Source organism: Hemiscyllium ocellatum, chromosome 33 (genome assembly GCF_020745735.1).
Source record: "Hemiscyllium ocellatum isolate sHemOce1 chromosome 33, sHemOce1.pat.X.cur, whole genome shotgun sequence".
Taxonomy (NCBI): domain Eukaryota; kingdom Metazoa; phylum Chordata; class Chondrichthyes; order Orectolobiformes; family Hemiscylliidae; genus Hemiscyllium; species Hemiscyllium ocellatum.
In genome coordinates this window covers 11,563,892-11,624,839 of record NC_083433.1, presented here as the reverse complement: position 1 = coordinate 11,624,839, position 60,948 = coordinate 11,563,892, and the positions used below count along the sequence as shown (strand labels likewise).

Below are 60,948 nucleotides of genomic sequence, written 5' to 3'. Positions count from 1 at the left end.
CTTGGGAGAGTGATCCAGGGGATCACTGAGACACAGGGAGAGAGTGACTCAGGGGGAAAGTGACCCAGGGAATCACTGAGACACAGGGGGAAAGTGTGACCCAGCGCATCACTGAGACCCAGGGAGAGAGAGTGACCCAGGGGATCACTGAGACTCAGTGGAAACAGTGACCAAGGGATCACTGAGACACAGGGGAGAGAGTGACCCAGGGGATCACTGAGACACAGGGGGAGAGTGATCCAGGGGATCACTGAGACACAGGGGTGAGAGTGACCCAGGGAATCACTGAGACACAAGGGTGAAAGTGACCCAGGGGGTCACTGAGACACAGGGGGAGAGTGACTCAGGGATCACTGGGACGGTGGAGAGAGTGACCCTGGGGATCACTGAGACACAGGGCGAGAGAGTGACGGAGGGGAGGAGAATTTCTGAGACACAGGGTTGGAACACGGTAATGACTCTGAAGGAGGAAGGGGAGATAGTATCCAGGGGATTACTGAGACAGGAACACTGGGAACGGTTGTGAGCCTGGGGTTTGCTGAGGAACGGAAGGAGAGGAGATAGTGACCCATTGTATGGGTTACTGGGATCCAGTTGCGCAGGAGTTACAGAAGTATTAGGATGTCGTAAGCCAGAGGGAGAAGATCGTATTTCTAGAGTGATACCCTTTAGCAAAATGCCTCTGAAGCTATAACAACACTAGGATCAACACAACATGGACAAATCAAGACTCCCACTCTCTCAATTTTGTTTCAATATGGTGATGATGTAAAACATTTACTTCTAATGCAATTATCATAGTCCTTCAATAATTATATTACTCATCATTGCAGTAGGCATGAAGCTATTAACATTACTCAAACGTTAACCTATAAAATTCTAACAGGGCCAGACAGGGTAAATGTCAGTGATGTTTCCAGGTAGTCCAGAAGCAGTTGAAGGATATGGGCTAGGCCATTAAGGACTGAGATGAGGAGAAATTTCTTCACCAGCAAATGGTAAGCTAGTAGAATTCTCTGCTTTAAAAGGCGTTTTTTCAAGAAGGAGTTATTAATAAATCATATGACTAAATTGTTCAATGGTATGCCTTTGACGCCCATATCACGTGAGTGAGTGAACTCCTCACCACCTACATGGAGAGGATTCTGACCTTGGCTACCCTAACCAGATGAATGACCACACCAAAGCATTTTCCTGTTCCTCTCTCTCACTGTCTCTGATTCATAGCAGTATTTTCTGATTTTTTCCTCTCTCTCCATCTCTCATTATCAAGCTCTTTCTCATTTTTTCTCTGGTCTTTTTTTTGTATCTCTGATCCCCTCTCTTTTTCACAGTCTCGGTATTCCCTCACTATGTCTTTTTTTCACTGTATTGCTCTGATCCTCTTCATCCATCTCTCTCTGCTAGCTCTCTCTCCCTCTGCTCCTCTAAACCTTCATCGTCTGCCTGTGTCCAATATTTTCTCTTTCTCAATCTCAATTATGCTCCCCCTGTATCTCGCTTCCCTGTTCATTAGTTTTTCTCTTTCACCTTCAGTCTCACATTCTGACTTTCCCATACAATATCTTTTTCAATAGTACTTCCAATCTGTTTCTGCTTGGTGTATGATTGTAATACTGGTCTGGAATTCTGACCTTCTCAATGCCTTAATATTTTCTTGCAAAATAAAAATGCTATTCCTTTAGAGTCATAGACCCTTCAGTCCAACTCATCCATGCTGACCAGATAAATTAATCTAGCCTCATTTGCCAACATTTGCCTACATTCCTCCAAATCCTCCCTAATTTGAGCGAGTGCAGAAGATACTTATGAGAATGGCTCCAGGGATAATGAACAAGTTGTTGGAGGTGATTCTGAGAGATGGGATTTACATGCATTTGGAGAGGCAGGGAACAATTAGGGATTGTCAGCATGGTTGTGTGCGAAGGAAATCGTGTCTCACAAACTTGTTTTTTTTGAGGAAATAATCTAAAGATTGATGAGGGCAGAATGGTAGACATTGTTTACTTGAATTTTAGTAAAGCCTTTGACAAGGTTCCGCACAGTACAGTAATTAGTAAAGTTAGATCACTTGGGATTCAGGGTGAGCTTGCCAGTTGGATACAAAATTGGCTTGACAGTAGGAAGCAGAGTATGGAGGGAGAGGGTTGTTTTTCCAATTGGAGGCCTGTGACCAGCAGTGTTCCATCGGGATTGGTACTGGGTCCACTTTTGTCATTTACATAAATGATTTGGATCATAATATAGGCGGGCATGGTTAGTAGGTTTGCAGATGACACCAAAATTGATGGTATAGTGCACAGTGAAGAAGGTTGTCTAAGATTACAAAGAGATCTTGATCTCTGGGTCAGTGGGCTAAAGAGTGGGACATGGAGTTTAATTTGGATAAATGCAAGGGCAGGACTTACTCGAGGAGTGGAGCGTTGTAGAACAGAGAGACCTAAGGGTTCAGGTACATAATTCTTTGAAATTTGCATCACAGGCAGACAGGATGCTTAAGAAGACATCCAGCACACTTACCTTCATTGCTTAGACCTTTGTTTATAGGAGTTGGGACATCATGTTTAGCTTGTAAAGGATGTTGGTGAGTGCTCTTCTGGAGTACTGTGTGCAGTTCTGGTTGCCCTATTATAGGAAGTACACTATTAAATTGGATAGGGTTCAGAACAGATTTAAGGAGAAAGTGAGGTCTGCAGATGCTGGAGATCAGAGCTGAAAATGTGCTGCTGGAAAAGCGCAGCAGGTCAGGCAGCATCCAAGGAACAGGAGATTCGACGTTTCGGGCATAAGCCCTTCATCAGGAACCTTCTGCCCGAAACGTCGAATCTCTTGTTCCTCGGATGCTGCCTGACCTGCTGCGCTTTTCCAGCAACACATTTTCAGCTCTGAACAGATTTACCAGAATGTGTATGGGAATGGAGAATTTGAGTTATAAAAATAAGCTGGGACATTTTTCATTAGATATAGGAGGTTGAGGGGTGACCTTATAGAGGTTTATAAAACATGACCGGCATAGATAAGATGAATAACTGAGGTCTTTTCCTTAGGATGGGGCAGTTCAAAAGTAGGGGCAAGATTTTTAAGATAAAGATGCAAAAAGAACATGAGGCACATTTTTTTTTACTTAGAATCGTTAGTGAATGGAATGAACTGCCAGAGGAAGTGGTGAATATAGGTACAGTTACAAAAGACATATGGATAAGTACGTGAACAGGAAAGGTTTGGGGGGATATGGGCCAAACACAACCGGGTGGGACTAGTTTGGAAATCTGGTTGGCGTGGATTAGTTGGACTGGTGTCTCTTTCCATGCTGTATGACTATTGGAAGTATATGCACTTCAGCCTGAAATTGTAATTCACCTAACTTCTGTCTTGCTCCCCCTCATGAATTCATAATCCCCGACAGACAGTCGGGGAATGGAACCTGAAAAGATCGTCACAAGGAACAAGATGATCAGTGGATTCTAGTCAAGCTATCATTGGGTGGGGACTTTTAGAATCCCAGTGAGGAACGGTTCTTAGCATCTTCAAGGGATCACTGGGTTAATGAAAGTTGAAAAATCAATGTACAAAATGGCAAAATCCACTGTTGCAATGTTCTTCTGGCCTCTGACTTTCCATCTTCCATGAACTTCAGCTCATTCAAAGCTCTGCAATCTCCACAGCTTATACCATGTTCCACTTGCCCATCACTAAGCATCATTGACAGATTGTGGTGATGTCACTGGACCAGTGATCCAGAAGCTAACTCTTTGGACATCAGAGGTCAAATCCCAACATGTCAGCTGGTGAAATTTAAATTTAGAGAATAAATATAAATATAGTCCCAGATAACTATCATCCTACCTATTCACTAATGTCCTTTACCAAGGAAACTTCTGTCCTTACCTGATACTGACTACATGTGAATCCAAATATACAGCAATTTAGTCAATTCTGAGCTGCCCTTTGAAATGGCCTAGTAAGCCAGTAGGTTCAAGGGCAATCAGCAATGGCAAACAAATGCAGACCTTGTCAGTGATGCAAACACTCCAGTAAAGAAAAAGCTCAGTATCAAACCTCCATGCTTTGAGTAACTGGTCCATAAGTTCAGAAATTCCCTCCCTAAACCTCTGTACTATTTTTTCAGATTAGATTCCCTCCAGTGTGGAAACAGACCTTTCGGCCCAACAAGTCCACACCAACCCTCCAAAGAGCAACCCACCCAGACCCATTCCCTTATACCTAACACTACAGGCAATTTAGCATGGCCAGTTCACCTAACCTGCACATCTTTGGATTGTGGGAGGAAACCCATGCAGATACGGGGAGAATGTGCAAACTCCACACAGACAGTAGCCCGAGGTGGGAATTGAATCCAGGTCCCTGGCACTGTGAGGCAGCAGTGCTAACCACTGAGCCACCATGCTCCCTCTTCTGTTCATCATTCCTTAAAACCTTCCTCCTTGACCAAGCCCAAATACCACCTTATTTGTTTCAGTGTCACATTATATTTTATAGTCATTCCTGGAAAAGATTTTAGAACAATCCACCACGTTAAAGGTGAGGTGCAGTTTGCTGTTCATGAATATTTCATTTGGCTGTTTGGTGACATTACTGTTGATGCAAGCCATGGGATCCCCCTTGTCAGAGAAGGTAATGGTTCTGAAAATGTTGAAGATACAGCAAGCTTCACCCAGTCTGATTATGCTATATGGTCTTTGGGTGGAGCACCAGGCAGTCTTGTACCTGATCCTGATGGGGTTAGAGGTAACATACCTGGTCCATGATAGTCCTAGTACTTATAACAAACTAGTCAATGTAACTTGTACCGGTTTTGTCATGCAACAAACTGGCTCTGGCTTACTGTCCGATGCTCCAGTTTCCTCCCACCGTCCAAAGGTGTGCAGGCTAGGTGGATTAGCCTTGGTAAATGTGGGGTTACAGGGATAGGGTAAGGGGATGAGTCTGGGTGGTATGCAGTTCGGAGGGCTGATACAGGTTCAATGGGCTGAATGGCCTCATTCTGTACTGTAGGGATTCTATGATTCTAAATAAATGTGATCTGAAAGTCAGTATGGGAATGTGGCAACAGGATAACAAGGATTGCAGTAGAGATAAACCTTTCTCTATTCATCCTGTTGCACTCTGAGGTGCCTCACTACAAATATAATATTCATTGCTGCAAATATGGCATTTTTTAGTCAGGTTTTGAGGAGGAGACTATTTACATCGGTGTCAAACTTGGCATCACACTTGCCCTCACATCCTATTTTCCTGTGTTTTTAAAATTAACTTCTTAAATTAAAGATCCTCCCCAAAATCTTTTTCTTTCAACTACATTCAGCAGTTTAAATGAACACTATATAAACACAAGTAAGTTGTGACATAAATATTGTTTTAATTTTTAATATATCAACTTTGAAAAGGTATTTAAAATGTACAGTACACTATACACGAGAACCTTATACTATGGACATCCATTGCACTCAAAATGCAACTGTTACTTAAGTTAATTGTTAATTTACAATTTATTTCAAGTATTACTCAAGTCAAAGAGTTTAGTGCATTGCTTAGAAATGCCATCAATAATGAAAGTGAATTTTCTTTTTTTTCCTCTAGAATGTTTGAGGGAGTCACTCAGTTTCTATAAATTTCATCCAACCTCACCCCACCCAACCCAGATCTACTGATGGTTTAAACGTTCTCTGTTTCCATTCTTTCAAAGTAAGTCAAAGTTTCTTGAGTGAAGACACCCCATGGGTACTTTCCCCTCGAACTCATTTTGAAAAGTAAAAGTGGGGAGGAGGCAATGAAAATTAAATTCTTCATTGTCACAGGATCAGCCACTGCCCCAGTCTCTAGATAAGGGCAACATTTAAACCAAAACAGTCCACAATGAGCTCCAGTGTTAAAATGGTTACGCAGCACATGTGTATATGTACATGTATCAAAAGGCACACACATATATGTCCAACATGTTTATAAAATCCTTTAAAATTGATTGATTTTGGATGTACACATGATGGAAGCAAATTGTAAACAACATATAAAATCATTATTTGTGAAGTTTTGCCACAATACAGTTCTACTTTCTAGGTTCAACATAACCATTACCTTTGGTGGTACACCAGCAATAGCATAACTTATATTTTGGATGTAAGTTTATTCGCTGAGCTGGAAGGTTTGTTTTCAGACGTTTTGTCACCGTACTAGGTAACATCAGTGAGTCTCCGTTGAAGCTTCACCAGAGACTCACTGATGATGTTACCTAGTACGGTGACAAAATGTCTAAAAATGAATCTTCCAACACAGCGAGCAAACTTTCATCCAAAACCTCAAACTGAGCTACAAATCTTCTCAAACCTCGCTAACAACTTATATTTAGATAGCATCTCTAACATAATAAAATGTCCCAAGGCACTTCACAGGAGCATTGTAAAACAAAGTATGGCATAAATCCACATAAGGCGATATTAGAAATAAAAATAAAGTTCTGGAGAAACTCAGCAGATTAGTAGTATCTGTGGAGAGAGAAAAACAGAGTTAACTTTTTGAGTGTGATATGACTGTTCTTCGGAAGAAGAGATATTAGGTCAGGTGATCAAAAGAGAGGCATTTGAGCAGAGAATGAGATAGAGAGATTTAGGCAGGAAATGTCAGAACTTAGCACCTGGCAGCTCAAGGCACTCAACTTAAAGGGGATCAATTAAAATCCACCGGAGTGCTCAAGGTTCTAGGATTCAAGGAGTGAGGAGATCTGAGCAGTTGAAAGAAATTACAGAATAAGGGGAGAGTGAAGATGTGGAGGAATTTGCGAAGATAGGTGAGCACTTTAAATTTGCTTAATCAGGAGGCTAAGGGAGTCAGATGGTTCTAGAGAAACCAGAATACATGAGATACAACACAGGCTGTGGAGTTCTGAACGACCTCAGGTTTTCAGAGGGTAGAATTTGAGACTAGCCAGGAGCGCATTGGAATGGTAAAGGTAAGAGGTCATGAAGGCCTGAATGAGGTGAGGGTTTCAGCAGTGGATGAGCTGAGACAGGGGTGGTATCTAGGAGGTAGAAATAGGCAGCCTTTGAGAAGACACCTCATTCCAATCTAACTCACTGATGTTCTCTGGGTATTATAGAGTGATTTCATGAGTTTTCAATGCTGCTGGATCCTAACTATTTGGACTGTATTGAATCAAAACATTTAAAATTAAGTTCAACAATAACTCTATAAACATCCTGTATGATATATGCATATGTACAAATACATACATATAAATATTGCATATACATAAACACAAATGTGCTTTTTTCCCTTCCCAGTAGTTTGAAGTGTTCACTCCGCACGGCTCTGTGGGAAAGTGTCTGCTGGTGAATGTTCCATGACTGCTGTCTGTGTACTGTAAGGGGGTACCAGGAGACACTGCGGAGTACCTTTCATCTCCTGCTATTCTCATTACCACCAAACAGGGGCAGCAATGTGTCACACTTGTTTGAGAAACTGAATTTCTTATTAGAGGGGGTTCATTTCGCAAAGATGGGGCAGGCAAGGGGCTTTTTGTGGCAGACTCAAGTCATGGAGTCATAGAGATGTACAGCACGGAAATAGACCCTTCGATCCAACTTGTCCATATATCCGAAATCAATCTAGTCCCACCTGCCAGCACCCGGCCCATATCCCTCCAAACCCTTCCTTTTCATATACCCATCCAAATGCCTCTTAAATGTTGCAATTGTACCAGCCTCCACCACTTCCTCTGGTAGCTCATTCCATACATGTACCACCCTCTGCACAAAAAGTTGCCCCTTAGGTCTCTTCTTTATCTTTCCACTCTCACCCTAAACTTATGCCCTCTAGTTCTGGACTCCTCTACTCCAGGGAAAAGAGTTTGTCTATTTATCCCATCAGTGCCCCTCATGATTTTATAAACCTCTATAAGGTGACCCCTCAGCCTCTGACACTCCAGGGAAAACAGCTCGAGTTGTGTGTAACTCAAGCTCTGCAAACCACTAAACCAGTAACCAAATGAAATCATCCATGCTTGATGAAACAACTTTACCATGCCCATAATCAAGAGCCGAGGCATTCCACTGATCACTCTGACCGCATCGCTCACAGAGTTTGCTGGTCTACGTTGGAGGGTGCAGCTTATACCTTGGATCAGAAAGGCTAGAGCTAGTCAACAGGAGACTATACCTCTCTCTCGGCATCAGCCACAGGCATTCCAGCCCCTCAGTGAGGAAAACTTGGCCCATCTACAGTGGTCAGTCAGTCAATTAAAAGGGGCACTGTTCTTATTGTTGGCGAGATGTTGGGGCTGGGGTGTTTGGTGGTTGGGCCCACTGGTTCACCAGTTCAACTCAACAATGTGCACTGATGAGGTGGCACTATGATGTAGATTCCAGTTACACCTCCCCCTCACTTCCACTGCAGGATGAGCCCTTTATTAGCACACCATTCTATTGGCAAAAAGCTTTTTTTTTGAAGGAATGGCATCTTTAAGGCTGACAATTCTTGCTAAATTCTAGCTCTGGTGCTAAAGAAGTTGACACTTCCTACAAACCAGGCATTTTGTGATCAGTCTGTGAATTGGAAAAAGCTCAGCAGGTCGGGCAGCATCTTTGGAGAGAAATCAAAGTTAACGTTTCAGATGAGTGACCCAAAATATCAACTCTGATTTAACTCCACCGTGCTGCCAGACCTGCTGAGCTTTTCCAGCAATTTCTATTCTTGTCCCATTTCTTTTCCCATCCCTAATTCCCAGAGGACAATTAAAAGCCAATCAGATTGCTATAGGCTTGATGATAGACCAGATAAGGATGACTGATTCCTTCTCTAGAGGATATTATTGATTTTTACTTTACATCTGATTTCTTTCCCCCATACCTCCTCCACTCCCCTAAGAGGCACTGGTTGTGGACTATGCGTGTCTGGGTTTGTGTGGTGCAGTTTGGGTGAGAGGCGGAAGTGAAGGACATCATGCAGGATCTCTCTCCTTACTTCTTTCTCGCCAGTCTATGCATTTGGAGCTTCCTGTACCAGCCGAGAAGGGAGATAAGACTCCTCCGCCGACGTTTGCCATAGCCATTGGGGTCATCCGTACTCTTCGGGGGACTCGGCTCCTTCCCTTTAGGTCCCAGCTGGTAGAGCCTGTAGGCCAGGTTTAGCGTGTTGCAGATGCCCAAGAAGCAGCGCGAGGGCTTGTATTTGTTGTCGGGGCCACGCTTGACTCGATCTTTTGGCACTGTGCTGGAATTCAAACCAAACCAAAAAACAGTCAGTCATGAATTCCAATTGGACAAGAGGCCATTCATCCCATTGTGCGTATGCTGACCCTTTTGAAAGCGCTGCCCAATTTACTGCCTAAGAGCTAAGCTCTGCAATCCATCCTTTAAGTGCACTGTCTCTCTTTCTTCCTTTAAGATGCTTCTCATAACTTCCCTTTCTAATAAAACCTTTGCACCTCATATCTTTTTATGAAAGCTGTCAAGCTATTAACTTATAATCAAACTTGTGAAGTACCTTCTACCTTGCAACCTGTTATGCCTGTCCTCTTCCACGGTTTCCCCCATAGCAGTAGAGTCATAGAGATGTACAACATGGAAACAGACTTTTCGATCCAACTCATCCATGACATCGAAATATCCTAAATTAATCTAGTCCCATTTGGCAGCATTTGACCCATATCCTTCTAAACTCTTTCTAATTGTGTACCTATCCAGATACCTTTTAATGTTGTAATTGTACCAGCCTCTACACTCTCCTCTGGCAGCGCATTTCATTCATGCACCACAATCTGCATGAAAAGGTTGCCACTTTGGTCCCTTTTAAATACTTACCCCTCTCACCTTAAACCTATGCCCTCTATTTTTGGACTCCCCTAACCTAAGGAAAAGTCTTTGCATTTTCACCCCATCTGTGTCCCTCGTGATTTTATTAATTTCTATAAGGCCCCCCCTCAGTTTCCAATGCTCCTCAAGATTGTTTCCCTGACATTGCTGAAAAGAGAGATGTGTTGCCTAAATGTTTGATTATTTGTGCTTCAGGATAAATGCAAGAATGCCAAATTTCAAATTATCACAGCAACTTATACTATTCGAGTAAAAGATGCTGATTAGTTGGCAGTTGAACTATGATTGGCCAAAGCATTGTCATGGAGAAAGCAACAGCAAATTATATTTCTTTCTGTGCTGCCAGGAAATTTTTCAAAAAGCAGGCAAGGCTTGCAACACATTTCTTTAGTTTGCCAATTAATTCATATGTAGGGACCTGCAATCTGCAAACAGTGAGCTGTTTGTGATGGCCTCACATCCATTAATATTCTGACCCAGTGACGACTTTCTAAGCAGGCTAACTAGTGAACAAAGTGGGGCAGGAGTGCAGGCCCATCCGGAAATCAGGTGCAGCGTCTTCTTCCCTTCCCCAGTTGAAACAAAAAGGGAGCTCTATTGGGCAGCTCCTGTGGCACACCATTAACCACATGTCCTAGGTCCGCAGTGAAACAGAACCGCAGCAGATACATGAGAATACACCACCTACAATTTCCCATAAAAGTCTTAAACCATCTTGACTTGGAAATATATTGCTGTCCCTTCAATCTGGCTTGGTCAAAATCCTGGAACTGCTTCCCTGACAGCACGGAGGGCCTTCCTGCGCTCCACAGATTCAAGTGGTTCAAGAAGGCAGCTCACCACTGTCTTCTCAAAGGGGAAATAGGGATAGGCAACAAATTTTGGCCCTGCATGTGATGCCCACATCCACCAAATGACGATTAAAGAACTACAAAATACCTATCATTGATGCTTCCATCGCTGTTCTCCGATTTGGAATCCAGGAAATCTGTCGCAAGATCAGATGCAGAGGTGATTCGGGATTGCGGGACACTCTTCACCTGTGGCCCCAAAAGCTTCATGTTGGAATTTTGCAGCTTTTGAAGAAATAACTGGAAAGCAGGGGAGGGAGCCGGGTTCCTGTGGAGGGACAAGAAACACAGAATCAGGTTAAATTAGAAACCCCCAATAGATTCAGCAAAAAACCTATACTGGTATGGCATCTTTAATGTGATAAAACATTTGCAGGAGCAAAATTTGAAAGCGAGACATATAAGGACAGATTTGACCAGATCGCCAAAAGCATGCTCCTAGAGGCAGGTTTTAAGGAGGGTCTAAAAGGAGGATGCAGAGGCTGAGACATAAGGAGTATTGGAAGTACTGCCACCAATGGTGAAGTGATTAATATCACATTTGCACAAGGCAGAGTTAGAGGGAGTGCAAATATCCCGGAGGGTTGTGGGTCTGGAGGAAGTTAGAGACGGAGTGGAAGGGTGGAATGAGACAATGGATGTATTTGAAAACATGGAGAAGAATTTTAATATTAAGACAATGATTGACCAGGAGCCATTTTGTGCCAATATGACTCAATGTGTCAAATCACTTTTGATAGAGAGTACAAACTTACAGGTCTTAAATTAGTCTGATGTATGTTTGAGTTGTACAAATGAGTGATTCCTAGTGAATCTCCCATTGTGAGGTTAACTCTTTCCTCCTTTAATTCATTCCATAAAGCCTACCTTATTAACCAAACTTACCAGGTCCTAATATCCCCGAAAGGGCCCTAGTGTTAAATTTTGGCTGATGCACTTCCTGTGCTGTGTCGTGCTTTGTTTTCAATTGTGTTAAATGGTTAATAAATGTCAGTTGTTGTAGTTTGGAAACACAATTGCATGGAATAGAAAGTGTGATGATCTCTTACCTTTTGGTCCTGGCCAGCTCCTGCGATTCAACGAGGACGCCCGTGTGGAAGTATAACATTGCGACAAGCACAAACACTACTGTCATGGTGTTCTGATCTGAAAGTCCACAGACATTGCAGAATTAATCAAATGGCAAGTCACTGTCTGGTTCATGGTCCCTCGCAGCCGATTGGCAACAGACCAAGTCAGTCTGTTCACATTCTTGCTGACCTCGAGATGAGCTTCTTTCCTCAGGTCAGGGTACAGGGGACTGAGTTGGATGATCAACCATGATCATGTTGAGTGGTGGAGTAAGTGAATGGCCTACTCCGGCTCCTATTCTCTATGTTTCTACATCCTCACATTCACGTCATCACTAAAACCTTTTGTTTTACTTGTGAAACATTGCCTGCCCTGACCCCTGTCTTACTCACCTGCTGTTTAAATCCTCATTTGCAGTGTTATTATCCATGCCAACGAGATGGGATTGATAATCCTGACACATTCTTGGCAGGTGTCCTATATTCTCTCTTCTCCAAACTGCTGCTGACTGTCTGAGAGTGCAACAAATCTGTTTCCCCTATCCCTATCCTGTGCACACTAGATGGCACTGGCTCCCAGTCAAGGAACACCTTGTTGATAAAATTCTCTAACTTGATTTCAAGCCCTGGTTTGGCCTAACCGTCATTATCCCCCTTGTCTTTCCCTATCTTTGTAACTTTCTTTCATCCTGCAATCCTCTGTGATATCTGCTCTCCTCGAATTCTGACCTTGATTGTGAGCATCCCTAATTGCTTCAGTTGTACAGAAGCTTGCACCTCCTTATCTCAGGAAGCATGTTCTTGTCATTGAGGGAACACAAGAGTTCACCAGACTGGGAGAGTGGAAGTGTCCCCTGAAGGGAGATTGGACAAACTCAACCTCTTCGAGAGTTTCAAAGAAAGCAGAGTGATTTCACTGAGGCCTCCAAAATACCCAGAGTGACAAACAGGTTAGATGCAGGTAAGCTGTTTCTGCTGGTTGGAAATCTATAACCATGGGGCACAATTTTAAAAATAAGGGGGATGCCACTTGCTGAGATGAGGAGAACTTTTGTTTTTAACTTGTGAACCTTTGGAACTCCCTACTGCAGAGGGCTATGGAATTTAGTCTTTGTGTAAGTTTAAAGGTAGAGATTGATAGATCTCTGATTACCAGTGGTGTACAGGGTTAAAGGAATGAAGTGGGAAAAAAGCATTTAAGTGTGAAGTCAGCCATGACTGTATATTAAATGGCAAAGCAGGCTTAATGGGCTGAATGGCCTACTCCTGTTCCTGTGCTTCTGGTTGTCCTGCCAATGATGGTCACACTTTCATTTGTCGAGGCTCCATGCTCTGGGGTTACCTCGCTGCTCATCTCTGCCTCTCTCGTTGTTTTTCCCCTTTTAAAGAAGGGATGTTGTGAAACTTCAAAGGGTTCAGAAAAGATTTACAAGCATGTTGCCAGGGATGGAGGGTTTCAACTATTGGGAGAGGCTGAAAAGGCTGTGGCTATTTTCATTGGAGCATCAGAGGCTGAGGGATGACCTTATAGAGGTTTATAAAATCATGAGAGGCATAGATAGGGTAAATAGACAAGGATTTTTCCCCTGCCTTTGGGGGTGGGGGGAGACGAAAACTAGAGGGCAAAGGTTTAAGATGAGAGGAGAAAGATTTAAAAAGGTCCTAAGGCGCAACGTTTTCACACAGAGGGTGGTGCATGTATGGAATGAGCTGCCAGAGGAAGTGATGGAGGCTGGTACAATTATAACATTTAAAAAGCATCTGGATGGATATATAAATAGGCAGGGTTTCGAGGGATATGGGGTAAATGCTGGCAAATGCGACTAGCTTAATTTAAGATATCTCGTTGGCATGGATGAGTTGGACCGAAGAGTCTATTTCTGTGCTGTGTATCTTTGTGACAGAGTCTGAAAGCTCATCTATGGCTAAGCTTTTGGTCATCTGATTTAATATCTCCTTATGTGGCCCATGATTCATTTTACCTTCCCGTGAAGCACCTTCAGGCATTTCATGATGTGAAGGATTCTATGTACAGGTAGTCTGGTATAACGTGTGTTTCAGCAGCCCGATTTGGCTATAATGTTGCTGAAGAATTAGGTTTTTTGGAGGACGCTTACCTACATTGGGAATAGCACAATTTCAGCGGGAATTAGATTAGATTCCCTGCATTGTAGAAACTGGCCCTTTGGCCCAACCAGTCCATACCTACCTATTTCCCCTCTAACGCCCCTAACACTATGGGCAATTTAGCATGGCCAATTCACCTGACTTGCACATCTTTGTGACTGTGGAAGGAAACTGGAGCACCCGGAGGAAACCCATGCAGATAGTCGCCCAAGGCTCGAATCGAACCTGGGACCCTGGTGCTGTGAAGCAGCAGTGCTAACCACTGAGCCATCATGCTGCTCTAATCAGTTGGCACACTTCGTTCTGCGCATGCGCGAATGTGCGCACTGAAATTTCTGCGCCGTTCTGTGCATGCACTGGTGTTCTTGCCTTTCTGTGCACACTGGTTTCTGCGCATGCGAGATGTCGGTGCCACCTTTGGTGCTGTTCTGCGCATGCGCGATGTCAGCTGCCAAAAGAGCAGCTTTTTGAGAGAGGTACTGTACAGAGAGCAGAGTTTGTATATTTTCTAAATGTATTGTGTTAAATTTACTTTAGTTTCATTAATAAATCTGATTTCAACCGTCATTCAGGCTCTGCTACACATTTAAGCGAGGTTTCGCTGGAATGCAACTACGGTATTGTAGGAGAATTACCTGTAAATATAAATAATGATCATTATTAACCACATTGTTAACTATTGTAGCCAATAGTTAAGAGACCAACACCACACTGTCACCCTCAGCTCCCCCCCACCAACTTTGCCGAGAGAGGAAAGCTTCCACTGCTGACCTGGGAGCCTGCAAGGCTCAGGGTTACATTAATGCTGTTCTTGACCTTTTTTTTAAGCAGACAATTTACTGACTTTTGTTCAAAAGGTTTTGAGACCCCCCTCCCCCCACCCTCGAGAATCCAGCTCAGTTACACTATGATGAGACTGCCAGCTTAGGAAATGTGATGTCAGTACTGTGTCCATGGCAACGCTCCACTGTACAACAGATTAGAACACTTCACAGCAAATCATCAAATCGCAAGGTTTTAATTTTACCAGAGCTTTGAGGATTGACTGCAATTCATTTCGCCTTTCATTTCACCTGCTCCCCCACTCCATGTTGAGCACACAGTGGAGACTGGCATGTCCAGTGTAGGACTGAGTGAGTGCTACACTGTTGGAGGTGCATTCTTTCGGGTGAGCTTTTAAACTGAGGCCCTAACTCCCCTCATATTAGTATAAAAGATCCTGCTGCCACAATTTTGAAGAGGATCTGAGGGAGTACTCTGCAGAGCCTTAGCAAATGTTATCCCTCAACCAACATCACCCTTCCAAAATCCGCAGTCTCTACTACCTAGAAGGACAAGGGCCACAGAAGCATGGGAACACCACCAATTGCAAGTTCCCCTCCTAGCCCAATGCCGCCCTGACTTGGAATTGTGTGCCTGCAGTGTCACTGGAGTCAAGATCCTGGAGCTCCCTCCCTTACAGCAGTGTCCCTCCAAAACACAAGGAGTGCAAAAGTTTTCTTTTAAAAAGTGGCTCATCTTCTCCAGAGCAGTTAAGCTTGGTGAATAAACACTGTCAATGCCCAAATCACATGAATACATTCTTTTTAAAAATGTCACAAAAAAAACACATGATTTGGTTGATATCACTTTGCTATTTGTGGGATCTTGGGTGCTTCCAGTTGACTGCTACATTTCAATAAATATAGGAGCAGAATTAGGCCATTCAGCCCTTTGAGTTTTCTCCACCATTCAATCATGGCTGAGATATTTGTCAAACCCATTCTCCTGCCTTCTCCCTATAACCCTTGATCCCTACAACAGTAGAAAATGTGTTGCTGGTTAAAGCACAGCAGGTTAGGCAGCATCCAAGAAATAGGAAATTCGACGTTTCGGGCATAAGCCCTTCCCTACAACAGTAAATGTACTTCAGAAAGTGAAATAGAATCATAGAGATATACAGCATGGAAGCAGACCTTTTGGTCCAACTCCTTCATGCCGACCAGATATCCCAACCCAATCTAGTCCCACCTGCCAGCACCCGGCCCATATCCCTCCAAACCCTTCCTATTCATATACCCATCCAGATACCTTTTAAATGTTGCAATTGTACCAGCCTCCACCATTTCCTCTGGCAGCTCATTCCATACACGTAGCACCCTCTGCTTGAAAATGTTGCCCCTTAGGTCTCTTTTATATCTATCCTCTCTCACCATAAACCTATGCCCTCTAGTTCAGGACTCCCCACCCCAGGGAAAAGACTTTGTCTATTTATCTGTACCTTTAATAAGTCTCCAAGTCTGCAATGTAACTGCTCATTTGATGCTTTTTCTTCTGTCCTGCTGATATTGACAGCTCTCTGGCATCTGTCCTCACTCCTACCCCTTCCATAATAAAGGGCACTTGCTGATCATAAGTGGGAATGTGAATAACAACATGTACTTCAACTAAGCAGCTATGATATTGTCTTGACTTCACATGAACCCTTTCAAGCAGTGGACACCAGGTGGCAGAGAAGACCAGTCAGCGCAATTGACATTCTTGAGTAAGGGAGACAGTGATGTAGATAATCGACAGGTAAATTAATGAAGACCTGTACTTTCATAATGTCGTTTCATGGCCATTGGTCTTCCCAAAGTGTTATCATTCAGGAGACACAACAGGCAGACTTGCAAATACCAACAATCCATCAACATCCTTGGGATAATGAGATGTTGACTGAGAGATACTCTTTTTTAAACCAAGACTCTAGGGGTTAATAACACAGCTCTTCCAAGAAATAGCCACAGAATCATATATGTTCCACCTGAGAGCGTAGAAGGGGGTCACAGATTAAAGCTCATTTGAATGAGTTTAGGTAAGTGGCAGATGAAAATAGGCAATATCCAGAGAGAAATGAGCAACACAAATGGAAGTAGGTAATGAAAGCAACTGACAGACAGGCAGGTGATGGACTGCACCCATTCTGTCTTAATGCCTATAAATCTTATACAAGCAAAGATGTTCTCAGAACCACAATGCTACACTGTGACCATTGGAGGGAGCCTCTGAGCAGTATAGAATGAGCTTCTAGGATTCTCTCGTGCAGTGGTAGTGACCCTACCTCTAGGCCAGGAAGCCCAGGTTCAAGTCCCACCTACTCCTGAGGACTGTCATTGCATATCTGAAAAGATTGATTTAAATTGCCTGGAATGGCAACCTGAAACAAAAATGCTGGAAAAACTCGGCAGGTCTGGCATCAACTATGGAGAGCAAGACAGAGTTAACATTTCAAGTCCAGTATAACTCTTATTCAAAACTAGAATGACTGCTTGCTTTACCTGACATGCAATATAGATTTATCAATGTGGTGCACTTTCACAACTTGCTTTATGCTCAGTGATTACTGAACGTGCAAATTACTCAACTCCAGTATCAACAGTACTTCTCTGGCAACTGAGAACACAGCACGTATTTCACTACTAAATTGTCAATGACTTATCAGGCAACCAACATAGACATTGGAAATGTTCAACCAACCATTGGAGGAGAGTGGAGGCTAGAGTTAACACACAGTGATGGAGACAAGAGTAGAGGAAGCTTTATTCTGTATTTAACCTGATGCTGTCGCTGTCTGGGAGTGTTTAATGGGGACAGTGTCAAGGGAACTTTACTTTGAGTTTAAAAGATTTGAAAGAGCTTTACTTTCAATTTACTTTTGGTTTAAAAGGGTAGAAGGAGCTTTCCTCTGTCTCTCACACTATGCTGTACCTCTCCTGGGAGTGTAATGGTGACAGTGCAGAAAGAGCCCTCCTTTCAGATTAAAAGACTAGAGAAGGCTTTACTCTTTATTTAAAAGAGATGGGGAAACTTTACACTGTATCTAACCCCATACTGACCTTGTCTGGGAATGTTTGACATGGGCAGTATGGGAGTGCTTTATTTTCGATTGAATACAGTATAAGGAGTTTTGATTTCAGTTTGAGAGAGTTTTACTTGCAGTTTAAAAGAGTAAATGAAATTTTGTGCTATATCTAACTCCTCTCCCACCACACCCCCTCCCCCACCCCAACCCCCCCTACCCCACCCCCATGTTGTCCCTGTTCTGGAAGTGTTTGATGAGGACAGTGCAGAGTAAGTTTTTCTCTGTATTTAATCCCTATACTGTACCTTCCATGACCTGTTTTAAAATCATAGGACCTTACAACAGAGTCCATTCATGTATGGTACCTGTGCTGTACTATTTGGAAAAAAATGTTCTCTGATTAATCTCACTTTTCCTGATCCTGTGTTTTATTTTCCTTTTCAAGTATTTGATTTCCTTTCAAAATGTATTTTAAAATCTGTTGCCACCACTTGTTCAGGAGGCAGTGAGTTCAGGTTCCCTACTCAGTTTAGCTCACTGAAAACAGGCTTTCCCCAGAAATGTCTAGTTTCAGCTGAAAGTGGTTAAGAAAGGTAATTTTAGTACTGTAAATGGTGGAGGGTGGGAATGGATTGGGAAAAGGAACCCTTGGAGACTCTAAATATGAATACATCCTGTGAAACTTTGCAAACATTGGCATGTGTTCTCAAACTAACACAAGGAATTCACATTAAGAAAAAAAGTAATGGGATGAACTAATCATAAATAATCAGTATAAATTTCATTGGAGCACAGTGGCAAACAGAGAATCATGGTTGCATCTAATAGTCTCCAGAGAATCAGACGTCAGCATTAACATCCGACTTGAACTTTATCGTGTTGTTTATATATTTCTGATGAATCGTTGCTGTTGTTGTAGTATCAGACGTCATTTCACGAGACTGAAACCTTTCCAGCTTTCTTTGGTCTTTGCACACAGAGTTCGCCCCAGTTTTCGGAGGTTACAGGTTAGATGCAGAGTAAAGCTCTCTCTACACTGCCCCTATCAAACACTTCAAGACAAATACAGCATGGGTTAGGTTCAGACTAATACTCTCTCTACCCTTTTAAATGGAAAGTAAAGCTCCTGGTACACTGTCCCCATCAAAAACTCTCAGGACAGATACAGCATGGAACGAAATACATAGTACGACATGGTGGCTCAGTGGTTAGCACTGCTGCCTCACAGCACCAGGGATCCAGGTTTGATTCCAGCCTCGGGCGACAGTCTGTGTGGAGTTTGCATGTTCTTCCAGTGTCTGCGTGGGTTTTCTCCAGGTGCTCCGGTTTCTCCCCCAGTCAAGAGATGTGCAGGTTAGCTAAATTGCCCATAGGGCTAGGTGCATTAGTCAGAGGGAAATGGGTCTGGGTGGGTTACTCTTTGGAGGGTGGGTGTGGACTGGTTGGGCCGAAGGGCCTGTTTCTGCACTGTAGGGAATCTAAACTAAAGTTAACTCTACTCTTTTAAATTGAAAATAAAGCTTCATTCACTCTTGTAATCTGAAAGCAATGCTCCCTTTATGGTGTACCCATCAAACACTCCCAGGACAGGGACAGCAATGGTTTAGGTGTGGCATAAAAGTCCATCTATGCTTTTAAAGTGAAAATAAAGCTTCCTCTGCAGTGTACCTGTCAAACACTCCCAGGATAGGTATAACGTGAGATTAGATACAAAGTAGATCTATCTCAACACTGTCCCCATCAAATGCTCCCAGGGCAGATGCAAAATGAGATTAGATCTAGAGTCTAAATTGTCCTAATTTAGTATAGGATAGAAAAGCTTTCCATGATGCCATCAGAGTGGTCTCAGCAAATAAAGACTTTCATACAGTTTGGTGATTTAGGGGATGTAACATAAACCTAATGAGTATAGGTCCATTGTGTATAGCTACTACCTAGGCTTCAAACTTGTCATCTCTTCTTCACTGGTTTATGACTGCACAAGCCCTGGACTAATACAACATTGCAGGAAGAATCAATCATCCACCTGGAACAGTTCCACAGGTTTGTTGGACAGTAGCTATGAGGGGCCTGACACTTGAGCTACCAGGAAGCTACTTTGAAATCTGAATATTTATTGGTATTGTGTAAGGAGGGGCTGTTTCAAACTGATCAACTTTAACAATCCAATTCACAGTTGGTTAAAGCTGAATATTTTACTGTCTCCTGGACCTTCCAATTCCTTGACTATATTTCAAGGCCCAGTTGTAACTGTCCAAGTAACCATTGATTGTATGTGAGCGCACAGGTTGCAAGGGATGACTGGGCTATTCAGTCATGGGAGGCAGGCATATCACAGCCAGTTTAAATCTCATTCCTGCCTGGTAAGAAACTCTCCAGTAGGCCGGGCCACTGGACAATGATGAGGAAATCCCTCAGATGAATATCTCCATCCCACTTGGGCCAATAGACACCTATCTGTGTCCTTGCTAAGAATATTTAACCTTGATGAACAAAGACATGAAAGTTCTTTATCTTGCACTCATCATGAGGACTCATGCAAGAATACCAAATTTTAAAACTGTCTCAACAATTTATACTACGGAGCAGAGAATGCTGACTGGTTGGCAAGTCGACTCTGATTGGTGAAAGTGTTTCCATAGGGAACTATAGACTACAGAAGCTACTGGGTGATTCCAAAAGGTAGCTAAGTAACAACTTATCATGGATATGAACAGAGTTCAGTTCTGAACCCAGAAATCCTGCTGGATAGCTTGGATGTGAGCAGATGTTAGTTGAGGACAGAATCAGTTTTGACAGCGCCCCAAATGGGTTCATTTATCCTTTGGTCATTTTTGTTTAGAAATCTACATTCGACTGTTTCAACTCTCCACTGTCTACCTTCATCTTCCAACTTGGTCCAAAACTCTGATGATTCCACATTACCAAAGCCTTCCAGCAATGTGACAACTTTAAAATCCTCATCCTAGTTTACGGATCCTTCCATGATGTCACTCCCTTCCTTGTCAAGCCTTCAACCCTTGGAGATCTCTGCAAACCCTCCAATGCTAGCCTTTTTCTCCACATTCTTGATATAATTTTCTTTATTCTTTCATGAGATGTGGACATCACTGGCAAAGTTGGCATTTGTTGCCGATCACTAATTGCCCCATAACTGAATGATGTGCTCAGGCCATTTCAGGGTGCTGTTAAGAATCAACCACATTGCTGTGGGTCTGGAGTCACATGTAGATCACACCAGGTAAGGATGGCAGTTTCCTTCCCTAAAGGACATTAGTGAACCAATTTTGTTTTAAAATAACAATTGATAATAATTATCACTGCTGACTAGTTAATATTTTGATTTAAATTCCCACAAGACATGGTGGGATTTGTTCCTATGACATTAGTCTGGACCCCTAGATTACTGGGCCAGTGATAATACCAGTACACCAGCATCTCCCATGCCATGGTCTGCTATGTTTGCATTTGGACTACGAGTCATAAGGTCATGGAGATGTACAGCACAGAAATAGACCCTTTGGTCAAACTTGTCCATGCTGACCAGATATCCCAACTCAATTTAGTCCCACCTGCCAGCACCCAGCCCATATCCCTCCAAACCCTTCCTATTCCTATACCCATCCAGATCGGTGGATGCTTTAAATGTTGCAATTGTACTAGCCTCCACCACTTCCTCTGACAGCTCATTTCATACACGTACCCCTATTTGCATGAAAAAGTTGCCTCTTAGGTCCCTTTTATATCTTTCCCCTCTCATTTTAAACTATGCACTCTAATTCTGGACTCCTCCACCCCAGAGAAAAGACTTGGTCTATTTATCCAATCCATGCCCGTCATGATTTTATAAACGCTCCAGGGAAAACAGCCCCAGCCTATTCAACCTCTCCCTATAGCTCAAATCCTCCAACCCCAGCAATATCCTTGTAAATCTTTTCTGAACCCTTTCAAGTTTTACAGCATCTTTCCAAAAGGAAGGAAAGAGACCAGAACTGCAGGCAATATTCCAAAAGTGGCCTAACCAATCTCCTATACAGCCGCAACATTACCTCCCAACTCCTAGGCTCAAAACTCTGACCAATCCTGCATACTGGAATCCCTTCTCTAAACCTCCATATCTCTTTACCTCTCCTTTCCTTTAAAGTTGCTCCTGAAAAACCAACTTGTTTGACCAAACTTTAGGTTGCTTGTCCCAATACCTCCCTACGTGACTCAGTGTCAAGCATTGTTTCATAACCGTGCCTCTGATGCATCCCTGGGATGTTCCACAGTATTAGAAGTGACACATCAATGCTCATCTAATTGCAGATACCACCAAGGAGAGTTGGTTGAAGTGAGAAAAGTCTGTCCATGAATTGAAATCATGTGGGAGGGATGGAGTGATTAGATTAGATTACTTACAGTGTGGAAACAGGCCCTTCAGCCCAACAAATCCACACCGACCCGCCGAAGCGTGTACCACTCAGACCCATACTCCTACATTTACCCCTTCACCTAACACTACAGGCAACTTAGCATGGCCAATTCACCTAATCTGCACATTTTTGGATTGGGGGAGGAAACCGGAGCACCCGGAGGAAACCCATACAGGACATTGGTTAGGTAACTTTTGAAATACTGTGTGCAATTCTGGTCTCCCTGCTATAGGAAGTGTGTTGTGAAACTTGAAAGGGTTCAGAAACAATTTACAAGGATATTGCCAGGGTTGGTTGGTTTGAGCTATCGGGAGAGGTTGAATAGGCTAGGGCTGTTTTCCCTGGAGTGTCAGAGGCTGAAGGAACACCTTATTGAGGTTTATAAAATCATGAGGGGCATGGACAGGGTAAATAGACAAGGTCTTTTCTCTGGGTTGGGGGAGTCAAGAACTAGAGGGCATAGGTTTAGAGTGAGAGGGGAAAGATTTAAAATGGACCTAAGGGGCAGCTTTTTCCACGCAAAGGTGTGATGTGAGTATGGAATGAGTTGCCAGAGGAAGTAGTGAAGGCTGGTACAATTACAACATTTAAAAGGCATCTGGATGGGTAAATGAATAAGAAGGGTTTAGAGGGATATGGCCCAAGTTTTGGCAAATGGGACTAAATTAATTTAGGATATCTGGTCAGCATGGATGAGTTGGACTGAAGAATCTGTTTCCGTGCTGTGTTTCATTTCTATGGCTCTATAACTATGATTTTTTCTTTGGTGATTGAAAAGTTCTGTGAGTTATTGGACAGTTAAACAGATTGAATAACATGCTCAATAGGTAGCCGTGGGCGCTGAATCCTGAGTTGCCTGATGACTGATTTATTTGAATATTCCTTTACCCAACAGCCCCTACATCTTCAAATGGATGAAGGTCTGGCTTTTAAACACACGCCAGCTCATAAGACAGCAGTTGGTGAGTCATTATGATTATATAGATAACCCAGTTTGCATAAAGCAGAATATTCTTGGCTACAGAAACATTGGCTGTGTAGGCTCTCTCAGCCAGTGCAGCCACTGTCTTCAGTGCCCCTGGGCTAAGGACGGGTTAAAAACTGAGCTCTTGGTTACCATTCCTGAATGCAAACCAGTGACTCATGGTCATGTGCATGCCCACTCATGCTTCAGCTTGACAGTGAGGTATTCCACAACCGCACACCGCACCCCTACCTACTCCCCCCCAGACCCTCTCCCCCCCCCCCCCCCCCAACCACTGCCACCCTATGGCTCACCAGCCTATAGCCAGTGTGGGCTTGAATGCCAGGTACCTCGTAGTTGAATAGCCAGACTCTCACAAACTCAACTAGCCCACAATATACCTGACTAAAGGTTCTGGTTTCAGTCCTCAGTGCACGCGGTCTCCCAGGTGTCAATGGAGGAATGGCAGAGCTGAACACCATTAGACCAGCACTCACGCACCTTCACAGTGCAACTCAGGTCACTGATGTAGAGTTGGACCGTGGCTGCTATTCCCCCCCACCTCCTCACAAACTTGGCTTTGAGGCAAATTCTACTCTTAGCCTGAGATAGCTCAGCCCTGACTGGAAATTAAACTCAGGGCATATGCTAAGGTACGAATTAAGAGCAGGAGTAGGCCTTTTACCCCCTTTGAGCCTGTTCTGCCATTTAATAAAATCATAGCTGATCTGCCTACCCCAATAATCTTACACCCCCTTCTCTGTGTACAACCCGCCTCAGCCTTAACTGTTGAAAGACTCTGCTTCCACCATCTTTTGAGGAAGAGGGTTCCAAAGATGCATGACCCTCTGTGAGAAAACAGAATTCTTCTCATCTGTATTTTAAAAGGTCAACCCTTATTTTGATACAGTGACCCCTGGAGTTAGATTCTCCCACAGGAGGGAAACATCCTGACCACATCCACCCCATCACGGCCCCACTAGGATTTTGTATATTTCATTCAAGTGGCCTCTTACTACAAACTCCAGAGGGTGGTGCCTACCCTTACTATCCTCAAGCCCCATCCTGCCTGATAAGTCACATCGAGATGTATCTATAAAGTGACAGCATGTGGCAGGGCTCAGCAATAATGCTTTATCGTTGGCTTGTTTTCAAAGAAATACTTCAAGCCAGAGTGGAAGCAATTCATTCTCAATCCCAAGAGACTGCCTGAAGAGAAACATACTCCTGCCTACCGAGAGATGTGTGGGAAGGCTGACAGGCAAAAGTATAAGCAATTGCCCAGATTAGTGAGTGCATGCTTCTCCTGTATTGGGCTACCTGATCTAATGCAGGTTGAAAGCAAGATGAGAGAATTGGCCTCTCTGAGATGGAGAACTTGAGAAACTATAACACATAGGGGACGATTGCAATACATCCGAAGTTAAATAATCATCTAACCCTCATAGGTAAGTAGGATAGTCCATTGGAAAGATTTGCATTTATCTAGCATTTTTCACATCTACCTAAACGTCAAAGTACTTTACAGCCAATGAGATACTTTGTGAAGTAAGGTAGCGATACTATAATCCCAGAGGACCATAGATCTTCTCTCTCGTTAGAGAGGGAAAGAACTGGTGGTGGTTTAATCTGAGGGTCACCACACCTCAGGCAAAGGGGAGAGGTTGAGAAGGAGAATCCTCCATGGTAACCTCAGCTGGTGCAGTTGGAGGCAGATTTGCAATGCACAGTGATGCCAATAGCACTGCACTGTCGTAATAGCCAATTTGCAAACAGCAAGCTCCCCCAAACTGGCATGCAAGAACAACCGATAAGGTTGTTTGTGATGTTGATTGAGGAATAAGTGTCAGGTAGGAAGTTAGGGGCAGGGATAACAACCCTGTTCTTTTTCAAAACTATGTCTTGCAAGGTTCCTTCGAAATTCTCCAGCAGCTGCACAGAGCTCTGAGGGCCATGGGTGGCTGCAGGGAAAATGGACAGCACACTGACTGGCAAATATAAAGCTTGCCCAACAGCTGTGAGGCCATACAGCTTAGCACAGCATTGGTGGCATAGAATCTTTTACATTCACTACAGAAGGGGCTTGGGTTTAACATCTCAGGGTAAGAGATTGCATCCCTGATGATATAAACATCTTAGTAATACACTGAAGAATCAACCTAGATTTTTTTAATACTTACATCACGAAGTGAGATTTGAACTGAGAGCCCTGTGCCCCAGCAGAGGGGAATTGCTATGCACTGAGCCATCAGATGGAACTGGTACAAATGATCAACTCCTGTATCCTAGGAGCTATCATCACCTTCTGCATAAGAGTCTCACCTCACCACAATGTCAGGGCGGGTTAGAGTTTATTCAATCACATCAGATTTTATACTTCATATTACAAATTCTAATCTAACATGTATTTGTTTAAAATTAAATAAACTCAAAGCACCTACCTGATTTGCTGGGACTTCAAACTCTCTGAGTTATCAAGCTGTGTAATATAGTATTCCCTCACTGGTACCTGTGTCAGGATCACCAAAATTAGTACTTGTCCAGCTCCTGAGAGCTGCTCAGACTCGTTGCTCTCTCATGCTGTGGACTGAAGGTTTTATGCTGTTGAAAGAGGGCGGGACCTGAAAATCACAAACACACACACACAGATGTAAGTATTTCACTGGCTTTCCTCTTCATGGAATTTAAATGTATGCTGCTCTGTTTGATATGGAGCAGTAAAGGTTATTTAGAAGCATGTTTGCATCAAGCTGCTGTTTGTAACTTTGCTAATTTCTCTGCTGAAGCACTTTCTTGCAAGCTGTTTGGAAAGGATACAAGCAACTCCTGTCTGGCTTATTGAGTGCAGAATGAGCGTGCATTTATAAAGGACCTTTCTCGATACCTTAAAGCACTTTAGAACCAATGAAGCATGTTTTGAAGTGCAGCCACTGATGTAGGAACTACAGCAATTAATTAATTTGTGCACAACAAGCTCCAGCAAACAGCACTGTGACTTGCAGCATTTGCACATTATTGCCTGGGACTCCTCAAGAAAGAAAGCAGATCCTGAGAGGAGAGATGGGGACTCACTTTGATGCCTTACCTGAAAGGTGGCTGTACAAACATGTGTGACATTTCCTGCACACTGCCCTTGGAGAGTCAGCCTCGGTTTTAGGCTCAGGGGATCTCTGGAAGTTAGGCTTGGACCTCCAGCCTTCTGACTCAGAGGCAAGTCGTGCTGGTCTCTACAATTGAATCAGTGTGGCACAGCTAAATAATAAGAGACTGGATGGTTAATAAAGGGAACTGTAAATAGGATAACTGTAAATTCGATTAATTCAATCTGTTTTTTGTAATGTTAAGACACGCAATGTATATATCTATGAACGACATGACAAATTGTACAGCTACCAAAGATTTATTTCTATGAATAAAGTATATTTTGAAATAAAAAAAGATCAGTGTGGCATCTGGTACAGAACCACAGGGATTTGAATGCTGTAAGTGTGTTTCACACTCTGTGCTCAGGTAACTGTTGGCATCCCCATACACTGGTTTGGGCTATGTTACAGAGTCTCCCTAGGTTGGTAGACCAGGTTTCCGCTCAGGAACAGTGACTGAACTGAACTAAGATGCTGTCCACAGTCGAGGACATGTCTGGGTCTCTGCACATTCATTTTCAGTGACAGATTGAGGTTTAACTGGCACAGATCTGACCCAACCAGCACATGCTCTCACCTTAGGGAAAGAAAAGCATACACTTCCTCTTTCCAAGTCATTGCTTTACAAAAAATGAACAACAGAGGTCAGCACTGGGAGAGTGAGGGAGTGCATTACTGGAACCTCTTTCTATGCCATTGTAATTCCGGATATGAGGGTTTCACAGCTAGAAATCAGAAAGAGGGGAACTCTTGCCAAAGTCAAACAAATTTTCTCAGTTTTCGGAATACACTTGAAGTGATTCCATTAATTCTTTAAATACTCATAAAGGAAAATAACAGCAAGAACTTTAATTGATAATAACATAAGAAATCAGAACAGAGGAGGCCATTTGGCCCATTTGAGAATGATCTGGTCTGCACTCACGAGCTTCCATAGATGCAGTGATGAGCTTCTTACCATTAACAGAGTACTTGTTGAACAATACCTGAACTCTAGCAGTTAAGCGTCGAGAGTGTGGTGCTGGAAAGTCACAGCAGGTCAGGCAGCATCCCAGGAGCAGGAGAATCAACATTTCGTGCATAAGCCCTTCATCAGATTCCTGATAAAATCCCTCACTTTCTGTAGCAGTTAAGCTACAAATAACTAACAGTTGGATTCCCTGAAGTTCAGGGAAGTCATAAAAGATGATAAATCATATGGAAGCAGGCCATTCAGCCCATGCCAAACCTCTGAAGAGCATCCCACCCAGACCCGCCCCATCCCTGTAACCCTGTATTTCCCATATCTAATCCACCTAGCCTGCACATCCCTGGACACTATAGGCAATTTAGCATGGCCAATCCATTTAACCTTCACATTTTTGAACAGTGGTAGGAAACCCATGCTGACAAGGTGGAATCAAACCCAGGTCCCTGGCGCAGTACTGCAGCAGTGCTAGCCACTGGGCTACCTTGATTTGATTGAAGTTCGTGAAGCATTAAAAGGATCAAAATGAGCAGATTGGGCGAAAGTATTTCTGCTGGTATCTCAGACTGAAACAAATTGTCTGAAAATTAGAGCCAGACTTCTCAGAGTGAAGCTAAGGAACACTTTGCCAGAATAGATCACCAAATAGTTACAGTGCAGAAGGAGGCCATTTGGTCCATCTGGAACGTACCATTTCTCCAAATGAGCAATTCCTCTAGATCCAATTTTCCTGCCTTCTCCCCCATAATCGTACATGTTCTTCCCTTTCTGCCTCCTCCACACACTCGAGTAGCGCATTCAAGATCCTAACCACTTGCAATGGGAACAAATTTCTTCTCATGTCTCCCTTGCTACTTTTGGCAATTATTGTCAATCTGTGCCTTTTCATTCTCAATCTTTCCACCAGTAGGTAGAGTTTCTCCCTATCTATTTTGTTCACACGCCCCATGATTCAAATCCTCTAGCAAATCCAGTTCAAAACAGGGTGGGAGTTTGAATCTCTCTTTGAGTCAATTGACACCCGATCAATTTTTAGTTTTAAAAGTGAGTTGGGTAGTTAGTTAACCAACAATATTAAGGGGTGTAGGGCATAGGTATATCGACTCAGGTCACAGATTGGCTATGATTTCACTGAATGACAGAACAGCATCTAGGGACTGAATGGCCTCTTCCTGTTCCGAATATACCCAAACGTTTTCAATGTGCCAAAGGATGAGATTTAGCTGAGGTAACTTGGACGTAATTCAGCACTGAGACAAACCTGAACAAACCTTACACTTACCCTGTGTGTCCAATGAAACACAAGCATTTGCCCCTAACCCCTGCTCCTAACCACAACTTGGTGACATTATGATTTTTAACATGGGGACCAGGACAGAGCTCCGTTTCCCAAAATCCATATCCATTCAAGGAAGTTCATCTGAGAATGCAATAACACCTTGTACTGATATACACGGTAGTGCCCTTAACATGGCAAGAGAAGTTTCACAGGTGTGTGATTAGAAAAAATGATTACCAAGGGAAAGACGTTTGGATGAGTGACTGAGCAGTTGAATTGGTAGAGGGGGCTGGTGATAGTTTTTAAGGAGCATGTAGACCCTTGCTTAACTTTCTGAAGGATAGATGATGTTTGACCTAATTGAGTTTTTTGAGAAGATCGTTAGCTTGCTTGGTAAAAGGATGTCGAAGAGTGGTTCTTTATTTAGATTTCCAGAGGCCATTCAAATGGTTGAACCCAACAAATAGTATCCCATCGCCAAGCCAGTAGCTCTGGGTTCGAGAACTGTTTGTTAATGGCCTGGGAAGGCGTGAGGTTGAAATCACAGAGAAAGAGTGGGAGTGTGAGATTATGGAAAGCAAAGACAATAATTACTTCTAGACTGAGATAATGTAGGTCAGCAAGCACAAAGGTGGTAGGCTAATGGGACTTGATATGAGTTAGAATGTCAATGGCAGAATTTGGGTGAGGTCAGTTTACAACATTTAATATTGGTTGCAGAAAAAGTGTTGAAACAGTTTTATGGCATCCAAGTGATGGAAAGTCAGAACTTGTTAAATTGTTGTTGGGATACATTCAGGAAAAACATTCATGTTTAATTAACCTGCTGGGGATTTTCCAGAGATGTTACTGGAATGATAGCTGATGTAACACTGATGGAATGTAATGGTTTATCAGAAATCTTTTCATATCTATGCTTCATGACAAAGAGATGAGGTTATGAAAAGACCCCTTTCATGCACTATCATTATGGATGACTTAAAACCTGGATCAAGAGAGATGTACTGGAAAGAGAGACATATTGCTGGAATTCTTCACATTACACTCATCGGGATAAATGCAGGACTGCCACATTTCAAAAGCCGCATGAGATTTAAGATAACTAGTCAAGCTTGTAACTTAGCTAATTTACATTTACCTAAAGCAAAATGCACTCAACTGGAGGGACCCATGTTCTGCAAACAAAAAAAGTATGTTCAAGCCTTGTCCCTTTCTTTTTGAATTACCCAGAAACTTGGAGAGCCTGGTGTTTTCACCATAGCAACATATTGACCAATTAGAATCAACTCACCAATCAGTCAGTGTTTCCTGCGATATACATTGTGGTGAGTGTTTGAAATTTAGTATTCTTGCATTTGTCTTGATGAGTGCAAGATGGAAAGTTTTGAAAACATGTCTCTCTTTTCAGCTAGATTCAAGATCTGCAGTTCCAAACAGCCAAATAAAATTATTTACTTGGGAAATTTTGGTTACGGGTGACATAATCTAAGGAATTTGCCTTTGTTATTCCTCTTTTAAAGATGGAGGCTAGGATCTTCTGGGGAAAATCTCCAGATTCCTGTCATCTAGCTCCTAGGATCTTCAATTCCCTCCCCAAATTTCTTCTTTCCCACACTCTCCCTCTCCTCTTTTATTAAGACACTCCTTAATACCCAACCCTATGACCAAGAATTTTGTTTATTTTTCCTAAGGCCTTTTTTGTTCGTTCAGTGTCACGTTCTACTAAATGACATTCCTGTGAGGAGCCTTAGTACTATTCACCACATTACAAGAGTCAACTGTTTCTCAATAAGTAGTTCATTCAACACTGATTCACAAGATACTAAGTTCAAGTCATGCTCCAGGTCTTGAATCCAAAAGTGAAAGCTGACACACCCTGTGCAGTGCTGAGGGAGATGCTGACCTTCAAGTGAGATATTAAAACCAAGGTCCCATCAGCCCACGTAGATGGACAGAAAAATCCTATGCTATAATTTGGAAGAATAGCAAGATAGTCATACTTCATGTCCTGGCCAATATTTATGCCTTAATCAAAATCATTAAAGCAGGTTATCTTGCAGGTTTCTGGTAGTTGCTATGTGTAAGTTGGCCACTGTATTGGCTACATTTACAACAGTGATTACACTTCATATTTATATTTGAAAGACTCTAATGCTCCATTTGACTGTGACAGTATTGATATTAATGACTGGGATGACCTGGTTACCAAATTTTCAAAATGGCAACCACTTGTCCAACAAGCTGCAAAACACTTTTAAGAGAGTCCATGAGGAAATGCAGTGGCAAAGAAGGAAAGAATAGCAAGCAAATTCTACAGCCTGGGTCCCATTATTTTAAGGAGTGCTCTACCCCAAGTGCCTAAAGACCTGTGAGTTAATAATTGGCGCATTCAGTTGTACAGCAGAATCTCATGATCCTGTGCAGACTTTACTCTTGAATTGTGCAACAACCGATGACACTCCCAAGAGTACTTGTTTGGCTATTAAAAGGTCTGAAATGTCTAGTGGATGTGAAAAAGCACAATATAAATGCAAGTCAGTGTTGACCATTGAATCATCAGCACTGAGGCGATGGAGATAAAGAGAAAGCATTGTGGTGACTTTTCAAGCATACAGTAAACTGTGTTAGAAGTGAGGAAGCTGGGAGGACTGCTAAGGATAAACTAAGATCAAACAGAGAAAATGTATACTATATGGAATGGTGCCATTGTGTTGGGAAAGATCATGAAGGAATTCTGATGGAATTATAAACACTGCAATTAACAATTGTTAGGAAAAACCTGAATAACGTACAAGATTGCATAAGGAGAAAGCTAGTGCGCACAATCACTATCATCACTATTGAACATTGGTTAGATTCTGTGGGATATATCCTGCGTGGTTCTAGGAACAGAATTATACAAAGGAAATTATTTTCCCTGTTGACCCTGTATTAACATTCAGGCATTTATCGTAAAATGAACTATTTATGACCAACATTAGCTTACCTCAATAGGCTCATAAAACATTTCATCCAAAGGGCAATCAAGCTGTGAAATGAATGACTAGGGAAGGTCATTGAATCAAACTAAACAAATGAGTTTAGGAGGCAGTGGCATTGATTTTTGAATGTTTTCTGGCAAGGGAACAGCCAACCATTTGTCAGATCTTTATTCCATTTGTTGTAAAATGGCAGGCAATTACCCCATTGGCTTTACAATGGTGGGTGATAGAGAAGACAAGATGTAGGAGTAGTAGTAGGCTGTTCAGCCCCTCGAGTCTATCCTGCTGTTCAATAAGATCTTGGCTGAGCTGACCTCAACTCAGTCTGAGGCCCGTCCACCCTCTCCAATTTTACTGCTTGAGGACCCAAACTTCTGCCATCCTTGACTCCTTTGTTGGTCTAGGATCTGTGTCACTTAGACTTTAATATATTCGATGAGCCAGTCTCCATTGGTCTCTGGGGAGAAAATTCCACAGACCAACAATCCTCAGAAAGAAAAATTGTTCACTATCTCAGCTTTAAAATAGAGGTCCCTCATTTCTAAACTTTGACCCCTTGTTCTTATGTTCCACCACAGGGATAAACATCCTCTTTGCATCCATTCTATCAAAACCCCTCAGAATCTTACATTTCAACAACATCACCTCTCATTCTTTTAAATTCAAATAGATACAGGCCTCACCTGTCCAACTATATCCTCTTTGACTAGCTTTTCCATCCCAGGAATTAGTCGTGTGAACCTTCGGTTCTAGAAATGTTGTTGATTTGCTAGATGTCAATTTGGACAGAGATGATGAAAGTCAATGTCAGTCAGACCGATTCTCTCGAGAGATGACCCTGAGGGTGACAGCGAGAAGCTCTGTCAGTGAGGAGGGATGAAGTTTGCTGCAATTGGGAGCCTGTTCCACTTATTGTCGAAACCACTTCTACTTCTTCTTACGTTTGCCTTTTTTAAAGTTTGAATGAAGGCCACATTGGAGTGAAATGTTTGTGGTTGCTGTAATGTCTGGTTGGCTGCCCCACATACAATCATATGGATTAGGTGCAGGAGTAGGCCATTTGGCCCTTCAAGCTTGCTCTGTCATTCAATACGATTGTGGCTGATCTGATTACTCTCATTCTCGCCTTGATCTTTTTTCACTGCCATGCTTCTCAAACATTAATTGACCTAAAGATATTCAGAGATTCTCCTTCCTTTCAAGACAGAGAGTTCCAAAGACTCATGACCCAGCGTGAGAGAAAATAAAAAACTCCCCATCTCTGACTGAAATGAGCAATCCTTATTTTGAGTCAGTGATCCCTCGTTCTAGGATTTCACATAAGGAGAAACATCCTCTCCGTATCTACCCTGTTAAGACCCTGCAGGATGCTATACATTCCTCTTACCTTTCCAAGCTCCAATGTATACAAGGTGAGCCTCAAACTACCTCATCCACATGCCAATAGTTCAGATGGCGGTCAGGGATGAAGTTAGGCTGGTGATGAATATGCTTTGTATTCAGCTTTTGATTTTAGCTGAGTGTTGCATGGAATTATTACACTTTTCAGGACAGGAACAGGCCATTTGGCCCATGAAGTCCATTCTGGTGTCCAAGTCCCACTTTGTCCCAACTTGGTAATTCTCACCTTATCAACTGTTTTTGATGGATGACTGTTCAGTTGCAGGTTTGTAGGTTGGAAGTAAGGGTTGGAGGGAGGAAGGGATTGTTTACAGTAGATCAATCTGACACTACCTGGCCCTGTCCTCTGCATACTAATTTTTGATTTTATATGAGTTTGAAAGGTTCTGAAAGAGTTAATACCTGACTGAGTGCAATGGAACCACAGTACAACGTTAATCTCCCTGGAGATTCCAAAACAGACTGCAGTTAGAATGAGGGGAACTGCATTTGCTGTCACTGGGTCAAAATCCTGGAACACCTTCCCCTAACAGAATCCTCAATGTCTCCACACCCTAAGGTTTGCAGCAATTTAAGAAAGTAGCACCGCCTTCTCCACAACAATTAGGGATGGGCAATAAATGCCGGGCCAGCCTAGACATATCACAAATGGAATAAAAATACATTTCAAAATATATACTGAGGTCATGTAGTTCTGCAAGCACCTGTTGCAAACATTACTGAACATGTTACATCAGGTTCTCCAACTGTCAAAAAACCTTTGTCTTGACTGAGATTCCTCTATGTAGAGTTTCTATTAGCTGATCTCCTTTGACATTGCTCACGGTTATAGCAATGACCAGGAGAGGAAAGGATGTGAAGCATATGATGACCAGTCATCAAATTACGGCCTGTCTCTGGAACTGTACCTGTTGGGCACTCTTTGTATGGGAAAAGTGACCAGACACATGCTGAGGTCAGTTAAAGGCCTAATGCCTGGGATCCCATCTGTATTTTGGCAATTTCTAGTAAATCCCAATTCAAGATATCAAGGTCAGGACAGCGAGCAAGAAATGGGTGGTTTTCCTTTCATTCTAAAGGTAGGGAGCTCAGAATTTGACACCCGTGGGACTGATTGCTCCTGGATTTTGGATGTTACCAGATTTCAGGTCAGGTAGTTTGGGCCATGTACAGTTCTGGTCAAGCCAAGTCCAATGGGAGTCAAGACTCACTTGGAGCATGAGATAGATTGGTGAATGAAGTGCTAAAATCAATAACTAACCTGGAACCATATTGTGCCAATGTATCAGCTATCAACTGAATGTCATGTTTTTTAAAAATGTTAACTCAATTAAAATTGACCCGAGGAGGTTTAAGAAATCATTCCAATTATCAGGCAGCTCTAGGTTTGGATAGTCAAATTTGAGCCATTGCACTTCCATCATTGTTGCTAAGTTCAGGAGTGATTTAAGATGCAAGATAATTACAGACTGATGAATCACAAGGTTTCTACCTAATAGGTTTGTGCATATGTTTAAGCAAACTATTCAGAGATGTTATCACACACTTCCAGAAGAGGTGGGACTTGAGCCCAGGCCTCCTGGCTCAGAGGTAGGGACACTGCTACTTTTCCACATGAACTCTTCCAATTTCACTTATATTCACTTATTTTTCAAGGCATGATCTAATTGAGGCTTTTAAAATTATTGAAGCTGTTGATCACATGGATCGAAGGAAAGTACTCCGTCTGACATGCCTGTATACAAAGGCCTGATATGTCTCCAAGTTGCTTGAGCCAGGCTTGAGGGGATGGGGTGAGAAGGGCAAGGAGATTTGGTTAAGATCTGGCGGATCAAAGGGACAAGAGACAAGAGAGTCCTATGTGGTTGGACAGCCAGTGGTCTAGTTTACTGAGCCTCCAGCCAGGCAGAGGAAGATCGAGACAGAGTCACTGAGGGAGACATGATGAACCATAAGCACTATAATAAATGCTTAGCTCCTGATCCAAAATTAATGAAAGCCTGCAATAACAGAAGTCACGAGACATAAGTGAACAAGGAAACTTAAATAGCTGCAGATAAACTTTAAAAGTCAGACTTTAGGGATTAATGTATTTGTATTAAATCATTGTCTGTAACTCAGTCGTTAATCTGATGGTGATTATCAATAGCATTAAACTAGCATGGACATGACTTGTAAACTCCCAATCGCCCAGTTTAGCGACTTACAGACAAACTCGGGCAAAGTAAACAGACTCTTCACTTATAAACCAGACACAGATGGTCAATTACTGCACCAGTTGGACTGAATCTTACTTTTTTTGGCTAAGTGCGAGTTGTGTCTTGCTTTTGGATGGATTGTCACCATGTAGCCCAGCTCGATTTCTCATTGCATCTTACCATTGAGTCCACACCCCACTCCATGCAATCTGGCATGGCCCCTGATCAGCAATGCCATGGCGCAGCAGACATCCACATGGCTCAAGGCCCATAGCCAAATGGCTGACATCCCCTCACACATACAACCCTATTCTCTTACCTTAGTCGCTGTTTAAGCACCAAGCATAGCTCCATCCTCTCCGGGTCACTGTCATCCTGTCCCCAGTGCCCACTGTATGCCAACATCTTGTCATTGTCCAGGAGAGGAATATCATATTTGGGAAAGCAATCAGACAGTTCCTAACATGAGCTTTTACTGACAGCCACCGAAAGGGAACACAGACAAAACTAATAGAGGCTGTGGCTCATCCTCCACAAACCAAACCAAATACTGGCATCATGACTAATGACTATTGTTTGTTCCATGGTGGTCTGCTGCACCCAGTTCACATCAGTCTGGCTTGTAGCACCCAACACAACAGGGCTCTTTTATGCACAAGGACAGCTTCCTCCTTCCCTTTGTCCTCCGCCTTTTCCTTCCTGGAAGACTGCTTCCATTCTCCCAGTTCCTCAGCATCCAACGCATCTTCTTGTGGCCTTCTGAGATTGTGTAGTGCACAGTAATGCTGGGATAGTGCAGCACTCTCTGTCCAGTCTATACTGGAGAGTCCTCCCACATTATCTTCAACAGCCCCTTCAACTGCTCCACCACAGCCCTATTTGAAGCATGAGCAACATTGCATCTGTGCTCTGTATCTGTTAAGGGGTTACCCAGTGCTGTCATGAGCCATGGTCGCAGTGGGTAGTCCTTAACCCCCCAGTGATCAAACTTGTAAGACCCCTGGACCCTCAAGCGACCCACATACACAAGAGTGTTCCAAGATGCAGGAATCGTGGCAGCTGCCAGGATGGTGGGCACACATCTCCAGGAAGTGGTAACAATGATCAATAGTGGAATGGAACCCATTATCAGTGTTGTGATATGGCATTCTCTGTGTCATGGGTGTGTAGTCATTAGCAACGTACACCCAGGGGAAGCCAGCTATATATCCAAATCTGACATCTCCAGATATTGGGGGTTTGACATCTGTGGGTTGCCATCTAATAAGTTCCCGATGTCAGGCATGATGCACAACAGAGGTCAAGAGCATTGATCCCTCTACACCAAGGCTTCTATAGATCTCACTGCAGTCAGGGACTTTAGAGCTCCCCCCTGCAGTTGAGGGATTGGGGTGACGCTCCCATTGCAATCAGAGGGGTGGGGATAGTGTTCCCCTGCAGTTGGAGTGGTTGGGGTAGAACTCCTCCTACAGTCAGTGGGGTAGAGCTACCCCTACTGTTGCGATGATGAGACTGGGAGGGGTGAATGACCCCCACAATTGGGGACATGGAGATCTTAGATATGGATGGCTAAAGCTCCCTAATTCCTCAGTCTTGAAGATCTAGTAGTCATGGGATTTAAGAGTTAACTTGGGTCCAATCCAGCCTTACATGCCTGAGACTGAGTCATTGCAAACAAATGTTGACTATCTGAAAGAATAACTGGCGTCAAGTTGTGATGAAGATGAGGGGAGTGTGACGGACATCATGTAGGCTGAATTCCAGGCTTGTGTATCAGAGCTGAAATCTCCTTCATTTCCGAGCTGAGAGAGAAGAATTTGAGAATGCCACACACTCGGTTGAAAGTCATGTTGCAAACACAGGATATTACAATGATGTGGCACAGTGACTCCTCAGCTGGAAGCAAATGCTCAGAGCCTGATACTCCTGCACAAAGAAAGAGGAGTTACTGTGTACATTATTGGCGATTAACAATATGCAACCCGACTGGGAGGTGGTCGGGTAACTAAATGACAGAGATTGAAAAGAATTGGTGGATGAACCACAGAGAAAATTATTATTTTTAAAGCAGTGACTTATTCTGATATGGAATGTGGAGTTGGCAACAGTTTCAATCAGAACTTCCAAAAGGGAATAAATATTTGCAAAGGAAGGGCTATCAGGCTGGAATATGTGGAATCATAGGTGGGTGGTGAATTGGACATTTCTTGTAAAGAGCCAGTTCAGACATGGTAGGCCGAATGGCCTCCACCTGTGTGCTGTGTGATTACTGTCACAAATACGATTGTCAGAGAAGGCGATGAAGGCTGGGAATTGATGGAGGCTTCTGAAATAGACTTAGAGACTGTGAGATGAGTCTTAGGATTTTGGCTAAGTGCAGGTAGTAGCCAACCTGGTGTAATCTGGATGTGGAGTTACATGTAAGGACACCAGATTTCCTTGCCTAAAGGGTATTAATGAGACAGATGGGCTTTTAAACAATCGGCATTGATTCCATCTGACACTGTCACAGAATCACAGAAGTGTTACAGTACAGAAAGAGACCATTCAGCCCATCATGCCTGCACCAGATCATTAAGTGAGCCTCATTTCCTGGTGCCACTCTCCTTTTCCTTCATATTTTTGCATATTGTTTTTATCCAAAAATCTGCCAGTGCCCTCTTAAATGCTTTAATTAAACAATTAGGTTAGCCTTTTATTCCAGATATTTATTGATTCCAAATTACACCATCTGCCATAATGGGATGATTTTCAAGAAATGCAAAGGAGTTCTCTGCTTTCCTTTACTGGTCAGGACATTGAGTTCAGGAGGTGAGAGGTCATGCTGCAGCTGTACAGGACGTTGGTTAGGCCACTTTTGGAATACTGTGTGAAATTCTGATCTCCCTACTATAGGAAGGATGTTGCGAAACTTGAAAGGTTCAGAAAAGATTTACAAAGATGTTGCCAGTGTTGGAGGGTTTGAAACAGAGGCAGAGGCTGAATAAGTTGGGGCTGTTTTTCCTGGAGCATCAGAGGCTGAGGGGGGACCTTATAGAGGTTTATAATATCATGAGGGACATGGAGACGGTAAATAGACAAGATATTTTTCCCTGGGGTGGGGGAGTCCAGAACTAGAGGGCATTAGTTTAGGGTGAGAGGGGAAAGATATAAAAGAGACCTAAGGAGACCTAAGAGATGGTGGTACGTGTATGGAATGAGCTGCCAGAGGAGGTTGTGGAGGCTGGTACAATTACAACATTTGAAAGGCATCTGGATGGGTATATGAATAGGAAGGGTTTGGACGGATATGGGCCAATTACAAGCAAATGGAATTAGATTAGGTTAGGATATCTGGTTGGCATGGACGAGTTGGACCAAAGGGTTTATTTCAATACTATACATCTCTATGACTCTATGGTGTCTTGGCCAATGTTAATTATCATTGTAAAGAAACAGACTATCTGACCATTATCAAGCTACTGTTTGTGGCAGCTTGCTATGTGTGATTTGGATATGCTGGTTTTAGACTGGGGTGTACAAAGTTAAAAATCACACCACACCAGGTTAAAGTCCAACAGGTTTAATTGGAAGCACTAGCTTTCAGAGCGCTGCTCATTCACCAGGTGGTTGATCTGATGGAGGGGTGGTGCTCCGAAAGCTAGTGTGCTTCCAATTAATCCTGTTGGACTTTAACCTGGTGTTGTGTGATTTTAAACTTTGCTATGTGTGAATCGACTTCTGTTTTTCATGCTTTGCAACAAAGAGTGCACCTCAAAACTGCTTCATTGGGTGTGAAGTGATTTGGAATGTTCTGATCTCATGAAAGGTTCTACATAAATTCAAATATTTTCCTTTTTCTCTTCAATTTCCTGAAATTAACAGTGAAAGGGGCTCACAACACTTCAATGCTAGAAAAATCTTCAAAGGCTCATTATGCATCTGCATAAGACCCTGATATGGTCATACGTGGCCTCTGTGCTATACTGCAGGAAGACACATCCAGGCAGTAGAAACTCAAAAAAACCCCACCAAATATGAGAGATGGGAACTATAGCACACTGTATATTTGATATAACTCATACCCATTCAGAGATGACACTACATTCTAAGTGTGCAACAGATTTATATACAAGAGTGGTAAAACATCTCTGCAGTCACAAAATATCTGATTTCATGTTTACAGCTCAGCTTCCAGCACTCAGCCTCTGTGGTGTTTATTCACTTTGCTCTGAGTAAATGCCCAGACTGAAACCATCAAGCAAGTGAGCATGGATCAGTTCCCAGACTCACCTAATCAAGCACAGAACTGCACAGAGGTTGAAGAGCCAGGGAATGCTTACATTGAAGAGAAGCCTCAATTGAAGATCACTCATAAAGTTTATATCTGGTGTGTGTGTGTGTATATGAATTTATTCACTCATGGGATGTGGACATCAATGACAAGGCCAACATTTATTCAGTTTTGTGGAGAGAATACAAGCAACAATTTTTCAACAGAGCACAGAGAATGTTCAGGGGAAATCAGATTGCAGTTTTCAAATTTGTGGAAGGTTTGGAGAGACTAAAATCTTTGAGTAAAAAATGAGGTCTGCAGATGCTGGAGATCACAGCTGCAAATGTGTTGCTGGTCAAAGCACAGCAGGTTAGGCAGCATCTCAGGAATAGAGAATTCGACGTTTCGAGCATAAGCCCTCCTGATGAAGGGCTTATGCTCGAAACGTCGAATTCTCTATTCCTGAGATGCTGCCTAACCTGCTGTGCTTTGACCAGCAACACATTTGCAGTTGGAGAGACTAAACAAAGTTTCCACCAGTTAGACAGTCTACATAGACTTTGGCACAGCTTCTGAAAAGGTCTGCCATAGCAGACTTGTCAAGAAAGTATTTTGCCATATAATACAATGCAAAGTGACTCTTGAGATCCAAAATTGGCTGAGAGGTCGAAAGCAGAGGTTGTTGGAAGAGGGAGGTTCCTGTGACTGGAAATATGTTTCCAATGGGGATCTGCAGGGCTTGTCTTAAGATCCTAAATGATCAGTCCCTTATCCTGAGAAAGTGCATTCTTTTTCTTGGTTCCCTAGCCAAGAGGGAGCAACCTCTCAGTGTTTGCCACCTAACAACCCTTCAGAATAAGAGAAATGGAACGTGGAAGGGATCAGTGGTTTAGGAAGGCTGTTGAGATTAGAACAGGAGTTGGGGTAGGGAAAAGTTTGGGAATGAGGAATGGTTTTGGTTTGAAGCAAAAGGGTTAGGATGTTACTACCTAATATGGTCTGAAAGAATGCCTAAGGAAGGTATTTTTAAAGTCAACCTGTTCAAAGATGTTATAACACACCTCTGGAGCAGATGGGACTTGAACCTAGGCCTCCTGGTTCAGAGGTAGGGAACTACCACTGCTCCACAAAGGCTCCTTGAGACCTAATGGAAAACAGGAACAGATGATGGCTATATGAATTGAGAGTTAATTGGATTTGAATTTGTTGTATAAAAATGGGGATTTAGTAATCAGTAGGTGTGTGTTTAATGGAATGCAGCTAAGTAGATTTGGAGTCAATTTAAATACCGATGTGTTTTTGAGTATAACAGGAGGAAGAGGGTTGGGGTAAGGAAGGGGGCCAGGGATGAGGATGGGCATTAGGATCCACAAAAGGGACAGAAATTGCTTTCCAGACTCAGGCTGATCTCAGTGTATTCACCTTAGTACTCGCAGGTGAGCTGTTTCAGAAGGCAGGAACCTCATAAAGTACTTTGACATGCCTGCATTGTGTGGTTTCGCAGTCTTCCAGTAACCATAGCAACACTGAAGCAGCTTTTTCTCTGCAACTTAGGCTGATCACACCCAGCTGTTTCCTTTCAAAAACTGAAACAACCAGGTGCCTAGAAGCTTTAGATGGGTCAGTCCATAATCTGCTTAAAACCGTATTTAGGAATTGTTTTTGTTTAGTCAGACAAAGGGAGATTTATTTTGCAAGTGGCACACTCCATCATTTTTCCCCTGAACAGTTTTTTTTACTCAGAGGCCCAGGTTGGCAGATGCACGCGTTCATGGTAAGGCCTGTCACTCACTTATTGTGGACATGAAGCAGCGAGGTGTCTCCATAATCCACTGTGCCCTGTTAGTAATGAGTGGGTAATGTCATTTCCTTGCTCGATTGTACAGTTCAGAGTGTTGCAGGACCTGAGCTTCATCTGTCGGGAAGCCAGTGGCACCTGCTTAAAAGCCAAGTTGTCTTGACTGACAAGACTTTATCAACTTTGGAAGAAAGTTTCAAATTATCTCCACGTACATTTGTTCCCATCTGTGACTCTCACCCCCAATTTTGTGGAAATCTGGATCTTCTCTTGAATCAAGATGGCCCTCTTATCTCCCTTCTTCTGAAATTTGGACTCAGCTGAAACTATCCCACTTGCACCTTAATCTGCTCCAAGTTCCTGTGACAACCCTGTGTTCATTGATCCTCATTGTCTCGCGGTCCTCAATTTTAAAATTTTCATCCTTGAGTTTGAATCCCTGTGAAACTTACATAGGATTCCACAGGACATATGGCACAAAAACAGGCTATTTGGCCCAACCAGTCTCTGCTACACTCAAGCCTCCTCCCATCATTTCCCATCTATATCAACCTCACTCAACTGTTTCCCTCAAATGCTCGATGCTACTCGCTTCAACCACTATCTGTGATAAACCTCTAACCACCTCCAGCTGTATAACCCTCTGAGGTCTCTTGCCTTTTACACATTCCTAATTTCCGTTGATGATCAAACCTGTGTACCAAGCACTAGAATTTTCTACGTAACCTTCTCTGTCCTCCTTTAAGACATGTCTTAGCACTTAACTTTGACCAAAATTTGGATCACTTGAATTGCTATAATAAACTATTTATGTGGCTCAGTTTCAACTTGAGTCAGAGACACCTTGTTTTGCTGTTTTAGAGAAATGCAAGTCATTATGCAGATTGCACTGGTTCAAGAATCTTCACCACCGCCTCAGGAACAATTCAAAATGGGTAATGTAAACTGGCCTCGCCTTCATTTCCTATAAACAAATAACAACAGAGTTGTTTTTAACAGAATTGTTGTTGTTGATCATAATGATTATGATTATAGTTAATCTGGTTAAGCTCCTGGTCTAGAATAGGATGTGGGTGGTTGGGGATTCAGTGACAGTGGTACCATTGAAGCTTGGGTTTTGCCTTCTAGTTTGTGTGTCCTTGAATCACGTGGTGACCTTTCAGAGTGGTTTTTTTTGCTAAATCAGCTTCTTGTGAGCCCTGAAGGTCTCAGTGTATTTGTTTTGCTTATGGGAACTTCTGTATTAATCTCAACCACCTGGAGTAGGGAATGATGCATTCCTGGTGTAGGGCTTATGCCCAAAATGTCGACTCTCCTGCACTCAGATGCTACCTGACCTGCTGTGTCTTTCCAACACCATTCTTTTCAACAGCGATGCTAAGCAGGTCAACAGTGCAGTCTAGATAGCAATTCAAAATTGGGAGCAATTGGGCAAAAATTGATGGTGGTTGCCACTGGCTGGTTCTGGTTGGTTATGGTTGCCATCTTTCCCATATGTCATCAGTTAATGGAGAACTATAGAGTACTCACCCCAACACAGTCACATGGGTCTAACTATGGGGTCAAGAGCAAGATGGTGTGTGCTCAGTTTGGGAAAAAAATAGTAAGGAACTAAAAGAGATATTAAATGTGGCTGTAAGTTCCAACTGTCTATTGGGAAGAATTAGAGATGTAAGGAAACTAACCACAAATAAAATGAAACATTACATATATCAGATAAAGTTTATTCACATGTCTACTAAATATGACACACTTAAATCGCACCACTTTACAAAATTTACACATTTTCTGCCAAACTCATCTCAGGGAATCTTGGCTTTTTTTTTATTGATGTCTTGGTAGTCTTTCAGAAAAGCAGTCATGCATTATCCCAATTTCTGGCCTTATTTATTTGATGAATGCAAATCCCTGAAGCCAAGTGATCACCACCTCATTTGTTGAGTTTAAGGTGATATAGATTAGATTAGATTACTTACAGTGTGGAAACAGGCCTTTCGGCCCACCATGTCCACACTGACCCTCTGAAGAGCAACCCACCGAGACCTATTCCCCTACATTTACCCCTTTTCCTAACACTACGGGCAATTTAACACGGCCAATTCACCTAACTTGCACATTTTTGGACAGTGGGAGGAAACCGGAGCACCCAGAGGAAACCCATGTCACCACTGAGTCTAGTGGAGGGATCACAGTTGGATAGTGTGCAGCATTGTAGGTGCCTCTCCACAGGTGCATAAAAGGGTTTGTAACCCAGTGGGATGCAGGGGCCCTGACTTGTCCTGAATCGTTCAGGAAAGAACCACTCTTGCTCCGGTAGCTCAAATCCCAGCATTCAACAGCTAAGAATTTGTCACAAGGAGTTTGGTCGCAACTTCCCCACACCCTTGATCCAAAAGATGTCTCCTGGCAAATTTTTCTCAGAATGTAGATTTATAATGAGACATCGAGACAGGAGGCAGGCTGTAGGTAGATTGAACGAGTCAAGCTGGGGTGGAAAATGAAGCAACAATGGTTGCTCCCAGTTTGTGGGGTTTTGTCAGTGATGGATATATGAGAGAGTGATGTTTGCAAGGAAAGGAAACCAAGAGTGTTAAGCGAAGTATTCCAGTTGTGCATTGTTGAGTTCAGCTGAGTGTCCACAAGTTGTACATGTGATGACCTGTACCAAACAAGTGCACAGCACTCTGCTGTGGAGTATGATAAGGCAAGTTAAGTAAGGACACGCAAATTCGTGAAGCATTCCATATTTTTTTACATGAGCCCGGGTGGCTCAGTCGGTAGAGCATCAGACTTTTAATCTGAGGGTCCAGGATTCAAGTCCCTGCTTGGGCAGTCGCTTTTAAATTGCACTGCCATGGAAGAGAGAACACGCAGTGCTAGCAAATCAAACTCAATACGCCTCACGTGATGGCTGTGGGAAGCAAGCACAGGTCAGATTTGGCTAGATTTCTGAACTGTTGCAGTTGCTGCTATACTGGCTGTGTTTCGCCCACAATGCATGGCTTCTGTTTGACTTGATTTCTTTGGGTGGCATGGTGGCTCAGTGGTTAGCATTGCTGCCTCACAGCGCCAGGGACTCGGGTTCGATCCCAACCTCGGGTGACTGTCTGTGTGGAGTTTGCACCTTCGACCTGCGTCTGTGTGAGTTTCCTCTGGGTGCTCCAGTTTCTTCTCATAGTCTAAAGTTGTGCAGGTTTGGTGGATAGGCTGTGAAATTGCCCTTAGTGTGCAGGCTATGGCCTTGGGAAATGCAAGGTTACAGGGATAGGGTGGAGGAGGATGGGTTGCTCTTTGGGAGGCCTATGTGAGCTGAATGGTCTGCTTCCACACTGTTGGAATTCTATGAAATGTCTGTTGGAAGGTCAGCTTCATGTTGGGGTGGCACAGTGGCTCAGTAGTTAGCACTGCTGCCTCACAGTACCAGACACCCAGGTTCAATTCCAGCCTTGGGTGACTGTCTGTGTGGAGTTTGCACATTCTCTCTGTGACTGCGTGGGTTTCCTCCCACAATCCAAAGATGTGCAGGTCATGTTAGGTGCATTAGTCAGAGGGAAATGGGGCTGGGTGGGTTACTCTTTGGAGGGTCGGTGTGGATTCGGTGGGCTGAAGGGCCTGTTTCCACACTGTAGGTAATCTAATCTTATGGAGGGATTGTGACGAATATTTACCAGGCCAATTCCTTGGATGCATGGATGGACTGACATATGAAGAGAGACTGAACCAATTAGGGCTTTATTCGCAGGACTTCAGAAGAATGAGACAGGGATCTTACAGAAACCTACAAAATTCACACAGGATTAGACAGGGCAAATGTAGGAAGCATTTTGTTGATTAGCAGGGAGTCTAGAACCAGGGGCCAGAGTTTAAGAATATGGGATAGACCATTTTGGACTGAGATGAGGAGAAATTTCTTCACCAAGGTCATGGTGAGTCTGTGGAGTTCTCTGTCACAGAAAGTGGTGAAGGCCACATGTTTTCAAGAAGGAGCCAGAGATGGGTCTGAAGACTAAAGGGATCAAAGAGTGAGTTTTGAGAAGATTTATAGCTCAGGTTGACATTCTGGATGTATGTTTGCTCACTGATCAAAGAGTATTCGGACAAAGTAGGAACAGGGTACTGACTTGGAAGATCAGCCATGATCATACTGAATGGCAGAGCAGGCTCGAAGGGCTGAATGGCCTACTCCTGCTCTGATTTTCGATGTTTCTAGGTGAGGTCGGAATGTTATGGTGAGGGGAAGAGTCACTGCTTTTGGAAAGTTTTGAGGATAGGAACTGAGGTCACTCCCTGAAATCGGAGCTCGGTACTTATCTCGCTGTTTTTCTCCAACTCTCATATAATGTTCACTTCTAGGGTGTCGGTTTGCTCGCTGAGCTGTAGGTTTGATATCCAGACGTTTCATTACCTGGCTAGGTAACATCATCAGTGGCGACCTCCAAGTGAAGTGAAGCTGTTGTCTCCTGCTTTCTATTTATATGTTTGTCCTGGATGGGGTTCCTGGGGTTTGTGGTGATGTCATTTCTTGTTCATTTCTGAGGGGTTGATAGATGGTATATAGATCTATGTGTTTGTTTATGGCGTTGTGATTGGGTGCCAGGCCTCGAGGAATTCTCTGGCATGTCTTTGCTTAGCGTGTCCCAGGATAGATGTGTTGTCCCAGTCGAATTGGTGGGTTTTTTTCATCCGTGTGTAGGGCTACAAGCGACCCTCTCTCCCTCGTAGCCCCACACATGGATGAAAAAAAAACACCAATTTGACTGGAACAACACATCTATCTTGAGACAGCCTAAGCAAAGACATGCCAGAGATTTCCTAGAGGTCTGGCACTCCAATCACAACGCCATAAACAAACACATAGATCTATATACCATCTATCAACCCCTCAGAAACGAACAGGAAATGACATCACCACAAACCCCAGGAACCCCATCCAGGACAAACATATAAATAGAAAGCAGGAGACAACAGCTTCGCTTCACTTGAAGGTGGCCACTGATGATGTTACCTAGCCAGGAAATGAAACGTCTGGATATCAAACCTACAGCTCAGCGAGCAAATATACACCCTAAACCTCAACCTGAGCTACAAGCCTTCACAAACCTCGCAATGTTCACTTCAGCAGATGGACCAACAGCATTATGGTTTCCCCACCTGAGCCACTCCTGGCTGATATTGAGACCTCTGAAATGGATGTTTTTCTATAGATATTGCCACATGTCATCCCTTCTACCCTCCAGCCGATCTCCCTGTGCCACTCAAATAACACTGCTGTTTCACCAGTAACAGAAAATATTCAGCAATAATGAAAAAGGAAACATGAACTATGAATGCCGACCAGGAGACCAATCTTTAAATCCTAGGAAGACCCTCCCCCAACATCAAAACCATTCTGGCTTGATGACAATGTCTTGAAAGTGGTGTGGAGGGGGGGATGCACAAAATCTACAGCTAATGCAAGAGGCCATTCCACCCATATGCACAGTGATTACGATGGGCAGCCATGTGGCAATTCCTCCAGAGAAAACCCCCATTTCCAAGTTGGCAACAGCCGGTCAGGACTGACCGGTGGTTATGGGGTATAGTGCCAGAAGAGAGGTGCTCCCCATGTAAAATAAAAGCTACCTGGAATTGGGAGAGAGGGGGAAAGCAAGCTATTTATTTCAGCAAGAGGGCTCAGTTCCTACTCAACACATTCCAAAAGCAATCCCCTTCCACCTCACCAGAGCACTCCAGACCTCACTGACCCTTATTCCACTCCACAGCAGAGCACTGTGTCTGTCTGGCAAAGGTCCCCACACACACAACCCATAGACACCCAACTGAACTTGATGAGGCTCATCACAAGTAGAAACCCAGCTTCTTCTCCACAGGCTCCTGTTTTATGTTTCCAATGTACCTCCTCACTTCTCTTTTCATCTCACTCTATCAGCACAAACCTTCTATTTGTTTTCTCCTCATCTGATCATCTGGCTGCCCTTCAAAATACCTGATGGCATTTTTCACCAGAGCTTTCCTTACACTAAATTTGCCCTTTTCCCCCTTTATGCATTCAAATAAATGACATGTTGAACCAAGCCAACATTCATCTTCTTGCTTGCGTAACAATTTTGTCCAGTTCCTCAATCTTACAATCTTTGAAAACCATAGAGAATGTCCCTTTAAACATAGCACTGAGAACATAGGAAACTTTCTGAGTAAGCCTAACCTGTTTTGGTTGGTTATAACCTATAATTTCTCCGTAAACATATGGATTAGTGCAGTTTTTTTTAAGGGACAGAGTCAGAGGTCATGGGTTCAAACCCAACCAGGCTAAATTACAGAATTGAATGGAAATTAGTGGACTGAAACAATAAGATTAGAAAAATAAAACAATTTAGGGATGCTTCTGGATTGTGGGAAAAACCAGATGGGAAAGTGAATGCAGCCAAGTTTGTAGATGACACAACAACAGGTGGGAAGGCAAGTGGTGAGGATGACACAATGAGTCAGCAGAGGGACATAGACAGGTTAAATATGTGGGTAAAAACTTAGCAGATGGAATATAATGTGGGGAAATGAGAGGTTATGCACTTTGACAGGCGGAACAGAGGAGCTGAATATTACTTAAATGGAGAAAAATTATAGCAGAGGGACTTGGGACTCCATGTCCATGAATCATAAAAGCATCCAAGTAATAGGGAAGACTAATGGAATGATGGCCTTTATTTCAAAGCGAATAAAAGTAGGGAGGTTTTGCTAAATATATACCAGGCACTACTCAGACTACAGCCGACCAGTTATCTAAGGAAAGCTAGATTGGCATTGGAGGCAGTCCAAAGAAGGGTGTCTGGGCTGATAATGGCAATGGAGGGACTTTCTTATGAAGAGAGTTGAGTAGATTGGGCCTGTACTTGTTGGAATATAGAAGAATGGGAGGCGATCTTTTTGAAACATACAAGATCTTAAGGGGACTTGGTAAGGTAAATGTGGAAAAGTTGTTTCCCCTTGCGGAGAGTCCAGGACCAGAGGATATAATCTCAGAATTTAAGACAGAAATAAGAAGGAGTTTCTTCTCTGAGAGGGCAGTGAATCTGTGGAATTCTTTACTGCAGAGGGCTATTGTATCTGGATCATTATGTATATTTAAGACTGAGATAGACAGGTCTTTAATCAGTAATGGCATCAAGGACTATGGAGAAAAGATAGGAAAGGGGATTTGAAAATTATCAGATCAACCATTATGTTATTGACTGACAGAGCAGACTCAATTGGCTGAATGGCCTACTTATTTTCCTATTAGTTTTGGCCAACTCTTAGGGAGTGACCAATGATCTTGGCTGATATAGTGTTCGGGTTTGGCCAGGACAGTCTGGAATTTTAATTAAATGTCCTAGTGTCCTGACATTTCCCTCAAGATGGTTCACAGATTCTGCTTTCCAGATTCCCCATTGATTCTGCAGGAATGGAATGAGTTTGAATGAATTCACTGCAGTTAGGTTCATGCATACATCCTTGATCTGTGGCTTCACCTTGCAATCAACACCATTGGTGGCCCTTCGCCACCTGCAAACAGTTGGTATCGCACACTGTTTCATCCCATTACGTGACACTGCGGGATAATGTGTGGGAAGTATTTCCGTGTGAGTGGGGGTGGGACAGGAAGGCAGAAGGCACAACTTATTTGCATCACCAGAGCATGGTTTCCTTGGGACTTGCATTAACTTTGAAAAAGCAGAAAAGGTGCCAGTTCACATCCACGCCCCGTTACCGAGAAGGTGTTGAGACACTGCGAAGGGAGATCTGCGTTATGAGGAAACATTACCTCAGGGAGCTCTTGGATTTGTCTTTTGAAAATCTGGTTGTCCTACTCTGGGGAGGGGAAACCTGTAATTCTGCCCAGTCTGGCCCCCACTCCAGTGACTCCAGTATCCCCATGACGCACTCGATGAAACGGCCTACCTAAAGCAAGCCACTCAGTTGCCAGGGCATTTCGGAAGAGGCCACAAATGCTGCCTTTGTTCTGCAAGCTATGGAGATTGAAAGAAAATTCCATTTGTCCTCTTTCCAAGTGAAACCAGGGAGCAGTCAGCCTCCATTCCCTTCTGAATCAGTCTCCCTCGTGATTGGGAGGATGTGGCCTATTGGCTCTCGTTGTTTACAGGTCTTTGTTGGCCTCTTAATACAGTTCACCTTGGGAGCTGGATGGAGATCCGGAACCTGAGCTTACATGCCATTATACCCCTCCACCCACCCCCCACGCAGCCCCCACTAGTCTTGAATGAGGCCATAGTATTTACTTGGATAGACATTTCCATGGTAACTTATTGCTAGTTAATAGAACAATAAAACGCTCAAACAAGTGAAGGAAAAGAAAGGTTAAGCTAGAGGTTAATAAGGACCATTTCACATGACTCTCTTGAGGATGGTAACAAGTGGTTGTTATGGAGATGGTAACGTGGGGAGGAGTTTTCTTAATTAAAAAAATGAAAGAACCGACAATGTTGGAAATCAGAAACAAAAACAAAAATTGCTGGAAAAGCTTAGCAGGTCTGGCAGCATCAGTGGAGAGAAATCAGAGTTAATGTTTTGGGTTCAGTAACACTTCTTCAGAACTGTAACTCGGAAAATGTTGATTATTTTTATGCAGAGGATAGAAGGGCATAAAGAGTGAATAATACATGGTGATGGAGCTAAAGGAGAGAGAAGATCAGTTGGACAGATAAAGGAGTGAATGCCAGTCAGCCTGGGAGGGTGAATAGCTACTAATGGAGTTTTCTTACATCACTTCAGGAACAATTAGATGTAAAGTATTACACAAGGCACTTTATGGAGATTCCTGTACCATCTTGTTGCTGACCGAAAGTTATAATCCTAGTTGATGGTAATACTAAACAAATGAGTTTGCAGAGTAAAACTTGGCTTGCAACTGACTTACTGCAATGATCAATTTCTGAACATAATTGTATGAGGCTACTGATGTATTTTTAACAAAAGAACATAAATTTATTCGAGATAAGGGAAAGAAAACAAAGCTAGTTTACAATTTGGAATGAATTTATCATAACAGCAGAAAAGGAAGATTCAACCCTTTTTCCTGGCAGTATCTTCCATCGAAACTCAACTCCAGTAAAGTATTGCTCCTATGTTCACTTTAAAATTTCACACTCATGATGAGGTCACAGGCATTTCTTTTTGCTGACTTTCTGCACACACCAGATGTGATTCTGCCTATTTCTCCAAGAGACAAACAGACGCAGGCTAACTCACTACATTCTCCTCATTGAACTTCAGAGAAAAAAACAGTTTTTTTTTCTGCTCCACTTACCTGAGTCAAAATATTGAGGACTTCTTTCCAGATCTATTGGTCTGGAGGTTACTACAAACTAAAAACTGTACATCTGCTGAATACATTCCTTCCTCTGAACAAAACCTTAAATTGATATTCTTGCAAATTGTCCTGATGAATGGAAAATGAAAAGCTTTGACAAAATGTGTCTTTCATCAGCAATATAAAAATAAGTTGTGGCTGCTATTATTATACCATTTGCTACCCTGTTTCTGGGGAGTTGGTGGAGTTAATGTAGCTAAACTGGTAATCCTGAAGCACAAACTGATGCCCTAGGGACATGGGGTTCAAATCCCATCACAGCAACTAGATAAAACTGCAAGACTTAAGTACTGTATTACCAAATGACTATTTGGTATGAAACACCCCAAGTACCCTCTTCGCAGGAGAGTGATAAAACAACATTCCACACCCAACCATTTAATGATCAAGAGCTTGGTCAAAGAGGAGTGTCTAGGTAGTGGAAAATGGGGGAAAGATGTAGGGAGCGCATTCTCAAATTTGGCCAATTAAGACTTGGATTCCAATAGTGGAATAATTAAAATAAGGTCTGCACAACAGCCACAATTCAAAGAGCCCATTCTTCTCAAAGTTTATGGATCTAGAGGAGATTACAGAGAGAGAGGAGATTACAGAGAGGGAGGGGTGTGCCAGGCCATGGAAGAATTTGAAAACAATTTAAGGGAGTCCTTGGGCAAAGGATGAGAAAGGTTCATTTAGATTTCACTCCCAGTAATGTGATAATGAAATTGACAGGCAATTGCTGCAACTGATTTCCATGAATGAGTTTACAACTGACCCAGACAGGAGATGAGGAAATCTCCTAATGGTGAGAGAATTGGGAACTGTCAGTCCAGATTCAACTGTTCTTCGCGAGCATGTTACACCCACCACATCTTCAGCTACTTATATGTTGTATCCCAAAATGTTCTTTTCCAGCTTTCTCAAAGCCCTTTTCCAGACTTTTAAAGCACAGTCACTGTAGTCATGTGGGATATGTGATCGCTAATTTATACACAGCAAACTCCAACAAACAGCAACATGATAACAACCAAATAATCATTTATCATTATCTGCATTTGAGGGCAGTGCCACCACTAGGTGGAGTACCACACACGCATGCGCAAACGCACAGTAAAAAAAATCCCCAGGGTTCACATGCCTGTCAATCACTGGGATTGATTATCACCTTGGCAACTATTGTCAGATTCTTTAAAAATGAGGACCTAAATGTGTTCATGCTATTGGTAATTTCTCTTTGGGAATATAGTAGCCAAAGCCTGTGAAATAAATACATGAATCATCAGTGCATTGTATTAAAACCTCCATCTCAGTAGTTAGATGAATTTACTATTTTAATAAATTGGCTGCCAATTTGATAACTGGGTGTGCATTGTGAAATGAAATGCTTGTTTGCAATGTTTTCAAAATGCCAGTTTACTAATTGCAAGCCAAATTTCTTAAAATTGACAGGATCTCCACGACCCCCCCCCCCCCCCCCAAGACATTAATTCTTCTATTTATACATTTTACAGTTCACAATAGCTGGGTTCTAAACAGTTTGTTGCATCATTTTAGTATGTGATTTGTGCCCTGCATTTTCAAGTTAAATGAGAACACAGAAATTGTTTTAAAAATACATGTATGAGGATTGTATCTGAAAGACTTGTTTTTCTGTACCATGTTGCAACTGCATTGTCTATTCAAAGGCAGATAGATTCTGGTGGTCCTGTTAATGGCAACATTATATCTCCTATGCTGGGAACATATTTGTCAGAATAAGAGGGAATAATTAATCTTCTCCTCTTTAAAATAGCCCCATGGTACTTTTTCTGTTGATCCTGGAAGAGAACAGACAAGGCCTTGGTTTAACATCTCATCCGAAAGGGGTCAATTCTGACATTGCAGCACTCCCTCAGGACTGCAATGTCAGCCTAGATTATGCGTTCAATTTTCTGAAGTTTCTCTTGAACTCACATCCTTCGGGACTTAGAAGCGTGTTGTGATATCTACAAGTCACAGCTGACATTAATAACATGTAGATAAAGAGGAGGAATTGATCTCTTGAGAGTGCATGATTTTATTACATTCAATAGCTTTCCCTACACCCTTGTACTGTGTTGTGAGATGATGTGATTTTCAGTAGGACACTTCTTGTTGTACCTGTTTTCCGACATTTCCATATTTCACCTGCCAAGTAGAATGTTAATCACACAGTTACTATAGATAAATAGGTTGAAAAAATACATGGATCATACCACAGTCTTGGAAGGCAGAGGGTATAGCAGCAACAGACAGAAACCTGGCAACAATAAGCTGTTGACAAAACAGAACAGAATTTGAATATTACTGAGGAAAAGATAATTTACTGAAGCCTGTTGTCTTGCACCCATCGGGACAAATACACAAATGACAAACTTTGAATGATCACAATAACTTGTATTACAGGAGAAAAGGATGCTGATTGGTTAGAAAAGTGACATTGATTGGTCAAGAGTTTGCCATGGAGAAAGCCACGAGGAACTGTACCCTCCTCAAGATGACAGAGTCAAATGGGCGGAACTTTACCAACATACAGGTACCAACCTGAGAAGCGGGTTGGCAGTAAAATGACAGAAGCCTTACCCTGATTAAGCTCCCCCCCCCCCCCCACCTCCCCAACCCGGACTCAGGCCTGTTCCCGGTGGTTAGCAGCAAACTGTATAGGCTTTCTGTGCTAAAGTGATGAGCATCTGCTTGTTACAATTAAAGGCCTTGTTAAGGGTCATTTTGTAGGTCAGACAGCTTTCTACCAATGGTGTGTGAGACTCTTCCCCCACCCACGCCACCATCACTGTCTGAAAACTGCCAGTTTTATGGAGATGGCTTCCCCCGCAGAGATGGGGGAAGATAGGGATGTCAGCCCCTGCCTTCCTAACCATACCCCTAAGGGTATTTACCTCTTTGACCTGCAGTCCACAGAATTTGAATTTATCTGAGCTCTCCCACATCCCTCAAATTCATTTTGCCCCACCATTGGAGTACTAGACCACATGCTAAAGTTCATTCCAATGCGGAGATAGTTAATGTAGCCCACGAGAAGAATTAGTCATTCTCGGGAGAGTTAATCGTTTGCAGGACACACTGGCGTTGGAGAGTTTATCTGTCGGATTCCAGGCCAGCTCCTGTGGAATGTTCCCTCTGGCAAGTTTCTGCCCTGCTCCAGTTTAATGATGTTGACATAACAATGGATTATCAGCCCCCAAACAAGGAGAAATTACTCAAAATCCAATATAAAAAAACACACAGACTGAAAGACAACAAGATTTGTGTTTATCAGCAGGGTCATTTGCTGGTGATCTTTTTGATATGAGTGAGCTATGTGATCACGCAGTTCCTGACGTGATAAAGTCCCTGGTGAATACATGACCCTAAGTTCAACTGTTGGGAGCAGGAAGCTTCTTCATGTTAGCTTCAGCTTCTGTTCATTTGTTCTTCCCCTCTCTCTTCACCCTTCCACCCCATTCTCTTCCATCTCTTTTGCAGTTCACTTGCTTTATGATTGATATTAAGGGTCCTCTCTTCAACCTATCCCATTGCCTATTAACTGGCCATCTAGGGAAGACCTCTCCTATCAGGGCTGGTAGACAGTGATGTGAGCTGATGGGCACACCCTGGATTTGGATTTCCATGGCTGGCAGAGGTCGGCAGTTGAAGGGGGCCTCAGGATGCATGTGTCCACTGGAAGATTTTTACACACTTTAAAATAAACTGTGGCTATAGTTCACATCAATATAAAGGGGAAGCCTTTCTATAAGATGGTGTCAGGATCCGCCCACTGTGCCCACATGGGGTTCAGGTTGAGGGAACTGAAGGAAACCTCACTGGCTCCCTCCTGTTCGGGTTCAGAGCTGAAAATGTGTTGCTGATTAAAGCACAGCAGGTCAGGCAGCATCCAAGGAACAGGAAATTCGACGTTTCGGGCATAAGCCCTTCATCAGGAATGAAACGAAACGTCAAATTTCCTATTCCTTGGATGCTGCCTGACCTGCTGTGCTTTAATCAGCAACACATTTTCAGCTCTGATCTCCAGCATCTGCAGACCTCATTTTTTATCCTGTCCGGGTTCAGACTGCATCAGGGGTTTAATGGTAGCCGGGACAATCCTAACAGAATTACAATCTTATCCCATGGTTGTCTGGAGCTGGAATGTCTTGAATAGATGATCCAAGTGTATGCTTCAAATTTCTCCAACCTCCGACTTTCAAAGTGTTTTGACGATGGATGAGAACCTCTAAGTGCTATGGGCATTTTACATTTTAGCTCCAAAATATATTTTTGAAAGAGACTGAAAAAAGACTGTGGGGATAAATTCAGTCACTGTCTCACAAAGCCCTATAGGGGACCCATGGATTGTTTTGTCGAAAGAATGTCAGAGAAATTTCAAATAGAGAGTGGGATGTAACATGAAGATATAATGAGAAGGATCCCCTTCTTGGCAGAAAGCCACTTCTTACATTCTTATTGTTTAATGCCCTTTTCTAACATGTAAACAAAAGGAGTTCAAAAACCTGCAACGCTGCTCTGTGTGTACTAGTGGAATATAGTGTGTTAGTGGAAGAAGCTTTGCCAACTGAGGCACTCTTGTACAAGCCTGGGTTCAAGTATTAGTGTGCCATGAAGGTCAGTCAAAGAACCACTGACTGGACACCCCTGTGCTGCAGGTAAGACATTCCTAACTCTGAGTACTAGGAACCAGCTAACCAATCAGCAGGTCAGAAGGAAACAGGATGTAAATGATGCCAGCCAACCATGTCAAAAAAAAGGACAAAAGGATTTCCATTAACCGCAAAATCAAGAATCCCCAAATCGAATGTTCAAGTATCAATCTTCCACTAACAATACTTCATGAACCACAAAGAGACTGATTACAATATCTTTTACCTATTTTTGGATTCACTTATCTGTTATCAACGTGAGTTCTATTATTATTTATTCTTGCATTTAGTAGCTGCTGAAGTGACTTGTCTGTTAACTTGTCCAGGACTGGTTAATTTGGCTCTTTTTAAGGCAAATTAACCAGTCTGCGAGAAAGCAAAGGAGAGATCGTTTCGAAAGTAACTTTGTTGTGACCCACCAATGAGGTGGATGAATAAAGAGGGAGGGGTGGTTCATCCCTCAGCACCTGGCAACTCAACAATTTGGGAACTTGTCTCAAACTGGTGAGATGACGGCATTGTGATAATGTCTCTGGGTTAGTAACCCACAGGCTAATGCTCATGCTAATGCTGTGGGGCTAAGGGTTGAAATCCCAGCATGCCAGCTGTTGGGATTGAAGCCAGTCAATTAATCTGGAATGGAAAGTTAGTCTAAGCGATGGGAACCATCAAACTATCAGCAGTTGCTGTAAAAACTCATCTGATTCACTTGACAGAAGTAAATCTGCCATCCTTAATCAAACTGGTGTACATAGCTCCAGACTCACAGCAGTGTGATTAACACTCAACTGCCCTCTAAAAAGGCCTTGCAAACCGCTCAGATTAAGGGCAATTAGGGGTGGACAATCATTGCTGGCATTGCCAATGATGCCCATGTCCTAATGAAGAATTGAAGGTCCTGCCCATGATGCATGGGTAGCAACACCACTTTGGAATCTTGTTCATATGACTACTTCTCATGGGTAGCTTTGACAGTGGGGAGGATATTGCCTATAAAGGTAGGTCTTTATTTTCCTCTTTCTGACCAAGTCCCAGTTGTTCGTCACTGGACCAGGAGTGCTTCCTTAGTTTGACTTTCCTGAACCTAGAGGTGTTTATGCCCTAAACTGTGATCATTCAAATATTTCCCATAAGTGCAACCAGGCTCAGCATTGCAGTTTTTCTGGCTATCTGATTCCTGCGGCAGTGGGAACACCTAAGAAAGCCCCAGTCTCAGTGTGAACTCTGCACACTGTTTATCTGTGACTATTGATTTAGTGTTGAGAAAGTTAAGCTTCTGCTGGCTTTTTCAGGGTACTGGCTTGAAAGGTGGTGAGGTGCTTTCTATTGCTAATCCATGTCAGATTAGTAGGAGCCACAAATTACACTGACAATGTGAGGGATATGCTCACTACAGAAGTATTTTAAAATACTTTGACTTAGCGGGTGCCTTAACTCTTGGACAGGAAATGAAGAATGTCACAGCACAGAGCGAAACAAATGAAATCAGAAGGAGCTTATACATATACAGCGGCTATTCACAACCTTGGGACATTCCAAATTGCTTTCATAACCAACAAAGAGCAGGCACTGTTGTAATGTAGGAAACTTGCACACAGGAAGCTCCCACAAACAGCAATGTGATCATGACCAGACCATCTGTTCTTATGATGTTGATTGAAGGATAAATATTGGCTGGGACACTGAGGAGAACTTCCCTGCTCCTCTTTCAAACAGTCCCAAGGGATCTTTTACATCCAGCTTGCTAGGGATTTGACCATCACATCTGATTGCTGGCACCTCCACTCGTGCAGCACAGCAGAGACTATGTGTTTAACAATCTTGAATAGAGTACTGAACAGATGACCTTCTGACCTATCATGAGATTGTTCCCACTGGGATAGGTCAGAAAGGGCATTGATGATGTCAACCTACATCCCCAGTGCTGGCATTGTCACTGAGACCAACTCCATACTGGATGACGTCACGAAACTGAGCACAACTTAGGGATGAAATTGAGTTGGTGACTACATTTCAGTGATCTTTCTGACTTGGCCAGACTAACCATACTCAAACACATCCACCATTTAGTTTGAAGACCATTATTTTCGCTCTGACTAACACACTTCTCACTGTGACACTCTGATAGACCCACATTCCTCACTGTAACACTCCAATATGCTCCATATCCTACACTGTAACACTCCCTGATATACCCCACACCCCTCACTGTAATACACTCTGATATACCCCACATCTTTCACTGTAATACACTCTGATATACCCCACACCCCTCACTGTAGTATACTCTGAGATACTCCACATCTCTCACTGTAATACACTCTGATGTACCCTCCCTCACTGTAAAGCACTCTGATATACCCCACACCCATCACTGTAGTACACTCTGATATACCCCACACCCCTCACTGTAATATACTCTGAGATACTCCACATCTCTCACTGTAATACACTCTGATATACCCTCCCTCACTGTAAAGCACTCTGATATACCCCACACCCATCACTGTAGTACACTCTGATATACCCCACACCCCTCACTGTAATATACTCTGATAAACTCCACACCTCTCACTGTAATACACTCCAGTGTGCTCCACACCCCTCTCTGTAACATTCCCTGATAACCCCACATCCCTCACTGTGATACTGACATCTCCAACCCCTTCACAGTGACACTCTGTGAGGGATGTGGGGACATCAGAGTGTTACAGCGAGCGATGTCAGTATATCAGAGTATTACACTTTTCTTATGCTATCACACTCTGATATACTCCACATCCCTGACCGTAACCCTCTGATATAGCCCCCACTTCTCATTGTGACAAACTGATAAACCTAACACTCCTTACCGTGACACTCTGATGTACCCCACGCCCCTCACTGTAACATTCTGATAGATCCTACAGCAGTCTTCACTGGACTAAGAAGAGTCATACTAGATCCAAAACATTAACCCTGCTTTCTCTCCACAGATACTGCCAGACCTGAATATCTCCCACATTTTCTGTGGTAGTCTCATTGTAACACTCTTGGACATACCCCTCATCTCCCATTGTAACAATCTTGGATATATCCCACACCCCTCATTGAAACATTTTCTAATATCCCCCCATGATGCAGAGCTTTTAATTAAAGTATTTAGAACATGATTTACTGTGCATCGTTTTGCAGAGTACCCGAAGGCGGGAACGTTTTGTAGGGCAGCAAGGAGAGAGCTCATCCAGCTCAAAGTGTCCATGGCCTGGGAGCTGAAGTGTTTTTACTAAATTTGTTGAGAACAGGCAGTTTCCAGGGACAGATTTGGCATCAATTGCTCATCTAAGAAGTTGGTGTTGGACCTGCATCTTGAAACATTGCAATGGTTGGATATATCCACTTTCTGTAAGCAAATTAACTGTCATGTTACAATTGTGATTAAAGTTCAATTGGATTCTGTGATATACTGATGCGCCTAAAAAAATGTGAAACAAATTTAAGTTGTTTTTATTTCCATTGGCCCCTGAAGTTTCAATTTTCCAGTCAGCTTCCTCTCCAACTATATGGTCCACTCCTCACCATTGCCAACCAGAACAAGTGATGAGGGGAATGCAGTCCCAGAAATTTGGCAAGGCCACCTCTTTTTCGGCATTATCCTTCTGATGGCTGAACAAACCATTTCTGGAGAGGAAAGTCTGTCACAAATGCTACAACTGAAGTTATCCCTTCATGGTAATACAGACTAATCTCTTGTTGACTTGCAACTGCTCTGGAGCTTCTAAAACCACATGTCCTTGTTGTAGTCTATTGCAAAATCTGAGCATTTTGTTGCCTTATCATCTCAGCTGTCCAAGATGTGTATGAAGTGAGTTCAATCATGGCTGCCAGTAATGAGTCCACATGTTAACCTTTTCTCTATGCAATACCCAACAATTGGTGGTGCACAACTCCCCGTAGACTTTACATTAATCGTCTGTGAGATTTGCTGCATCATGATTGACGTTGAGGCCTTCATTTTCTCTCCTGATGGTATTCTTGAGCACCTTGTTTTTGGGCACAGGCTTTCTTCTCATGTAGTGGGTAATGCAGATGCTGGAGATTAGAGTCAAGACTAGAGTGGTGCTGGAAATACACAGCAGGTCAGGCAGCATTCGAGGTGCAGGAAAATCGACATTTCCGGCAGGAGCCCTTCATCAGGAATGGTGTTGTTTCGCACTTTTTAGGCACGTACTGATGAAGGGCTTCTGCCTGAAACGTCGATTTTCCTGCTCCTTGGATGCTGCCTGACCTGCTGTGCTTTTCCAGCACCACTCTAATCTTTCTTCTCATGTAACTTAACCTGTGGACATTTCCCATCCTGGACTTATATCAATCCAAAGCCAATGAATCCTGATTTTTTTACTTGATTATCACTGGTCTTTTGGCCTTAGGAATGACTATTTCATCAATGACAATTTTCATGCACTACAAGAATGGATGGCAGACTCCAGAGATGAAAGTTACAAGAAATAGGGGGTAGAGTAGACCAATATTTCCATTAAGCCAGTTCTGCCATTCATTAAGAATGGTCTTTGACTTCAACTCCATTTCCTCATCGGCTTCCCATAGCCCTTGATTCCTTTAGAGTGTATGTATTCCAACCTTAAATAATGGGGCATTCAGTAATCTTTTGGTGGGGGGGAATTTTAAAGACTCACAACCCTTTGAGTGAACAAATATCTCATGTCAGTTCTAAATTATTGCCCTTTTATTCTGAGATCCTGCTCCCCTGTTCTAGATTCCACCCCCGGGAAAACAACCTCTCAGCATCAGCCCTAACAAGCCCCTTCAGCACTCTGAATGTTTCAATGAAATTACCTCCGAGTCTTCTGAACTGCAGGGAATAATAAAAATTTTAAAAAACAGAAAGTGCTGGAAAAGCTTAGCAGCATCTGTGGAAAGCAAAATTAGCGTTTCAAGTCTGATATAATTCTTCATCAGCTATTTCTGTGTTTATTTAGGGTTTCCAGCATCCACAATAGTTAGCTTTTATTCTGGAAAATATCAATCCAATTTCCTAAGGCTCTCATCGTAGGACAAACCCCTCATCCCAGGTGCCAATCTACTGAGCTTCATAATGTTTTCAATGGCAATAGAATATAGCCTTCTTTTAAATATTGAGAAAAGCTCAGTGTGATGGCACAACCTGTCCTTTAGGACAAAAGGCTGCAGGTAGCTATTAATGAGCTACTGACTGATCTGTGACTCAGCTTCTCACTGAATGCAACTACAAAATGCTGCAGAATTATCTTTTGACTGGTTCTTTCAATATCGTTAATGCTGAGGGATTAGGGTAATTGTTTCCTGTAGTACAATCCCACCTATCCTCATCTCAAACGCACACACACACGCGCACGGACACATGCACCCTTACTGTAGGTAAATATTTTACTGCCTCTTTACCAAGATAAGGCAAGGTAGAGCAAGACATTGCAACACCAGCTGCTCTGTGCAAGAGGTTCCATGGTTACCATCACTAACACAACAAGTTTCCTTCAGATTGTGACAAAATGGAAAGAAACATGTCAATTAAAAGACACGTTTTACTTTGAGCTGGGTTAGAGGAAGTTGGAAGTATTAATTTAATTCAATCTTATCTGCTGAGGATTGAGTGTGGTGCTGGAAAAGCACAGCTTTTCCTTCCGGATGAAGGGCTTATGCCCGAAACGTTGATTCTCCTGCTCCTCGGATGTTGCCTGACCTGCTGTGCTTTACCAGCACCACACTCTTCCACTCTGATCTCCACCATCTACAGTCCTCGCTTTCTCCTACCTGCTGAGGATTACCAGTCCTCCAACAGAAGCTACAA

General features: G+C 42.9%; 1 protein-coding gene and 1 non-coding gene across 2 annotated transcripts; one reads left to right on the top strand and one right to left on the bottom strand.

Moving 5' to 3' along the window:
• Positions 1 to 5,454: 5,454 nt before the first annotated feature.
• LOC132831330 (pro-adrenomedullin-like) lies at positions 5,455 to 25,631 on the bottom strand. The gene is made up of 4 exons (XM_060849410.1): positions 25,519 to 25,631; positions 11,728 to 11,824; positions 10,767 to 10,946; positions 5,455 to 9,225 (listed from the first exon to the last, which is right to left on the bottom strand). The coding sequence occupies exons 2-4, from the start codon at positions 11,811 to 11,813 to the stop codon at positions 8,973 to 8,975; spliced, it is 519 nt and encodes a 172-aa protein (XP_060705393.1). The 5' UTR covers positions 11,814 to 11,824; positions 25,519 to 25,631; the 3' UTR covers positions 5,455 to 8,972.
• Positions 25,632 to 43,858: 18,227 nt separating this feature from the next.
• trnak-uuu (transfer RNA lysine (anticodon UUU)) lies at positions 43,859 to 43,931 on the top strand. The gene has a single exon. It is a non-coding gene; the product is annotated as a tRNA-Lys (tRNA).
• Positions 43,932 to 60,948: the final 17,017 nt, after the last annotated feature.

Bases quoted from the DNA above. Each gene is read 5' to 3' on its own strand.
- LOC132831330 (XM_060849410.1), bottom strand. From the start codon at position 11,813: ATGACAGTAGTGTTTGTGCTTGTCGCAATGTTATACTTCCACACGGGC. The intron at 10,947-11,727 runs GTAAGAGATCAT...GTCCCTCCACAG, and splicing joins GAGCTGGCCAGGACCAAAAG to GAACCCGGCTCCCTCCCCTG. The intron at 9,226-10,766 runs GTATTTTGTAGT...TTTGAATTCCAG, and splicing joins GATGGAAGCATCAATGATAG to CACAGTGCCAAAAGATCGAG.